This window comes from Sceloporus occidentalis, unplaced genomic scaffold, assembly GCF_023333645.1.
Source record: "Sceloporus occidentalis isolate IW3139 unplaced genomic scaffold, rSceOcc1.0.p SCAF_210, whole genome shotgun sequence".
In the NCBI taxonomy this organism is placed as follows: Eukaryota; Metazoa; Chordata; class Lepidosauria; order Squamata; family Phrynosomatidae; genus Sceloporus; species Sceloporus occidentalis.
In genome coordinates, this window is record NW_028317190.1 from 335,534 (window position 1) to 407,622 (window position 72,089).

The 72,089-nt window shown below is 42.6% G+C and overlaps 1 protein-coding gene across 1 annotated transcript; it reads left to right on the forward strand.

Moving 5' to 3' along the window:
* Positions 1-842: 842 nt before the first annotated feature.
* LOC149277543 (potassium channel, subfamily K, member 16-like) lies at positions 843-53,012 on the forward strand. The gene is made up of 5 exons (XM_089502747.1): positions 843-1,088; positions 49,097-49,217; positions 50,913-51,079; positions 51,754-51,932; positions 52,724-53,012. The coding sequence occupies exons 1-5, from the start codon at positions 843-845 to the stop codon at positions 53,010-53,012; spliced, it is 1,002 nt and encodes a 333-aa protein (XP_089358873.1).
* The last annotated feature ends 19,077 nt before the right edge of the window (positions 53,013-72,089 follow it).

Here is a 72,089-nt window from a genome sequence, read left to right on the forward strand (position 1 = left end):
GTCCAGATACAAAGAACAATAAGGCTGATGCCCTATCTCGTTTGTACGAATCAGTCGCCAAACTCCCCACCACAGATACCATACTACCACCAGCTCACTTTCTGGCGCTTCACTCTTCGGTGGTAGAAGAACTTAGAGAACACAGTCGAGTTCTGGGCAACACCCCGGAGACTTCCTCCTTACAACCCGCAAATGGACTGTTTTACCGAGGGCAACAAATCTACGTTCCCCCTTTGACGCGAAACACCGTCCTTCATTACATTCATGATCATTCCCTGGCAGGACATGGCGGCCAAAGACAAACATTAGAACTAGCTACTCGATCGTTTTGGTGGCCTACCATGAGACGAGACATACAACAATACATCCGTTCCTGTTCTACTTGTGCTTGTTCCAAGGGAAGTAACTCTCCACCCGCCGGTCTCTTGCAGCCTCTCCACGTTCCAGAGCGACCCTGGCAGGACATAACCGTAGATTTTATAGTGGACTTACCTTCATCCCAAAGACACAACACCATCATGGTTGTGGTGGATAGGTTGACCAAAATGGCCCATTTCGTACCTACCACCAAATTGCCTACCTCCACGGAAACGGCTGATCTGTTTATCAACTTCATATTTCGCCTGCATGGTATCCCTTGTTCGATCCTATCCGATAGAGGGGTCCAATTTACCTCCAAATTCTGGTCCGCCTTCTGTAGAGGATTACAAATCAAGAGACGCCTGTCCTCTGCTTACCATCCCAACACCAATGGCCAAACAGAAAGAATCAACCAGATACTGGAGCAATACCTTTGGTGTTATGTGGCGCATCAGCAGGATGACTGGTTACAGCTGTTACCCATGGCGGAGTTCGCTTATAACAATCACACCCAGAGATCTATCGACATGTCTCCTTTTTGGGCCAACTATGGTTACAATCCGTCTTTTCTCATCGATTTACCCCCAGCCCGTAATACCCCACCAGTTGGTGACCGTCTTCAGATACTGCAACAGATCCTTCCTATATTAAAGATCTCACTCCGCAAAGCACAACAAGACCATAAGAAGTATTACGACAAACACAGAAGTAAACCTCCTTCCTATCAAGTAGGGGATAAGGTGTGGCTCTCCTCAGCGCACATCAAGACTACAGGTCCTTCAAAGAAATTGAGTCCACGGTTTCATGGGCCCTTTCCCATCACTGCCCTTGTAGGTCCTGCTGCAGTTCGTCTACAACTTCCTCAATCATGGCGCATACATCCCACTTTTCACGTTTCTTTGATTAAACCATGGGTTCCAGAGTCAACCACCCCCACCTGTTAGTATGGATGGATCAGAGGAGTTTGAGGTTGAAAAGATCCTGGATTCCCGCATTTCTAGAGGGCGTTTGGAATACCTTGTCTTGTGGAAAGGTTATGGTCGCGATGAATGTACATGGGAACCTCACTGCAACATACACGACCCTGCGAAACTCAAGAGGTTCCACCAATCACATCCAGGGCGTCCTGATCCTAGAGACGCCCGGAGGTCGTCTGTAAGGAGGGGGGGGTGTCAGGACCGGGGTCCGTTACCTACCTCGCAGCGGCAGTCGTCGCGGGGAACTGGTCCCGGGTGTCAGATGCCTCGCGGCGCGATCGCTCGTCCGCGAGGTAGGCTGTATCCCCGGCCTCGATTTAGCCGCGTACCGCGCTTGGCAAAAGCGAGTGCTTTCCTTGTGGCGGGGGGGCATGGTTATGCCCCGGAGGCCGGAGATGGACAGACAGAAAAGGCCAATCAGGAGGGGAGGGGGAGGAGCCTGCCTACCGCTCCCATACCAATTACCATGCCCAGGAGAGATGACCAGGTGTGCCCAGAAGGGGATCAGGTGTGCAGGGGAGGAGACCAGGTGTGCAAGGGAGGGATCTCCAATCAGAGACACTATAAAGACCCTGCAAATCCTACACTAGTTGCTTGCTAGTTGAGCTGTGTTCCTTGTAGATACCCTTTGACCTACTACTTGAAGATTTCGTGTTCCCTGCTTGACTTTCTGGTAATTGACCTTTGGCTACCCTTTCTTGTATTCCTCTACCTGCCTTTGCCCCTTTATTTGGAACTGTGACCACGTTTATGAGACTGCGCTGCCTACCTTTTGACCTTGGAATTGTTTGCTGGACTACGGTACTGTTGTTCCATTTGTTTGGACTGTGTGATTTAAATTGCCTTATTCATTAAAGCCTTTTTGTCACCTGATCCTGCGCTACGCTCCGTCTCTGGTTCTGACAGCGATATGAACCGGCAACCCTTCGCACATCAAGCGAGGCATATTACCATTACTCTATCAGGGAATAGGAAGCGATGTGCCGCCATGACCCTGTTTTCTCCTCACTTACATTTACTGACATATACCCTCTCTAAAACATTACATACACCCTACATATATACACACAGCAACTGTAACAATATATACTCACACTAACACAATAAAGGAGCCTCAAACACTAGATACAGAAATACCAAATATAAATAAATATATACACTGCAAAATACTTACACGCAATAAAGAAGCCATTGGGGTCTGAACCAAAGACCCCTCACATGACATGCAAGTCACATTACTTCTACGCCATCAAACAACTAGCGTTTTGCAATATGTATATGACCCTGTTTTCTCCTCACTGACATATACTAACATATACCCTCTCTAAAACATTACATACACCCTATATATATACACACAGCAACTGTAACAATATATACTCACACTAACACAAAAAAGCAGCCTCAAAAATACTAGATACAGCAATACCATATATAAATAAATATATACACTGCAACATACTTACTCAAATAAATAGCCCTTTGGGGTCCGAACCAAAGTCTCCTAACATGACAGATAGGTCACATTACCTCTACGCCATCAAACAACTGAGGTTTTTCTATGGATATATGACCCTGTTATCTCCTCGCTGACATATACTATTATATACCCTCTCTAAAACATTACATACACCCTACATATATACACACAGCAACTGTAACAATATATACTCACACTAACACAATAAAGGAGCCTCGGAAACACTAGATACAGCAATACCAAATATAAATAAATATATACACTGCAAAATACTTACACGCAATAAAGAAGACATTGAAGTTCGCACCAAGAACGCCTTATTTATCAAGAAGGTCACATTACCGTTACGCCATCAAACAACCAGGTTCTTTGGGATATCACCATAGATATATGACCCTGTTTTCTCCTTATTGACATAAACTATTATATAACCTCTCTAAAACATTACTCACACTTTAACACGATAAAGAGCCTCTAAAACACTAGATACAGCATTACCATATATAAATAAATATATACAATGCAACATACTTACTCACAATATATATGCCGGGCAGGTCGCATTACCATTATGCCACCAGTCAACTGGGGTTTGGATTTTTCAATACCATATATTAAAAAATATATATATAAACAACAACTATATAAACAGATTCTAAAACTTTTCACGATACAGGTCCCAACAAGGTTTGAACTAATGATCATCTGTACGTTAGGTAGGTCACCTTACCATTAAACCACCATGTAGATGGGGCCAGTCCTCAAACGTGGAAAGATGATGCCTGATATATTTATATGCACCCTAAAACAATACATACGGCCACTCTACCAACATAGGTATTGTAGGGGACAGCTCACGCATGGGGCGGCAATGACAGTTTCACACAGGTTTCCAACGTAAATGCATGTTTATTTAGATGTTGTAATCACAGAGCACCTTGTAAACAAAACAAACTATAAGCCTGTCCGGCTCTAACTAAACAGCAGGATACCTCTCTAGCAGCCTAAGGTCTGACGCAAAGCAAAGTAACCAGTTTTGTATGGGGTAAAGCTTCATACCTGGTGGGCTGCAGCGCTGGCTGTAGCTGCTCCTTCATTCAGTGTCTCCCTCCCTCTGAAAACCTAACAGCCCTTTCTTTTAAGGCCTCCTCCCCAGTAACGAGCTTAGGAAGCCTCACCTGAGAGCACCTGGGATTGCTACCAGGCCTGGCTGAGGTAACCAGGTGAGACATATATCCCATCAACCACTCTCCCATACACTTTACCACAGTATCTATACACACACGGCAATTATAACAATAATTGCTAACACAATACAGAAGCCGGCAGGATTCAAAAAACCTAGGTGGTACACTTTACCATTACTCCACCAAGCATCTGGACTCTGGTTCTCTCCATGGAAATATGATCCCTGCCTGCTCCTGACTCATACATAACCATGTGCACCCACTGTGAAACATACAGCCATTATCAACCATATAGATATACAGTAACTGTCACGCTATGTACTTACACATACATACATCTACCTTTAAGGCAAACACCGTGAAAGTAATTTGTTTGTTTCAAAAAAGCTTGTTTTCAGTAATCTTTTAAAATATGAAAACTGTTTATTTCATACTCTCACTCAGGTGCTCCCAATGATGTCATGGGCCACAGTGATATTAGGAACTATGTGTTTTTATATGTATTTAATTTATGACTAATATGTTTTTTTTTATATATATACCTTCAAAATGCAAGGTAAAACTGACCATGTCCAGTGTGCTCAAAAATGGCACCGTGAAATATGGGGCTGGTATTCAATTATTTCCAGGGATGATTTTAATTCCCAGTCCTGCCATGAATTAGATAAAGGGATGTCTCTGTAACAAAATAGATGAGATGTCCTCTCCCACTGTTCTTCTCTCTTGAGCTTTGCAATTCCTGTTCGCTGACAGACAGATATCTCTCATAAAGTCAGAAATTACAAAAAACAGGAAAAGGAAAAAACAAATGTCATTAGAAAAAATTCCCCCCTCCTGTTAGCTCACTGAGCTCCTCCTCCCCCATTCTTCCTTTTTGTTTACTCTCTGAATTGCTCCTCCAACCATCCCCCCCGTTCGTTCCCTAAGCTGTTTGCTTTCTGATCTCCCCCTCCCTCTTTATTCCATCCTGTTCACTTTCTGAGCTCCTCTCTCATTCTATCTTCCATCTTGTTCACCTTCTGATCTCCTACCCCCACTCTTCTTCCTTCCTGTTCAGTCTCCGAGCGCCCCCTACCACCGTTCTTTCCTCCTGTTTGCTCCTTAAGCTCCTCCCAATGTTTTCACCTCCTGTTCGTTCTCTGAGCTCCTTCTATCACTGTTCTTTCCTCCTGTTCACTCTTTGAACTCCTCCTCTTACTTTTCTTCCCTACTGTTCACTCTTCGAGCCCCTCCTCCAATTGTTCTTTTCTCCTGTTCACTCTCCATGGTCCTCCTCCCACTGTTCCTGTATAGGAGAAAGGTATCTCTGTAACAAAATAGATGAGACGTCCTCTCCCACTGTTCTTCTCTCTTGAGCTTTATAATTCCTGTCCGCTGACATACATATATCTCTCATAAAGGAAGAAAAAAGGAAAAAAATAATTTCATTAAAAAAAAATCCTCTCTCTTTTTAGCTCACTGAGCTCCTCCTCCCCCCATTCTTCCCTTTTGTTTGCTACAAAGGCGAGATGATACGTGGGAGAACACTCAAAGCCGCAAATAGTAACACATGAGTGGGGAGAAAGGGGACACAGTCAGATGTCGCAAACAAGTAAATTTAATAAAAGCAAAGAGAAAATAACAAAAGACAAGCTCAGCAAACTAACCAGATCAGCAGTCAACATAAATCCAATAGAACCCCATACCTAGTGTCTCCAAGATCCTACACTCGGAATTTGGTGCCATTGTACACCATGCGTTCTCAGAACAACATAAGATAAACTCTGTGATCATTTTTGGGTTCTAGTTTGGTGCATTGACTTGATGCCCTACAAATTTTAATTCTTATTCTCAACTTGACATGGTGCCTCCACACTACAAAGCCTGTTGCCTTCCATCCAAGGTCCACTGATGGCTACCACAAGGTGGCTATACAAGTCCTCCCAGTTAAGCTTAGTTAATGATTATCCACAGGGGAACTGAAATCCTCTGGGGTGAATGTGATGGAGACCCATAATTGGACTGAGTAGATCCGCCTTTGAGATCTTCCTTGCCGTGAATGCTCAGTTGCTCACAAGTTAATCCTCTGTAATTCTCTCCGCAAGCACTAGTGAAGATGTAATGTAGCGGTAAAACAGAACTCAGTTTATTGAACACAGCACAGATATTTATACACACCACACGATATGATTAGGGGTATAATCTCATCAAACACCAGACAGCCCGGCAGTGCCATACACTTCTATAGTCAATAATGCCCACCCGGCAAAGAGTCACTATTTAGGGGTTGTCACGGAGCTGGCTAGTCCGACCGACTGCCTCCGCTGTCTTGTGCTCCCTTAGCCTGGGACAACACACTTTCCCCGGTTCCCCAGTCACTAGCCGAGACTCAGTGTAGGGTAAAATCAAACGAAGACTGATTTATTTTGGACACACAGGACTGGATATATCCAGCAAAACACACATTAACATAAAACAAGATATTGGGACACAAACCGCCCCCTTAATCTGCCTCTCAGAGACAACAGGGGCAGTAACGGGATTAACAATACAATAGGTGTGTGTGGGGGGGAGACTGATTTATACAACATTAAACATCAAAGAATGGTGGTCACTCCCTGGTGGCAGATCCTGGCTGTCTGCTGGAGATTATCCCCTCAGCCAGTGATGAGATGATACTGCTGGGGGTAGCCACAGAAGTCTCTACAAACCCAGGGCCCATAGTCAATAGGGAGGAGGCTGGCAGTCAGGCTTCTCCAGTGGCCCCAGTGATGGAGGCTTCCGTCACAATTCTTCCCCCTCCGAATTGGACTGACATAGGATGAGACCCCAAACGGGTTGACTCCGTAGTCAGTCAGTTTATTTGGCCCATCAATGCCCTCCCAAAATTGTTGCTCCTGCTGCTGCTGGAAAGATGGGCCGGCTGCGCCATCTCCCGGGTACCGCTGGGGAGGGATGCCTCCTGCATCCCCTCCCTGGTGCTCCTGCTGCCGTTGAGGAGGGAGTTCAGGTTGATCCGGTCCCAGAATTAGGTTCTGCCGCTGGGGAGATGGACCGGCTGTTCCACCTCCCTGCTTCTGCTGGGGGGGCAGGTTGGCCGCTGTATCTCCCTGAATTCCTGCAGCTTTGGTAGGTGCTGGGCAGAGGCCAGCGATGCTCTTCCCTGTTGCCAGCACTTCAGCTGGCGTTAGGGCATCTTGTGGGTCGGCCTGCCGCTGGGGAGGGAGGGCCGCTTCCTCCGCTCCCGGACATGTGAGCTGCCGCTGGGGAGAAGGGCCGGCTGCCGCATCTCCCTGGATCCCTGTAGTGATTGCAGGTGTGGGGCAGAAGCCAGCAGCGCTCTGCCCTGTTGCCAGCTCTTCAGCTGGGACTAAGAGATCTGGGCAGACTGCCCAGCATTCTGAGGACCCTGTTGTGGAGACTGCAGTGTTATCCACCCCTCTTGGGTTAACATCCTCAGACAATAAATCAAATAAATCCCCAGTCTCTGGTTGTGGTGTAAAGTCGCACAGCTCCAGTATTCGATCTGGATTAGCTGCCCAGCATCCCTGTGACTCAGGGGTGGAGACCGCAGTCCCATCCACCCCGCCTGGGTCAACATCCTCAGCTGACCACTCAATCACATCCACAAAATCCACACAATCCCTGGACACTGGGGCATTCTGTTGAACGCGTTCGAACTGTTTTTTATACGCCTTCTCCAGTTCCCACTCCTGTGTAATTAAAAAGTCTAAATCACTTTTAAGTTCTAGTGCATCTGGGAGGTCCCACTCCCTGAAATCCCGGATGTCCTCAATCTGCCACTCCGCTGTGCTGCCGAAGTCCGGATCCTCCTGAAGACTATCCCATAATAATCCCAGGCCACCGAAGTCATAGCCCTCTGGAGAACATTCTTTCGCAGTTCCCCAATATGCTTGCTCTGTATACCACTGCAGAGCCCTATAGTGATCTTCCAGCTCTACCTCCTGTTGGACCAGCTTGTCCAATTCGGATACCCATTGCTCCTGGGGTTGCTGTCCCAGGAATGACATCCGTAGTTCCCGCTGGTCTCTAATCTTTTGTTCGGAGCTTGGAAGACACTGACCCCGGCATATAACAGCCCTCTGCCATACTGACCGTCGAACCACTTGCCTCAGGTTCTGGTATTGTTCTGTAGGCAGGGCAGTGGTGTAGCAGGAGAGGATGACCCGCAGCAGCCCCTGGAATTCTGATACCACATCCATGTCCTCGTCAAGGCGACCGAAGTCTGCCGTCCTGTCGGTTAATCCCGGTAGAAAGTAAGTGTCCCTCGGACTAAGAAGCAATCCCACCACTTGCCACCAATGTCACGGAGCTGGCTAGTCCGACCGACTGCCTCCGCTGTCTTGTGCTCCCTTAGCCTGGGACAACACACTTTCCCCGGTTCCCCAGTCACTAGCCGAGACTCAGTGTAGGGTAACATCAAACGAAGACTGATTTATTTTGGACACACAGGAATGGATATATCCAGCAAAACACACATTAACATAAAACAAGATATTGGGACACAAACCGCCCCCTTAATCTGCCTCTCAGAGACAACAGGGGCAGTAACGGGATTAACAATACAATAGGTGTGTGGGGGGGGGAGACTGATTTATACAACATTAAACATCAAAGAATGGTGGTCACTCCCTGGTGGCAGATCCTGGCTGTCTGCTGGAGATAATCCCCTCAGCCAGTGATGAGATGATACTGCTGGGGGTAGCCACAGAAGTCTCTACAAACCCAGGGCCCATAGTCAATAGGGAGGAGGCTGGCAGTCAGGCTTCTCCAGTGGCCCCAGTGATGGAGGCTTCCGTCACAGGGGTGATCAATCCTGGGGGAACCAATGGAAACCACAGGGTCCAAGGATATTATGGCCCAAAAAGCAACGTGACCCGACATAGGGTTCCCAAATGAGCCTCCTCTCCGGGACTACCACCGACTGTTGCCCACCATGAGCTTAATGTAACCTCAAAAATGCGACGTGGTGGGACAACAAGTCTCCGTAGCAACACAGTTCCAATTGTCAGCGGGCAACTCTGCCTCTCCTTTTTTTTTTCTTTTTTTTTTTTTTCCTTAATATTTATATTTATTTACATTTTCAAACAGTTTGACACAAATGTAAAATACATCGGTAGGGCATTACAATGTCAATTCTTTCTTGCCAACAAAAAAGTATATAAACTTAAATAGACATAAACGCTTAATCAAAACGAAACAAAATATCCAGTCCTTATTCGTTACTATATTTAGTACTACAATAAATTGTATATTTGTTTAAGGACAAATTATGAATAATCAAACACTATAATTCTGGCCCCACCGAATGAAAGAAAAACAACAAAAAAGTAAATTACAGGATATTTAGTATAAGCTGTAAGTGTAACAGCCAAAGGTCAGTCACAAATACCATATCATTCATACATCAGTCATACTTGGGAGGAGATGAGAGACATATAGGGGCTAGCTGTTGGTCATAGATTGAGTCGTGATAAATTGTCCGCCCAGGGGTAAAAAAAAAATAAAATAAAATAAAAAGTAGGTAAATATTAGGTAGTAATTTATGTATATATATAAAAAAGGAAGTAAAAAGATTAATCCTCAAATAGAATCTCTAACATTCTAAGAATCAATATCACAAACATGTTTCCAAGGTCGCCAGATATTGTCAAATTTGGCAAGTTTATTAATTTTGGTATAATATCCTCTTTCCATTAGATACTGATGGTTAATTTGATTAATAACTAATCTCCAGTTAAATAAACCTGCCTGTCTCCAGTGCCTAGCTATGCATATCTTTGCGGCCATAAGAACATGCGTAATTAGGATTCTATGATTTAGACAATATTTCTCAAGTCCCAGGTGCAAAAGGAACACCTGTGAATCTAGTTGTTCCTGACAGGGGAAAAGTGAACCGAGTAGTTGCCAAAGATTGTTTCTTAAGTTTAACAATTGCGGGCACTCCCACCAAATATGGGCAAAAGTTCCCGTATGGGAGAGGCAACGCCAGCATCTATTTGAATGTACAGTGCTGATTTTGTTGAGTCTAGTTGGGACCAGGTACCATCTATAGGTTATCTTAATGTAAGTCTCTATTAGATTTATTGAGTGGACAAACTTTTTTGTATAGACAAAGGCCTGACGCCATTGGTCCAAGGAGAACTCAATACCTAGATCACTTTCCCACTTCAGGATCAGTGGGTCTTTCTCATCTTTTTGCAAAGATAATAAAAGTATAGATGAGCTTGAGATTTGTTTCTTATTTTTATGTGTTGTTAACCAATGTTCTAATTCAGGGTTGCTATCAATTCCTACCTGATTGATCAGGTTCTTCATCCTCAAATAAGAGAATAGTTCAGATGGTGGTAAGGTAAAAGATTTACATAACTGGGGAAAGGGTATAATGGAGTTTTGATTTAACAAATTACCAATGCAGGAAATGCCGCATCCTTGCCATCTGGTCAAGTCTATATCTCTAATAAAAAATCGAATGGCCTCAATAGGGGTGAAGGGCATAAGAGTTCTCTTTATTCCCATAGTTCGTTTTAGTTTGGAAAGTGTTTTAAGTGTATCAAAAATTATGGGATTCAAGACTTTTATGTTTTTCAATCTAAGTGTATCCGCCCAAAAAAGAGAGTATAATTCACCAAATCCAATGTCTAATTCCTCTATATATAGCCATTTTGGGAAGTTATTGGATTTTTTATCCCAAGCCAGATAGTGGGTCAGCATTGTAGCTTCATGGAGTTTGTTAATACTAGGGTAAGAAATTCCCCCTCTATTTAGTTTTTTAGTTAAGATATTATATGTAATTCTTGGTCTTTTCTGCTGCCAAATAAATTGGTCCATAATTTGCTGAATCTGTTTCAAAATAGGGGGGTGGACTCTTAGAGGAATTGTCCTAAAAAGATAGAGGATTTTGGGGATTAAATATCCATTTATTAGGTGGATTCGGCCAAGCCAAGAGATTTCTACGTTTTTCCACCTTAAAAGCTGTACTTTCATTTTGTCGATTAATTTATTATAGTTGAAATTAATAAGTAGAGGGAGCTCTTTTGTAATATTAATTCCGAGGTAATTTATAATGTGAGAGTTCCAGTCAAGTGAACACAAGGACCCAAGCTCAGTTATTTCGTCTTGCGTAAAGCAGGTCGTAATAACCTGCGTTTTGCCAAGGTTGATTTTATAATTAGAAATTGAACTATATTTATCTATCGCTTTAAAGAGTGCGGGAAGAGAAGAAGTTAAGTTCGTCATTGAAAGAATTACGTCATCTGCGTAGAGAGAAATCTTGAATGACTCTGAATTCATTTGTATACCAAATATATCAGGCGATTGTCTCAAGAACTCCGCAAAAGGCTCTATGGTAAGAATATAAAGTAACGGGGCTAATGGGCGGGTTCCATTTTTTATAGGGAACCAATCTGAATCCAATAGATGACCGACCACCTTGGCAGTTGGATTAGTATAAAGATTCATGACGAAATTCTTAAATGTTCCCTCAAAACCGTAGTTTGTTAGCACCGCATCTAGGTATCTCCAATTCACCCGATCAAACGCCTTTTCGGCGTCAAGCGCCAAAAAAGCTGATTTGATTCGAAGGGAGTTGGCCTTGTGTAAAAGGTTTAAGATCTTACGGGTGTTGTCCATAGGACTCCTGCCTTCCACAAATCCTGTCTGATCCTTATTAACGATATTTGGTATCACTTGTTTTAGCCTCTGTGCTAATATTTTAGAGTAGATCTTAATATCTAAATTAATTAAGGAAATAGGCCTATAGTTCAGTGTGGAGCTTGGGTCCTTGCCTTCCTTGAGTATTGGAATTATCGCTGCTTGAAAAAGTTCTACTGGTGGTTGCACCGTTAGGGAGAAGGAGGAATATACTCGCAGTAGTAGCGGGGCAATCGTTTGCTGAAGCGATGTATAAAAAAGAGAAGAAAATCCGTCTGGGCCGGGAGCTTTTCCTAATTTCATTTCCTTTATTGACGTCATGATTTCTAATAATGAAATTGGTTGATTTAGAATTTGTGATTGTGAGGCCGAAATCTTTGAAAGATTTAATTTCTGTAAGAATTTATTTATTTCTAAATCTGAGTGTGGGGGCTCGGGAAGGTTATATAAAGTTTTATAATAATTGGCGAAAGCATTGGATATATCTTTAGGGGTAAGAAAATGGTTATTTCCGACTATAATCTTTTTAATGGTTTCAGCTTTATATTTGGCTTTAAGTTTATTAGATAATATTTTCCCTACCCTATTGCTAGAATAATACCATTTCTGGCGAAGTTTTAAAAGCATCCAACTGATTTTTTCCTGTTCTTTAGTTACGATTTCCTTTCTAATAACTTTTATCTGATGAAACATAGGAAGGTCCCTGTTGTTTTTATTAATTCTCTCTAACTCTGCTAATTTTATATGCAATTCAGTCAACGTAAGTCCCCTTCGTTTCTTCTCTCTAGTGCCTATTTTTATCAATACTCCCCTCATGTAAGCCTTAAATGCGCACCAAAGAATAGGATCGGATACTTCCCCGTTATCATTAACCTGACAAAATTGCTTAGCCTCCTGTGACAATTCATCTAAAATTGATGTGTTTCTCAATAAGGATTCATTTAATCTCCATTTATTTCTTATTATATAATCAGGATTATCAGAGCCGGCCTTAGGCGTTGTGGCGCCCTGTGCGGACTACTCCTCTGGCGCCCCCCCCTCTGCCCCTTCAAACTACTCCCCCTCTCTACCCCTTCAAACTACCTCTGCCCCTTCAAACTACACCCCCCCTGTCCCTTCAAACTACACCCCCCCTCTGTCCCTTCAAACTACACCCCCCCGCCACTTCAAACTACACCCCCCCTTCAAACTACTCCCCCCCCCTTTCCCCCTTCAAACTACCCCCCCCCCACTTACCTTGTTGCCGGAGTCCTGCGGTGAGAGCGGGAGGCATCCGTCTTCTCGCTCTGCCGGCATTTCATGTTGAGCGCCGGCACAGTGACGGAGTCACGGAGAGTAAGGGGCGCCGAGCGGTTGCTGAGAACTTCACGAGCAACCGCTCGGAGCCCCTGACCAGGACTTGGATTAAAGCATCGTTTTTTTCTTTAAAACTTTATTTAACATGAATGATGTTAAATAAAGTTTAAAAAAAAAAAACGATGCTTTAATCTAAGTCCCGGTCAGGCGCCCCTGCAACCATGGCGCCCTGTGCGGTCGCACAGGTCGCACACCCCTAAGGCCGGCCCTGAGGATTATTAATGATCTCTAGAAAGACCGGTGCATGGTCCGACCATGTGATATTTCCTATCTTGGAGTCTTTCACCATTTTCAAAGAATTTGGTTTTGTCAAGAAAAAATCAATTCGCGAGTACGTTTGGTGCATATTTGAGAAGAAGGTGTAGTCTCTCTCTAGTGGGTGGATAGTGCGCCAACAATCAAACAATGAATTTCTTAACAAAAAGTCTTGAATCCCAAAAGGTGAATTTTTAGGATGACTGCGATCCAACTTAGGATCTTGAACAGAGTTGAAATCTCCACCAAATAGGAGAGTACCCGTCTGAAGAGAATCAATTTTAGTAATGAGTTTATCCAAGAAACGGACAGAAGTCCTATTTGGGGCATATACATTAACTAGTGTAAACTTAATATCATTAACTTTAACTATTAGTATCAAGAAGCGTCCGTTGGGGTCAGCTTCCTCATATATAAAGTCTATTTTAAGTTTATTAGAAAAAATTATAGCCACTCCCCTTTTTTTCTTTTCACCTTCCATATTAGCTGAATAAACATGGGGGTATTTTTTAAATTTCCATAAGGAGGTGTGCGACTTAATCCAGTGAGTTTCTTGGATGAAAGCAAGATCAATATTGTTATCTTGTAATGATTTAAATAGGGCACTTCTTTTTTGCGGAGAATTTAGTCCCTGGGCGTTAAGGGTAAAGACCCTAATGGTCATGAAAAATGAAATGTTGCCCCTAATGTTTCTCTTCTCCCTCTTTCATTCATCCATATTACAAAACAATCATATAGTACAAACATCATCTCTAGAGTTCAAGCAAACTAATTATGTTGCTAACCCTAAAAGTTCCTGTTTCCACCACAGGCGTTATGTAGGGAGGGAAGGGGAGAGGAGGTGTAATTGAGAAGAAAAAAAAAAAAAGGATTCAAGGTATAGCATATCGACCTTATTTAGCATAACATCAGTTGTAACAATATTTAAAATAGGAAAAGGTCGCATGAAATAGCCAAGACTTAGTGGATATATATATGCTCTCCACAGATCCTATTATTCCTGGTGTACAAAAAAAAACAAAAAAACTCAGAGCCTAAAATCATACTGTATAGTCAAGTCAAGGCCATTCAGGTTACATCTAAACCAAACCTCACACCTTACAATATAACATTATGTATACACGGCTCCATGAGCCTTATAATTAATTACCACTCTTGAGGAAAAATATAATCATGCTTGTCTTGTCAAAATGTGCCTAGAAGCCTGTTTCTAAACAGTTGTAAACCTAATTTAGTAATAAATAATTAACTCTGCCTCTCCTGATGAACATACACACTGCTGAGGAGAAGTGGTGACTGTTCCTTCTCCTTGGAGTTCACTCAGCTGCTGGCTGATGATGCTGACTGCATCTAGGGAGATGTGCCGGTTGTGCAATCTCTCAGGCACTCACTCAGCCGCCAGGGAGTGATGCCGCCTGTATCCCCTGGTTTGTGCTCCTGCTGCCGCTGGGGAGAGGGGCCAGTTGTGCAATCTTTTAGGCACTAACTCAGCAGCTAGGAAGTGATGCCGTCTGCATCCCCTGCCTTGTGCTCCTGCTGTCAGTCGGGAGATGGGCCGGCTGCACCCTCCCTATCCCAGGCCCTCACTCAGCTGCTAGGGAGTGATGCCGCCTGCATCCCCTCCCTTGTGCTCCTGCTGCCGCTGGGGAGAGGGGCCGGTTGCGCAATCTCTCAGGCACTCACTCAGCCGCTGTGGAGTGATCCCTACCTTTGTCTCCTGCTGGGGAGAGGGGCCGGTTGCGCAATCTCTCAGGCACTCACTCAGCCGCTGTGGAGTGATCCCCACCTTTGTCTCCTGCTGGGGAGATGGACCAGTTGCGCAATCTCTCAGGCACTCACTTAGACGCTGGGGAGTGATGCCTCCTGGATCCCCTCCCTGGTGCTCCTGCTGGGGAGATTGGCCACCTGCGCAATCTCTCAGGCACTCACTCAGCCACTAGGGAGTGATGCCCCCAGTATCCCCTGGCTTGTGCTCCTGCTGCCGCTGGGGAGAGGGGCCGGTTGTGCAATCTCTCGGGCACTCACTCAAGCACTAGGGAGTGATGCCACCTGCATCCCCTCCCTTGTGATCCTGCTGCCACTGGGGAGATGGGTTGGCTGCGCAATCTCCCGGGCTCTCACTCAGTAGTTGGGGAGGGATTCTGCCTGCATCCCCTCCCTAGTGCTGCTGTTGGTGAGATGGGCCAGCTGCACCATCTCCCTGGATCTCACTCAGTAGTTGGGGAGTGATGACCCCTGTATCCCCTCCTTGGTGTTCCTGCTGGGGAGATTGGCTGGTTGCGCAATCTCTCAGGCAATCACTCAGCCGCTAGGGATTGATGCCGGCTACCACTGGGATGAGGGGCCAGCTGCACCATTTCCCTGGCCCTAACTCAGCCGCTGGGTTGGGATGCCGCCTGCATCCCCTCCCTTGTGCTCCTGCTGCCGCTAGGGAGAGGGCCCGGTTGGGCAATCTCTCAGACACTTACTCAGCCGCCTGCATCCCTTCCCTTGTGCTCCTGCTGTCACCGGGTAGCAATAACCACTCGACAAAGAGTCGCTAGTTCGGGGTGATCCTGAGCGAGGGGTGTCAATCCCGGGGTACTAATGGAGAGTTTAGGATCCGAAGATGTTATGGTCCAAAAAGCAACGCGATCCAACGTCGGGAGCCTTAGGGACAGCGTCGGAAACTTCCCCTGGAGTAGTCCCTCTCCTTAACAGCCACCGAGTATTGCCCACCACAAGCAAACCTGAAAAGAGCGACATGGTGGGACTACAAGTGTCCGTAGCAAGGGAGTCTGGTTCCAGCAGACCAGATGGGGTTTCCAATGAGCATAGGGTGACTTAGACATAAGAAGGGACTGGGCAGACAGGTAAGGAGTCTCCCCAGGAATCTACCAGTGCCACCCCCTCCCAAACTCAAACATACCGACATGTGTCCTCAGCCTCAGGTTACCGTGAAGTAGAGCCCTGCGCGGGACTGCTTTTTGAATCCCGCTCCCGCTGTTTTGAATCCCGCTCCCGCAATGTGGGTGTTCTGGTCCCGCCCGCTCCCGCCAAATTTGTGGCCAATCACGCCCGCCTCCTTACCTGATTTCCCGCGCAGTCCCGCAAGGCTGCCCTCGAGTTGTTCTCTTACAGCGTCTCTTCTCTTGCTCCACCCAGGAAAAAGGCGGAGTCACAGGAAGTGACGTCACATCACGTGACTTCGTCTTGTTCATGGGCGGAGCAAGATAGGAGACACTGTAATGGAGCAGCGAGAAGGCATCCTTGCGGGACTGCGCGGGATTACCGGGACCCGCAGGTACAGTGCCTGACTGCCCGCTCCCGCCCGCAGCCCCAGAAAGACCGCCCGCGAGGCGCCCGCCTCCCAATGCAGTCCTCTACCGTGAAGTTCTCCAATAGTGATTGACTCGGTCCCAGTACCAACAAACTGTCTGCAATTTCAGCTTAAAATCCTGCAGTTTATTCCCAGAGCTCACAGGGTAGACAACGTAACTTTTCCTGGTTGCAACTAGTCTTGTGGACTGGGGCAATGTGTCAGAACAGGAAGCACCAATGAGGGCATGAAATTGTGGGCCTTGGACGGGTTTTAAAGGAACCCAAACACACTATTTCTCTAAGTTTTAATACCAAAAAAGTTTTACTAGTAAATATTAATTCATGTAAAGTATATTTATTTCATATTTAATAAAAACTATGAGAAAAATGCCTCTTGTTTATATTTTCTTTTATTTGCCAACCTGTCCCCCCAGTTATGCACATCTCACTCCCAGCTTGCAACTCTGCCCCATATATGCCTTATACCTCCTATGTACCAGAGATGCCACTGTGCCCCCAATATGCCTTATACCTCCTATATGCCACTGACATGCCACTCTGCCCCTGATATGCCACTGTGCCCCGATATTCCTTATAGCCCCCTATACGCCAGTTTGCCCCCCTGATATGCCTTATAGCCCCCTGATATGCCACTGTGCCCCAATATGCCTTATACCCCCCTATATGCCACTGTGCCCCCTCATATGCCTTACACCCCCGATATGCCACTGTGGCCCGATATGCCACATACCCCCTATATGCCACTGTGCCCCGATATGCCTTATAGCCCCCTATATGCCTTATACCCAATATGTCACTGATATGCCCTTTACCTCAATATGCCACTGTGCCCCGATATGCCTTATACCCCCCTATATGCCACTGTGCCCCCTGATATGCCTTACACCTCCTATATCCCACTGTGCCCCCTGATATGCCTCATAGCCCCTTTATGACACTCTGCCCCTGATATAAAAAACAACTGACAGCGCTAAAATAGGCATAAAATATATGCTTTAATAAATATATAAAAAAAAAGGATAATACACAATACAATATAAATATATATAAACATATGGACAATACAAACAATAAATCATATATTACAGCAATCAAAAAATAAAACACAAATTAAAGAATGCACAGACATAATTAATAGATCCCGAAAAAATTCTACCTGCCCCACCAGGGGTTAATATATCAACAAAAGAAACACAGGGCAAATAAGCATAAAAATAAAGATAATACTCCATGCTTACCTTACCCAGTGGTGCTTACTTGCTCCGTTTTTTCTTCTGCTGATATATTAACCCGTGGTGGGGCAGGTAGAAGTGAAGGGAAGTAGCTGAGGTTGCGCACATCGCGCACTAAAACCCAAATCCCCTGCAGCGCTGCACGGGACCTGGATCCCCAGTAGGGGTCTGTGCAATGCGCGCATACAGCCGCTTCTCCCCTCCGCTTCCGTTGGGGCATCCATGATGGAAGCCGCACCGGAAGGTCACGTGACGCCGGGTTCAGTAATAGAAGCCCCAGCGGAAGCTAAGGGGAGAAGCGGAAGTGGAGGGGAGCGACCAATCAGCAGCCGGCCCAGGTTTCCCTTGCTCTGATTGGTCAGCCCTGGTCAGGTGACACCACCCACCAATCAGGAGGCTAGGGCTCAAGGGCAGCCCCTGATTGGCTGAGCCTAGTCAGCTGACTCCAGTGACCAATCAGCAGCCGGCCCAGGTTTCCCTCGCTCTGTTTGGTCAGCCCTGGTCAGGTGACACCACCCACCAATCAGGAGGCTAGGGCTGAGGGGCAGCCCCTGATTGGCTGAGCCTAGTCAGCTGACTCTAGCGACCAATCAGCAGCCGGCCCAGGTTTCCCTCGCTTTGATTGGTCAGCCCTGGTCAGGTGACACCACTCACCAATCAGGAGGCTAGGGCTGAAGGGCAGCCCTTGATTGGCTGAGCCTAGCCAGCTGACTCCAGCGACCAATCAGCAGCTGGGCCAGGTTTTCCTCGCTCTGATTGGTTAGCCCTGGTCAGGTGACACCACCCACCAATCAGGAGGCTAGAGCTGAGGTGCAGCCCCTGATTGGCTTAGCCTAGTCAGTTGACTACGGCAACCAATCAGGAACCAGCCCAGGTTCACCTCTCTGATTGGTCCGCCCTGGTCAGGTGACACCACCCACCAATCAGGTGGCTAGGGCTGAGGGGCAGCTGCTGCTTGACTAAGCTAAGCCTGTCTTGGCTCAGCAAGCGGGAGAAAGTCTCCAGCAGTCACTTCCTTAATTGGAGAGTATTCCCTGGAAGGAGGGTTGACGGGAGAGCTCATATTGCCCATGCTTACAGGTTCCTCTTGCTAGAATGGCTGTGCTGCTCCTGTATAGTGCATAATTAAATGGTCAGGGATTTTTCAGCAACATCTCATTGACTTAGCTATGCATTATACAGGGCCAGCCAAGCTCTTTACGCTGCAGAAACGGATTCATAATTTGGCAATTAGAATGTATAGCAAAGTCGAGGAGTTTAAATCAGGTCTCCGCCGTAGACTTGCTTCTGATATTGAGGTGGTCTGTTATAGCAACAATCCACAAATAGCCAGGACTATCTTGTCCAGAGCTGCAAATTCACTCAAATTAAACCCCTATGTTTGCTTTTGTACAACAGTCCACGAATCCTCACACTGGAGGAGGGAAAGCAGAAGGCTACATACCAAAGGAATAGAAAAATAATAATAATACACACACACTTAAATAATTCATTTTATTTCCATAAAAGATAAAAAATGTGAAGTTCCTTAATGTGCCACGTCAAGTCACTTCCTAGGTGGGAGTTGCGTCTCTTTGGGCTCAGCAAGACTCCATTTGTGATTGGGTGTAGCATTTTCCATACTTCCGTTAACTCCAAACTGGGATAGCAAACTCCACCGAGCCGTTAATGTGACAAAATAGACAATTGATGCAGGACACACTGCTTGTTTTATCCCACAGGTCTGTGCTTTTAGCTGAGCCCTCTGACGCGGGGGTGTTTTGTGGCCATCAACTTGGAACAAAAAAACACCACTTTACTACCAACAACAAGAACGGGTGCTGTAATATTGTCAAAAACTGCAGACACTCAGAGATGACTTTTAACAGCAACTTTCTTTATTTTGTTTCTTAACACCACCATATTCCTCCTTCCATGCCCCAGCTCCCAGCAAGCTAATCCCACACTTCCTGTTCCTGTCCAGAGTCCTCTTCCCTTAAAGGGAAAGAGATGCTTACTGTATGTTACATCACCCCCTTTTTTTAAAAAAAACAAAAAACAAAAAAAACTTTTGAAACATAAACATTACAACATTACGATTATTGGAAGGTTAATAATCCCCAAATAGGATTTAAATTATCATTACTATGCCTCCTCAATTAATCTTGATGGGGCTCTTCTTTCCCTCACAGGATAGCGTCTTGTATGGCTGAGACCATCGTTTTCCAATGAACTATTTATGTCCTTTGGAGCATTACTGTGTGCAGTAACAGCTTCGCCGGTCTGATGTGGTTCAACAACATTTGCTGTAGGTATAGTTTTGAAGTGTGAAGCATTTCTAGTTATGGAGTGTCCATCTCGCTCCGCTGTAACCATGCTTCCTTTTCTGGCAGTTACATAGTATTCTGCTGGGTCATACACTGGAGTCGTCTTATTATGCGGCCTTTGACGTACAACAACTTTATCACCCCTGTGAAGAGAAGATGGCTGGGCATGACGTCTCTTGTCTGCATACCGTTTCATTTTCTCCTTGTTATGCATATCTGTTGATCTTACAGTAGATTTATCTGGTAGTGTATGTGTAGCCACATCAGGAATACGAATGCGAGGGGTTCTGTTAAAAAGTAGTTGTGCAGGAGCAGCATTAGTTGTTGAATGTGGTACATTTCTGTAGTTGCGCAGGAATCTGTACAGTGCCTGCTTCAATGGTATATGCTCCAAATGAGCTGCTTTAATTCTCTTCCCTAACGTGCGCATAAATCTTTCTACGATTCCATTTGCTTGTGGCCAGCAGGGTGTTATCTTTCTGTGAGTGAATCCAAGATATTCTGAAAATTGTACAAACGTATGGCTATTAAATGGAGGCCCATTATCCGTTTTGACTACTCTTGGAATGCCAAATGATGAGAAAATATTGTCTAACTCCGGTATGATACTAGAAGCTGAGGTTGACGTGATGAATGCAATTGCAGGAAATCTTGAATATTCATCAATAGTCACCAAAATGTATTGACCATTAGGCAGCGGCCCATAGATATCAACTGCAATTTCCTCCCAGACAGTTTTAGGTAGAGGAGACATTTGTAAAGGTTCCGACTTTGAGGAATGGGTAACTAGCTGACATGTGGAGCAATGTTTTATAGTGTTTTCAACCAATTGATCCATGCTTGGAAACCATACTTTTTCCCGGAGAAGTTTTTTTGTACCCACAATTCCCAGATGGCCTTCATGAGCAATTTGTATCACTAAGTGGCGTAAAGCCTTAGGAACAACCAGCTTGGTGCCTCGGAGAATGAGACGCTCCTCTGTGACTGACAGCTCTGCCCTTACATTGGAGAATGATTTCAGTTCCTTGAGATTTATTTCAGGATCTGGAAATTTTGTTCTTTGAATTTCATGCCATTTTCCGTTCTGTAAGATGTGGATTAAGGCACACAGTGTCTTATCATTTGTAGTCGCCGCCACAAACTGAGCAGCTGAAAGTGCCTTTGGTATTGCATGAGTTGTGACAAAGTTGATATAGTCTTCAGTAGACCAATGAGTAGGTTGATTCACTTCTGTGGGATGTCTTGAAATGTAGTCAGCTGGATTGCTGTATTTTCCAGGTCTATGAACAATTTTGTAATTATAGCCTTGTAGTCGCAGACCCCACCGTTCAATCCTTGCAGGCATTTTGGCTCGTGGATTTCCAAAAATGGTAAGTAAAGCCTGGTGGTCTGTTACAATGGTGAAAGGAGCTCCATAGAGAAACAGATGAAAATGCTCACATCCCCAGACAACTGCTAAGCTTTCTTTTTCAGGCTGAGAATATTTTTTTTCTGTGCTAGTTAAGCTTTTACTGGCATAGGAAATAATGAATGGATCAGACTTGTTAGCTTTATATTGCACTAGGATAGCTCCCAGTCCCACTGGACTTGCATCCACAATCAATTCAGTGCGTAAATCTGGATCAAAATAAGCCATTGTTGTTGTCGAACAGAGTTCACTTTTAATAGCATCAAAAGAGACTTGGCATTCTTGAGACCATTTGAATTCACAGCTCTGTTTGGTGAGTTCTCGTAATGGTGCACTAATTGTGGAAAAGTTTGCAATGTATCTAGCACAGTAGCTGGACATGCCAAGAAAGGAACGAACTTCACTGACATTCTGAGGAACTGAGGCCATTTTGATTGCCTGTACCTTATTTGGATCAGGCTGCATTCCAGCTGCCGAGAAGATGTGACCATAGAACTCCAAGGAAGTTTTGTTAAATTCACATTTCTGTTTATTCAAGGTAAGACCCTGAGATGATAAACACTCAAAAACAGCACGTAATGCACAATTGTGTTCAACCTGGGTTCTACCAAATACTAGAATGTCATCACTGTAGTTGAAAACATTGGGAATATGATGAATTACATTCCTTATAGCATCTTGAAAGATTTCTGCAGCAGAACAAACCCCAAATGTTAACCGTTTATATCTTCTGAGGCCTAAATGTGTAGAGAATGTTGTCAGGTATCTGGATTCCGGGCTCAATTCCAGCTGATGGTAACCCTTATTAAGGTCCAGTCTTGAAAATACAGTTGCGCCATTTAGCAGATGGATAATGTCATTTATTGTGGGAGAGATGTGTCTTTCCCGCTGAATGGCAACGTTTGGAAGGCGCATGTCAACACAAAGTCTCACCTTGTCAGGAAATTTTGGTTTTGGAACTACCACAATTGGAGAAACCCATGGAGTGGGACCAGTGACACATTCAATGATGTCTTGCTCTTCTAAACTTTGGAGTTCTTCTTCTACTTTTTGTCTCAGATGAAATGGAATTCGCCGATGAGCTTGTGCAACTGGGCGAATGTTCTCATCCACATGAAGATGTACCTGAAAGTCTTTCAATTTTCCAAGGCCACTGAACAAAGGAGAAAATTCATTTAGCATATGTTGTACATCCTTGTCATCGGGATCAACTATCGTATGAACGATCTGGATGAGACCCAGGTTCATGGCGGTATGGTAACTAAGAAGACAGCCTCCAGATCCTTGTAAGATGTAAAAATTTGTCCTCTGACTTTTATCCTTGTAACTAATGTCAGCATCAAATTTTCCCATGGTAGGTAGTGGGGTTTGTGAACCGTATGGGAAGATTTTAGTGTGAACACTTTCTAGAACAGGCTTCAATTTCAATAGTTCATATGTGTCACTGTCTAAGATATTCACTGATGCTCCAGTGTCAATAGTAAATGCAATGTCAGTGCTGAATAAAGTGAGTGTAACACTAGGAGACTGTGCAGATTTACCAGTGGAAGTAATGAAAACATAGTCACCCGTCGTGGTGGAAATCTCCTCTGCCTCTTCATGCAACATTTGCACATTAGCTTTGTGTGCTGAGCTGAACGAAGTCTTGGTATTTGTTGATTTGCAGACAGCAGCAAAATGGTTCTCCTTCCCACATTTACTGCATGTTTGGCCTAAAGCTGGACATTTATTTATATGAGGAAAGTTCTTCCCACATCTGTAACATGTTTTATTCCGTTTTGTGCGGATGTCAGGTGTAATTTTATGTCGCATCTGATGCACATGTGAATCAGGTTCCTTTTCTATTGAAGCTGCTTGATAATCTGCAATCTCTATGGCACGAGCCATTTTAAGAAAGTCAGGCAGAGTATAGTCTTGCTGTAATGCTTTGCGGCGTATAGTAGATGATGTGCAAGATACAATAACTTGTGTGATAATTTCATCATCAACATCAGCAAAAGCACATCCTTGGGCCAGGTCTTTTAAGCGTGTGACATATGTGTCCATGGATTCTTCTGGAAGTTGCTTAGTAATCCTAAATTTGTATCTCTCATATCTGATGTTCTGTCTAGGGTTGAAATAATCTGTTAAGGCTTTGGAGCAGCCACAGTATGTATCAGTATCTGCAGCAGATAGTGTGCTGAATATGTCATATACCTCTGTGCCAGCATAGTGTAGCAATAAAGCTCTTTTTCTTTTATCATCTTTTATGTCCATAGCATCCAGAAAGTTGTCAAATCTAGTAAGCCATTTCTTCCAGTTATGAGCCAGGTTATTGACATCAGTTGTATCAAACTTTGGGAACATGTGCAGGGAATCTGCCATTTTAGCTGTGCTCACCAGTGTGCAGCAGAATAGTGTCTGTGTGCAGCAGGTCTCCAATTCTTCTCCTCGTCGCCAATTGTAATATTGTCAAAAACTGCAGACACTCAGAGATGACTTTTAACAGCAACTTTCTTTATTTTGTTTCTTAACACCACCATATTCCTCCTTCCATGCCCCAGCTCCCAGCAAGCTAATCCCACACTTCCTGTTCCTGTCCAGAGTCCTCTTCCCTTAAAGGGAAAGAGATGCTTACTGTATGTTACAGGTGCTGCCTCTATCTTCTCGTTCCAACCTGTTCACTATCCCAGCTCCCTGAAAATCAAATCTAACATTTTAGCATTTGTAACATTTTTGCTCATGGTACGTAGACTGTGGAGGACCAATTTATAGCATGCTATTCTGACAAGCCTAATGCGCTTCTTAGATGATTTTCTCATCCAGCTTCTCATCAACCTGTGCGTTGCCAAAGGATTTTGAGCAGGTTCTCCAGGGCACAACAGTTGTTGCAAATCGACGTAGCAGCTCTTCCTGCATCGATCGCGAAAGAGGAAAAATAAATAAAGGTTAGCACGAAAGGGAAGCCACATTCCAGTAAGATTTGAATAACCCCCAACCACCCCGAAGCTCTGACTCCAAGGTATGAGGGGTGCATGGTTTCATTGGCTGATGCTGGCAGAGTGACCCAAATCCCTTTGACAAAATCATGCAATTTTAATGCATGAACTGTGAACTGACTATTACACCTGCACTACGGAACACTTCATAAGACATTTTTAAGATTGTATAATTTTCGATTATAAAGAACGTTATAGAGAGAGAGTTGATACATACCAGGGTTTTTATGCGTTTTCAAATGGGTAACTTGTACCTCTGATTTGGAGTAGTGGTTAAGGCATTGGTCTTCCACCATAAGGCCCATAAGTTCAAGTGGCTTGTCCTCACACCAGTGAAGTTCTAGTAAATTAAAAAAAATTGCACATGGATCCGCTGGCTTAAAGGCCAAAGGGAGAATAATAGATGGGGTGATCTCTACACTCTGGCATGGCAGCTAAGTAGTACTGTGTCACAGTGGGGTGGGGGGCTGCAAAGGTAAGTGAAAATGAGGCACCCTTTGTAAGGTGTTTTCAAGGTCACCAGGCAGCTAGCTGTGGTTTATCCCTTTAAAATGTATTCAAAAGCAGAGGCGGCTTTATCCATGGTGAATGGTTTGCAGGAAACAATTTACTAGACTTGTGCATTCGTCTTCGGGCGAACATGGAAACGAACACGAAGAGTGCGTTTTCGTGTTCGTTCCGAAGACACGCCGAAGAGAAGACGGTGGCGGTAAAACGTAGGCGAAGACGAAGACACACACCACGAAGATCTTCGTGATTGTCTTCGTCTTCGTCTACCATTCTCCCCCCCTCTTCTAACTTACCTTGTCTTCGCGGGTTCGCGGCAGTTCCCGGAAGTGGAAATCCGCAGGTTCGTCGTCAGGGGTTACAGGGCAGTGCGAATGAGCTTATTGGTCGCCTACAGGTTGATGCCAGAGGAAGACCCTGCAGGTGACCAATAGGCTCACTCGCACGGTCTTTGTAACCCCTGACAGCGAACCTATGGATTTCCGCTCCCGTTAACCCCTTCGATGCTGCGTTATCTAACACAGCATTGAAGGGGTTAACGGGAGCGGAAATCCATAGGTTAAAGGGCCGTGCAAGCGACCAATAGGCTCACTTGCACGGCCCCTTAACCCTTTAAAAAACAAAGTTAACCCCTAACTAATTGAACAGGGAGGGAGACCAGTGGGATCTGCCGGGTAAGTTGCAGCATTGAGGTTTTAAAACCCCAATGCTGCAACTTACCCTGCCGATGCCACTGATCTCCCTCCCTGTTCAATTAGTTAAATGTCTGTACGAGCGACTTTATTGGTCGCTCGTACGGACATTTAAATAAAGTCGCTCGTACGGACATTTAACTAATTGAACAGGGAGGGAGACCAGTGGCATCGGCAGGGTAAGTTGCAGCATTGGGGTTTTAAAACCCCAATGCTGCAACTTACCCGGCACATCCCACTGGTCTCCCTCCTTGTTCAATTAATTAAATGTCCGTACGAGCGAACAATAAAGTCACTCGTACGGACATTTAACTAATTGAACAAGGAGGGAGACCAGTGGGATGTGCCGGGTAAGTTGCAGCATTGGGGTTTTAAAACCCCAATGCTGCAACTTACCCTGCCGATGCCACTGGTCTCCCTCCCTGTTCAATTAGTTAAAGACCAGTGGCATCGGCAGGGTAAGTTACAGCATTGGGGTTTTAAAACCCCAATGCTGCAACTTACCCGGCACATCCCACTGGTCTCCCTCCTTGTTCAATTAATTAAATGTCCGTACGAGCGACTTTATTGTTCGCTCGTACGGACATTTAATTAATTGAACAGGGAGACCAGTGGGATGTGCCGGGTAAGTTGCAGCATTGGGGTTTTAAAAGTCTGCACGAGCGACCAACAGAGTGGCTCGTGCAGACTTTTAAAACCCCAATGCTGCAACTTACCCGGCACATCCCACTGGTCTCCCTGTTCTATCAGTTAAATGTCCGTACGAACGACTTTATTGGTCGCTCGTACGGACATTTAACTGATAGAACAGGGAGACCAGTGGGATGTGCCGGGTAAGTTACAGCACCAGGAGCCTAAAAGTCTGTACGAGCGACCAACAGAGTCGCTCGTACAGACTTTTAAAATCCCAATGCTGCAACTTACCCGGCAGATCCCACTGGTCTCCCTGTTCTATCAGTTAATAAATGATAGAACAGGGAGACCAGCGGGATCTGCCGGACAATTACGGCACCAGGAGTTTAACAGTCTGTACGAGCGACCCTATTGGTCGCCAGCAGGGGGCTCGTCTGCCATCAACCAATGGCAGACGAGCCCCCTGCTGACGACCAATAGAGTTGCTCATACGGACATTTAAACTCCTGGCGCCAGAGCGGCTTTAACCCCGTTTTAACCCCTTAACCGGGGAAAACGAAGAAAATCCGAACACGATGAACGTCCCCGAATATTCGCCCGAAGAGACGACAGGACCAGGCGAATATTCGCGGAATACGAAGTTTTTTTTTTTGCCGAAGACGAACACGAAGAGCCCCCTGGTGCCCAAGTCTACAATTTACTACAAAGACTAAATACATATACCTTATAGGAGAGAGAGAAGGTGTCACAGAAAGATTGAAATACTTCAAAGGATTTATACGGGATGGGTTTTTTTGTTTTTTCAAAGGAGGAGGAAATAAGAAGTCATAATCTAAAAGAAAGGAGTCAGGTTTAGATGTAATAAAAGAAAGGTTGTTTTTAATAAGAGGATGGAAATCAATGTAACACCCGGGCAGCTAAACTGGCAGAGGCTAAAACAGTGGGGGAGTTTAAACATGCACGGGCCAGGCACAAAGCCCCCCCCCTCTAAAACGAGATCAAGGACTTGGATTAAGGTCAGAGTCTTTACATGGGCAGACTAGATGGGCTGAATGGTTCTTATGGAATCAAAGATTTTAACAAGGGTAAGGGACCTGACAATTTTAGGCTGGTAGTACATTTAGCTGTAACATGGCCACTGAGATCAGACCGTTAAGGGAAGAAAGAAAGGATAGAGGGGGGGGGGGTGTTACTAAATTGGCAATGCTATGTTAAATAAGGAGGGGAGAATGGGCAAGGGGCGGTCAGTATGGGTTGGTAAAAGTAATGATTGGTGAAAAGTGGCAAAAGGGAGCGTCTTCCTTAAAACTTTTAGGCGGGGAGGCATTAGAGGACTGAAGAAGATGACGGAATTATTTAGGGGGGGGGTCGCAACACTTACAGAATTAAGCAAAGAGAGAAGCATACAAAAGGGGAATGAAACAGGGAGGCAAAGAAACAGTTGTATCAAGGGAACAAGAGAAAGAGGAGGGTCCAGGCCCGGGCTGGGACAAAAAATAGGCCCAGGAATTTAAGCCTGAGCAGCCCATTTTTATTGATTTATTTATTGTTAAAGCCCACCCTTCATATACCATCTTTGCATTTACTCACTCATTCACACAAACCATTAACACATTCATTAATGCAGTCTCACAAATCATTCAAGCAATTCACCCACACGAATTCATTAATTGTCATACGCATTCATACACACATGTATTCATTCTCATATGCATTCACACTACCCCTTCTCCCCATCTTATCTGCCCCTTCTCACTATGTTCCCCCTTTTCACTATGTACCCCCTCTCACTATCTATCCCCTCTCCCCATTTCTCACTATCTAACCCCTCTCTGCCCCTTCTCACTGCACCCTCCTCCCTCACCCTATTTACCTTGTTGCCGGAGCAAGCAGCAACTGCGACTGGGCCCGCGGCAGGGCCGGATTGACTTAGGGGCTGATGGAGCTGCAGGCCGCATTAACGCAGGGCCCCTTAAGCCCGCCGCAACTGCAATCGGTTCCGCCACTCTAAGGGGCCGGGAAGCCCCCACCAGGGCCAGCCTTAGGGGTCTGCGGCCGCACAGGGCTTAAATTAAAACACTGGGGGTTTTTTTTTTACTTTAACCCCCCCCCCCGATGTTTTAATTTAAACCCTGTGCCCTGGTGGGGGCTTCCCGGCCCCTTAGAGTGGCGGACCCGGTCACACCCTCCCTGTTTATATTGATTTTGTAATGCCAAAACCCAGCCACCTTCCTCCCTTGAATATGGCCCTCCTAGCTATTTTTTTGGTAATACTTACATTTTTGTTCTTTTCTTTTTTCCTGCTCTCCTCTGACGTGAAGATCCTCTGCTTGTCACAGCCAGCCTAATGGACTGTGTGTGCACATGCACATTCCCACAATCATCTGCATCCAGACAAGTTTCTTACATCATTTCAACTGATTGCATAAAAAAATTATTATGAAGTCGTCATTCTTATGTTTGTAAGATTTATTCCACAGATCGTGTTCAAGAATAGTTTTACAGTCCGTGTTCAGGAGAAATTATCAGAATCACAACAATGATAAATGCATGTATTTCTAAAACTGTTCATATTATTCACATGTTAGAAAAGGAGCTTTTACATTTTAGTGACTAAGAATTCAGTTATTATAACATCAGCCATAATTTCTATCATCTTAATGTTTTGAAGTGGATGAAGACGGGCTTTGAACTGTAAGTAATATTTTCCATTGACATAAACGTTGAAATAATCTTCTTCACATTCAAACTCAAGCTGAAAAAAAATCAAATCATTGAAAGGCCTGGACTTACATTTCACACATCCTGCGGTATAACATTTTTTTTAAAAAGGTGAGTGCTCATCAGAAGGCAATTTGTGTATATGCTCAAAATTGGGTGGATGAGCAATGGACCTACGTACATACATACAAAGAAATGGATCCCAGGACCCTGCATATATATATATATATATATATATATATATATATATATATATATATACTATATTTATATATAAATCAAGAAGAAACTATATTCTTCTTCTAAATGCCTTACTCATACACAAAAATATAACAATATGTCACAAAGCAAAGCTGCCATCAGAGTTTGCAGGGCTGGAGGCAAAGATAGTTGTTGTAACTAAAGGGAAAGTGGCATCCAACTCCCCCTTCATGGTCTTGTTGCTGAGAGAAGCAGAATGCTGGGATATGATGTCATATACAAGCCCTTGGCTTAGCTCAACTATACAAAGACTCTATTACTCTATACCACCCCCTAACCTTCCTAAAACCATAAACGGCCCTCTTTGGTGATTTCAAAAGTAGAGTAGTATTTATGCAGTTTAGATGTGCAAAAGGTTTGGGAAAGTTACCCAATAAATCAATGTCTACTTCAAAGGAATCTAGAAAATACAATTACCTTAAATGGTTCTCCAGCCTTGAAAGGGTTTCCAGGAAGTATTATATCATCTTTTGACCAGTAACTGTCTACTTTTGTATTCATAATGAGGTTATTGGATGTAAAGCGTGGGTTGAAATGGAAATAAATGGTTTTGGAGTTTTCTGCAAAGTTGACTTCAAATCTAAAAATAAGTAAAAACATTTGAATGTAAACAGAGCTGTAGCTAGCTCCTTTTGCGCCCCGAGGCAAGAATGTAAAATTGTGCCCCCAGCTATTTTTTTTACAGAGGTTATTTTATTTACACTGCCCTTACACACTGTCTTTACACACACCAGTCCATAAACACACATGCACACTGCCCATTAATACGTATATACGCATACACTGCCCTTACACACACCTGCCCATAAACACACATATACACATATGACTGCCCTTACACAAAACTGCCCATTAACACGCATATACTCATACACTGCCCTTACACAACCCTGCCTTCACACATATACACACACACCAGCTTACAAACATACAAATACCTACACTGCTCTTACACACACATTGTCCATAAACACACAAGCTGACAAACACACTAGCCCTTACACACGCACCAGCTTACACAAATATATACACAGCTCTTACACCCATTTCTCCCCATCTCTTACTTTTCTCATCTTCCATCATCTTCAATCATCTTCCATCATCTTCTATCTTCCATCCTGTGGTAGGAGCGCCAGGTCTGTCACTCCAGGCCTCTGCTTTAGTGCTCCCTCAACACTATGCGCCGGCTCTTGATGCAGAGCATCATGGTGACGTCATATCCTGGCACTCTGCATCATTTGCCGGCGCATAGTGATTATGGAGCATGGAAGTCAAGGTGTTAGGCCTACCTGGCTCAGGAGAGGAGGAACCTTGTGCAGGGAGGCCGGACCATGCACTACTCACTAGATAGCAGGTTGTTGGCAGACTGCTAGTAGTGAGTTGAGCAGGGAACGGGAGATGTAAACTTCACAGCAGACGAGGAGTTAACATAGACTCTGGGTAAGTAGACGGACTCAGGAACAGCAGACGAGGAGTTAACGTAGACTCTGGGTAAGTAGACGGACTCAGGAACAGCAGACGAGGAGTTAACGTAGACTCTGGGTAAGTAGACGGACTCAGGAACAGCAGACGAGGAGTTAACATAGACTCTGGGTAAGTAGACGGATAACATGGACCCCCCAGAAGACTGAGGGTTAACACAGAGCAGCCGAGCAGAAAGCCAGGGGTTAAGACGTAGCCGAGGTCGAAATCCAAATACGGGTCAAAGCCGAGAAAACCAAACAAGGGGAACTGGGACGGAGATTAAACAGTCAAGGAGCAGGATGGATCAGGAACAGGCAGGGAAGGGTTAACTGAGAGTTTTAAGGGAAGCAGGGAAACAAACCTCTGAGTTGCTTTCAGGAACTCTAAACAACAACTGAGCACCTTAGGAAAGGTGCCAGTTGTTTAAGTAGTCCCAGAAGCCCCCTGAAACCTGCCCAATTTCCGGGACGCGGTCCCTTTAAGAGGACCGGCTTTCACGCATGCGCGAAGCCCCCGTCGGGAAGCCTGCAGACCGCGTTGCTGGAGGACGCGTCGAGCAGCGGGTACATGGCTACCCGCTGTACGGGTAAGTATAGTTCGTGACACAAGGTGTGAATTGACAGACCTCATGCTCCCTAATGTTGGGCCGGTTGGAGAGGGATTGTGATCTCCCCAACCAGCCCTGCTCATTGGACACCTCCTACCCAGACCAGCGCTGATGGTGCCTGGGTGCGCACTTCCCACGGGGGCGCCTGATGAGCAGGGCTGGTTGGGGCTGCCTCGCTGCTAGCCCCCTCGCCTATAGATACGATACTGTTTTTTTAGGGGCTTCGTGGGGAATCACATTGCTGGCAGAAATTTCACCACTGGGCCCTCTTGAGCTGGAGGCTGCAGCTGCTGATTGGGTGGCTGTGCGCCCCCTCGCAGCTGTGCCAGAGGTGAGTGCCTCACCCTTCCACTCGCCTCACCCTTCCTACGGCCCTGAATGTAAACAGAAAAACAAACAGAAGTATCAGCATAAAGAAAAAAGTCAGTGCCATGGAACATATTCTAAACCAACATTTCGATATAATATAATATATACAATATGTTAATATAATAAACACTAAAGACAGGGGCATAACTAGAAACCACTGGGCCCCAGTGCGAAATTGCCTGGGGTCCCTAACTTCACCAAGCAACATGTGCCAACTTTGCCTTTAGCAGCTTATCAATGCCATCCTAACGCACTTAATCTTACTCACTAACACACATGTACACACTCATTTTAACACACACTCCCACTCAGACTACTGATGCTAACACACACTCTATCCCCCACGACTTACAGATACATGCTCACACATGAACACTTACACAAACACATCTATGCTCACACACACAAACACAATTCACACATTTATGATCACATATACTTACACATAGACATCCATGCTCACATTCACTTAAACAAAGACATTCATGCTCTTATACATATACATCCATGATCACATACCCTTATACATAGATATTTGTGCCCACATACACTTGTACATTGACATCTATGATCACGCACACTTATACTTACATATTCATGCTCACATACACTTACAGATAGACATCCATGATCACATAAATGTATACATACACATTAATGCTCATATATAAACATATATACCCCCTCCTGTCCTCTCCTACAGCTTTCGGTCCACACTGTGTGAGCAGGTTCACCGCGGGTTCATAACATGACTCTGCTGTGTTCCTGTCTCCCCGTGTCAGTTCATAATTGTTTAGAAAGGGCCTGTCCACCTCAAGAATACAATACACTCAAAGTCATACATGAAACTCAATATGCAAATCACTTGGCATACCCTCCAAAATTTCAGTTGTCCAAATTTGGACACCTGTGGTGGGCAGGACACGGGGCAGGGCATGAGTCTTACCTTACAATGCTATGAGGGCACTGCAATGGAGGTCTGTGCTGCAACATTATTTTACATTTCAGCACAAAACTGGCCACATACTCAGGGGGTGGTAAAACAAACATTACAATAGGTTTGTATTTCTAACTATTTAGTTAACATATAATTTTACCTTTTTGGATGTGGCTTTACTCTTCCAACTATTGTTACCTTGGTATGAGGAGCCAGACCCCAGCAAACGCTAAACATGAAAGGTGTTTCCTAGAAAATCAAAATAAGTATGATAATATAATATAATATATATATATATATATAACTTATATATTTGGGCATAATTGGCCATTGTCTGGGCACTCAAAAGTTTCAATAGATTTTATTCTTACCCTTCCCACATTGTGACATAAAAGTAAAAGTTCATGATTAATAGAACTTACATATAGTTCACTTGCCACGGTACTGAAACAAACAAAGCAATTTATTATTATTCACATTTGGTTTACAGAAATTGCTATATTGATTCATAATTTCACATTGCTGAACATGATTCCTAATGTAAAATAAAAAAAAATAGAATTTTTGTTTATTATATTTACACTAGCATATGTGCCCATTAGTGAAATCACACGGCCAACAATCTCTTTCCCCTTTTTCTCTTCCTCCCTTACTTTTCTCTCCGCACTCTCTACGTTCCCTCCTTCTCTCTCTTTCTGCCCCTCACTTCCTTCTCTGTCACCGTCTCCTTCTTCTCTTTCTATCTCTCACCATCCCCCCTACTCTTTCCCTTCTCCGTTCCACCAACCTTTTTTCCCTCCCCACTTAGAGAATATGTCTCTCTCCCCTCCTGTGTCAGTAACCACCATCTCCTTCTTACCCACCTACATGTATTCCTAAATGTTAAGATGTTTGCACCGCGCCATGCCTGCCTCTGCCCTAAATTCAGATGGTCCACTCCAACCCATGTCCGCCTTACCATTTTACGGAAAACAGTTTAGTACCGTTTCTAGTTTCATACTCAGTGTAAGTAATACAGCAGCAAATACGATTAGACGCATGATGAAATCTGTAAATAGTAAAAAACAGTGAATATCTCTTTAAAACAGTTTGTGATTATTATATATTTTAAGTAACATTTATCCTATGGAACTTAAATAAATACACACACATTGCCAATGCTTGATTGACAAGGATAGCAAGAACGTATGTGTGTCATCCCAATACCTCATTGATTACAGTCTACACCTGGATGTGGCATTTTTCCCCAATATAGTTCTTTAACCTGAAAAAGTAAATTCTTATATTTAAGAACCTCTGTCTAACCCTAGAGGGTCTCCACTGAAAAAGGCATTATAAAGTATGCATCAAATCAATAACATTATCTTATTGTCTACCATTAGTCTTATCAGCACTCCAAAATAATAATTACATTCTAACACTTAATAGATCCTTATGATTCTTCAAAACTTCTTCACAAAATCTAAGTTTTATCTGCTGTAACATAGGCATTTATACCATTATTAATATATTAATATTAATAAATACAATTATTAGTAAACATTTGTAAAGATGACTTACTACTGCACCTTACCAAACAACTGGTTTTAAAGGAGGATAACATCATAAGACAAACTTGTGTGTGGTGCCAAGAATAGGTACACATGAAAGATGTGTAAATAGTTTAAGGCTCCAACAGTGAATGATAGAAGAGATATTAGGAGAGTGGATTATGTAACACGGACCCAGTTCTGGACATTTTACATTATGGAAATATTAAATAGTAATATTTAATAAATAAAATAAGTAAAATCTGTTCTAAAAACCATTTCTATAATAAGACAGACTTGGGTAATTGAGTAATCAGTGACACCGACTTTTAATCCTTCCTGTCTTGCACTTGGCTTTCATTCTGATCTACTCACACTGTCAATTGGCTACCATGGCCTGACTCGCAGGGCATTGAGGGTGTGAGAACTTACCTCTATCCCAGTGCCGGTATCTCTTGACAAATTTCTCATCCAGAGGTAGGCTGCAACCAAGCCTTACTCACAGTATTCCTCCATGTGACTGCGCATCATCACACCTACACACACAATGGAAAGCATGTTAATGATGTTACAAAAGGTCTTTATACTCACCCTGCCTCCTGCTGATCTTGCTTGACCCTGGAAATCGGCTATTAAATCTCTGGACCTTTATTTGCACTTCTCCCTTGGTTGGTGTCACTTACATAGTTACATAGGCTGAAAAACATACATGAATCCATCAGGTTCAGCATTTCCCAAATCTGTTAATTGCTGTTGCTGTTGATCCAAAAAACCTCTTGGTGTTCTTCTGCTTATCCAGAAACCCAGGAGTCATTGGCTTAAGGGGGACATGACCAATGTTCCATCTAATTTTTCTTAGGTGGCGTGCGCAGAAAATTTCTCTTGTGCAAAAATGTTCCCAGAGCCAAAATTTTGTGCGCACAATATCCGCTCCACATAAAGTATCAAAAAAAATAATATATATTTTTTTTTATTGGGAAAAACTTGTGCGCACAATTTTTGGACATGTGCGCTCTCTAAAAATGCTATGTGCGCGCGCACAAGCGCACAGCTTAGAGGGAACACTGGACATGACCCTGCCAGCACTACAGGACGGTACACATGGTATTAGTGCAGGAAAGGGTTAACCCGGCAAGGGTCAGTACGAGGAAAGAATACACAGGGAACGAGGGAGGAAGTCACAGGGAACAACGTGACCGTAGGGGGAAGGGGACAGGGCTATAAAGCCCCTCTAAACACACGTGCAGGGGGCAATTACTAAACACCACAGGAGCAGTTTAAATGGGGAACCTCCTGGGTATGGACAGTGCAAGGGTCAAGTATTATTCGATGGTGTATGGACCCAGCTATTGCTGTGCCCTTGATCATACTATGTGATTCTGCTTTGACCCTTCAGTCCTTTGGTGTTTTGACCTGGCTATTCCCGTGACCATGATCGTGCCTCACTGTATTGCATTGACATTCCAGTTTCTGAAGATACCCGTACAACTCTTGCCGGTTCCGGGAAGCTTCCTATCTATGCTCTAGGCTTTCTGTTCCAACATGAACGTTACAGTGGGTAGGCAGGTCTTCTTTTCGCTGTGCAGAGAGGCCGGTTAGGTGTGTGTGCTTTTCTTCTTGCTGCCGACTAAACGAATACTATATGCATGGTGTCGCACATCCCAAAGGCCCTGTGCTTCGCTCAATATCATCCCATTCACTGTGTCTCTGGTATCTAGCAGCTTATAAGAGCAAAGATGTCTTGACAATGGGTGCATTCTATCTATGTATTTAGAAAGGGTCCAAACACACTTTTAGTGCATATATACACTATGTGGACAAAAGTATTGAGACACCTGACCATTACACCAACAGGGACTTTGATGACATCACATTCTAAATAGACAGACATTAATCTGTAGCTGGTCCCCTCTTTGCAGCTATAACAGCTTCTTCTCTTTTGGGAAGGGTTTCCATAAAGATTTTGGAATGTTTCTTTTTGAATGTATGCTCAGTGTGGGTCAGTCAAGTTCTTCCATGCTAAACTCATCTAACCTTGATGGACCTTGCTTTGTGCACTGGTGTACAGTCACGTTGCAATAAAGAAGGGCCTCCTAACTGTTCCCACAAAGTTGGAAGTATAACGTTGTCCAAAATGTCCCTGTATGCTGAAGCATTAAGAATTCCCTTCACTGGAAGTAAGGGGCCCAACCCCTTAAAAACAGCTCCATACCATTATCCCTTCTCCACCAAACTTTACAGTTGGCACAATGCAGTCAGGCAGCTATGGTTCTCCTGGCATCTGCTAAACCAGATCAGACTGCCAAACTGTCACTGTCACTCCACACAACACGTTTCCACTGCTCCACTGAGTCCAGTGGTGGCGTGCTTTACATTACTCGATCAGACATTTGACATTGTACTTGCGAGGCTTGCATACAGCTGCTTGGTGATGAAAACCCATTCCATGAGCTGCCGGCGCAGTTTTTGTGCTGATATTAACGATGGTGGAAGTTTGAAACTTTTACGCACCATGCATGTGGCAATGAGTCTGATTAAAACACCTGAATAAACTTATTAGGGGTATGTCCCCTCACCAACAGGGACTGTGTACTAGAGGACTGCATTGGGAGGCGGGTCCCGCGGGTCCCATGGGATTGGGCAAAAATCAGCGGGAGCGGGATCAAAAAAGCAGTCCCACGCAGGGCTCTACTGTGTACCTCTGCATGCATAAGTACATATATGTGCTCCAGCGTATCATTTTAAATTGTTGACGGTGGCACCACTGACATGTCAGCTAATTAAGGCGGCCAACAAATATCAAATGAAAAAGTTCCTGAAAGTTTTACTGTTAATTTGATTTGGTTCCCAGACCTCACCCAGTTCTGTTTATATTCCCTTGAGGGAGCTAAAGTTTTTATTCTTTCTGATATTTTTTTGGCAAGCCCTTTTTGTTTACTTTAAAAATAAGTCACCCCACCCTTCCTGTGGAATGCCAATGGTTGGTCCTCTGCTGGGTTAAGTCTTTAATGCATTAGGAGCACATGAATGTGTGCTCCCACTTCCTTTCTACACAAAACATGCACCAACACAATAAGCTACTGTATAGGCAGATGTAATGTTATCTGCCTACAGAGTAAACTAAAAGCAGCCCACAGGGGGTATCTAAGCTCCACATACCCTTAAAATATAAAATAGGCAACTTATAGTATACATGTATTAGGAAAGTCATCCCTCATCTGATAGTATTAGGCATCCAAAAACCTTACTTTGCTAGGTTTGTCACATAAAACCGAATCATATTCAAGAAAGCAGGAGTTAGCCGGAGAGTTGAGCTTCAAACTCTGAGGAGTTTATAGGAATATTCAACCCCAGTGAAGAACTTGTAGGACGTGAAACTAGACCCACCTACTGAACTAAACATAACGCAGGACCAGTTTAGTCCTTCTTGTATCATAGATTTCCAGGCATGGTTCATGCATTTTGAAATGTGGAGAACATGCCTTTATTTAAAAAAGCAAAGGTTGGGCATATGACACAATTAATTATGCAGTGAGTTGCAAATCTTTTTTTGTTGTTGATATGCCGGGGCAAAAAATCCCAAGGGGCAGTTGAGAAAAATAATTACAACTTTATTATATTGGATTTTGTAATGCAGACATGGTCCTCATGGTATGCTATACTTTACTGTATGCCCCTTGGTTATAAACTAGAGCCAAGTTAAATTTTGTGGCTAAGAAACTAACATGTTGATCATATAACAAACGTGTTACACAGGGCTAGTGACACAAGCATTACCATAGATATTTCGTATTGTTGTATTGTCTGAGTATTTAGTTTAATAAGTATATATACCTGACCTTTTTACATGTGCTTTCACTCTTCCATTATCCATTGTCACCATTATTATAATAAGATTTTTTGTTAATCTTATTCAAAAGCAGTATAATCCCAAACCCCATCCTTATTCCCAGTTTGGGTGTAATGATTCTTGGTATTATAATGATATTGTGAAATAATAATCATAATAATAAAAAAAATATGTATTATTTACAGTTGAGTTTTGTAAACTCGCAAATATTGATTTATAAAGGACCATCTGTGAACATCTAGTTAGAAACAAAGGCAGCTAGTGACATGATCTAGAAAGAAGGGAGAAGAGAGAGTGTGGGATGATAGGTAGATCTGATCGTCATTGGTACTGAAAGCCAAGGAATTAAATTAGTTTGACAAAGAGGTAAAGTAAAAAGAGAACATAGGGGGTACAAGAACTGAACTTTGGGGTACACAGAGAAAAAGGGGAGAAGAGCAGTAACTAGAAAGCGAGAAGCTGAAGGTGAAATCAGACAGAAAAGATGCGAAGCAGGAAAATGCAGTGTCATGGAAGCCACCATTGAGAAGAGTTTGAAGAAGACGAGGGTGGTTTGCATTGTCAAAAGCTGCAAAACGGTCCAGAGGGATTAGTTGAGAGCAGTGGCCCTTGGATTTAGTAAATCATTGGTCACTTTAGTAAGAGTGGTCTCAGTGGATTGTCAATAGGGGAATAAAGATTAAACAGGATCAAAAACTTGGTTAACTTGGAGGTAAGAGGACAGATGGGGTGGAAGTTTGACAGATTGGTGGGGTTCAGGGAGGGCTTTTTCAAGATTGGAGTTATTCTAGCACTTTTGAGTGAGGATCCAGTTGAGTGGAAAAGATTAAATATGTGAGTTAGCCTTGGGAAAAAGGTGGATAAGGAAGAACGGGTGACGTTGAATGGGATAGGATCAAGGGGACATGTGGTCGATCAAGAGGAAAAGAGAAGAGCAGAAACCTCATCCTCAGTGACCAGAGAGAACTGGTATATTGTAGACGGGGAGGGATAGATCAGTGTATGTGAAGGGGCAGAGGGAGAGTGAGCGGAGGAGGGAGACTGAAGAAACTGATGGTTTCAATTTTTATTATTTGTAGCTTGCAAAGATGGAGGCAGTAAGGCTAGTGGAAGAGATTTGCAATATTTTGTACATTTTAAGCCAATTACATTTATTTTATGCTGTTATGACCAGCATTTATTAGCCAATATTCGTAAAACTGACTTGGCCTTTAATTTTAACTAAACAACTGGTTCTAAAGCAGGATGTCATCATATGGCAAGCTTGTGTCTTGTGTGTGGAAAGGTTCCCAGAATATGTACGTGAGGGATGTGCAAATATTTAACAAAACAAACTTAGAAATTGTTTGAGGTTCTAACGGGAAATCATAGAAGAGATATTATGAGGGTGAATTATGTAACACATCGTTGGCCCTTGACATTCTAAATTGTGGAAATATCACAGAATTTAAAAAAAAAATACTTAAGGGGCCGCTAGTTGCATAATTACAACTGCATTGAATCTAATGTAAGGAAAGTCTCCCTAGTATGCTGTGTCTGTCCCAGCGCATCCTAAAAAAGCAGAGCAAAAGCATATGATGTCATTGCCAAGCCTCTCTCCAGCTTTGGCCTGGTGAACTATGGGAGAAGCGCTGCTTCTCTGGGTTAACACCCGAATCCTCAGGGTCGTGGGAGCGGGGTCTTGACATGCCTCACCCCAGTCCTTGCCGTGTCACGCAAGGGTAGGCTCTGGTTGGTCCCGACCCACAAGTTCCCAGGTATAGTCATAGAGGACACCTGCCATTAAGTCGGCTTGTGAATACTTGCAATAATGCATGCTTAAGAGATAAAACATAGTCCCATCATATACAAGGGCAGAGTACCCAACATGCTTTTCCCCACCCAGTATATAGAGATAAAGGTATGAAGATGGAGGCTAGGGTTGCACTGCATGATTTGGGAAGACAGAGCTTCCTACGCTTCTGCATTACTCAGCTTACTCATAAACCTTAGAGAAGCCTCTTGACCCCCTAGCTACTTTTCCTTTATGAAGTCAGATGCAAGGGTTAAAAAATGTCTTTAGATTGTAACGATGTGAAATTTCTGTGGCCCCAACCCTTTCCGTAAGTATTTTGACATTGGGTTAACTAATGAATTAAGTGAATGAAATGAATTAAAGATGTATCAGCCAAGATATATCACTTCCAATACCACAAGGTAGCCCAGAAAGTGTGGAAGATGTGTATACAGCAAAACAAGAAATCTGCGCACACCCAGCAAAAACTTCTTAAAAGCAGGATAAGTATTGGGAGTTCCGTCACACTATATGGCCATATACTGCTTAGTCCACGACTACGTCAATAGTACCCCAAGTTCGCCGGCCACCAATAATGAGGCACCTGTGTGGTGGGTATGGTGCTAAACCATAAGGTTTTCGGTTGGAGAGTCTAAGCAATGTATGGCCATATAAGGCAATTCCTCAATATTTATTCTTCAGATAAATTCTTTTAAAAAGTATTTGCTGGGTCTGCGCATATTCCTTGTTGAACATGTAAAAAGTGTTGCCATTGATTGGCTGCTTAAACTGTCAATCAGTGACATGACTATGCTCCCATTGATTTCATTAGAAGTACTTAACTGCCACTGATTGACAGCAGCCAATCAGTAGCAAGAATTGTCAGATTATTTCAGAGGGAACAAATTATATTGTTGCAAAATAGCTGCAAGTTATGTATCAGATAAGTGTTTCATTTTTTCATTTTGTAAGAATGCATATTAAAATACTCACAGACGGTTACTCCCTTTAACATATAGCGCTTTTGGCTTTTGTATTTTTTCGTGTGATATGTGGAGTTTGCACCCAGGTCAATTTTCTTTATTTGTTTATTAAGGAAGAGCGTCTATAGCTCTTCTAGTAGTTAATAGGTTGTCGGGAAAAATAATTTTTATTTCAATTGAACTACCGTTTAGCTGAGTGTTTTCCAGTTGACTTCAGGCGAGCCAGGAGTTCAGTTTGACTTTTAACTTGTGATTATTACGATGCAGTTATATAATTTAAACCTACACACACCCAGCTCATCAAGTAAAGAGGTGTGAATTTTTACCCTATTTTTTATATTTATATATTTGTTTCTTGAATATATATTGTATTTATTTTATTTATATTTCTCGAGGAATCAAAAAGATTTTGGCATGCATCCCTTTAGGGTTGAGGCAGCAACGCAAGCATCCAGGGTAGGATTAGATGAGGAGACTATCATGCAAATTAGGAGCAGAGGCGTATCTACTGAAAATAGCGCCTATGGCAAGCACTCAAATTGCGCCCCTGTCCAAATATCTAAAACCCATTTACTAGCCCCTGCTGCCCATATATATATAAATATTAGTCCCTGCTGCCGATAGCGGGTATAGATCAACACACAAACCCAGATCAATTGAAATTCACTTGTGATCTCAGCACTGAAGGTATATATCAAATAAACAGAATCAGACATACAAGTCCTGTATTTGCAGGTATACAATAATAATATATGAAACGTAGCATCGCAGGTGTAGATCAACTGAATAAGACATATTAACCCTGTATTTGCAGGTACACAAATAATGTATGGAAACAAAGCATAGCAGATATGGATCTACAGAATAACACAAAAACCCAGCTTTGCAGGTAAAGATCAATTGGAATTCCCATAAAAACACGGCATTAAAGGTATATTTAAAACCCCCTAAATTACAGGCATAGATCACAGGTTGCACACCCCAAAGCCAGCCCTGGCGTCCACACTGCCCACATAGAACCTGGCCAGCACCCAGATTACACACATAAGATTTGCAATCTTTGTCCCCAAATAGCCCAGCACAAGTCAACTTTGTCCCCAAACAGTCCGGCCAGTGCCATCTTTGTGCCATATACACCCTGCCTGTGCCATCTTGGGCCCCAAGGCTCAAACCTCCTGCTAGTGCCATCTTTGCCCTTCCACAATTATACATGATACACAAACACTTTTACAGTCACTCACTAATTCACACTTTAATTCAGACAACTCATCCACACATTAACTCATGCTCTCCCTCATTCAGACAATTCATCCACACATTAACTCACGCTCTCAATGCATCCACACATTAACTCATGCTCTCCTTCATTCCGACAATTCATCCACACATTAACTCATGCTCTCCCTCATTCAGACAATACATTCACATATTAACTCATGCTCTCTCTCATTCACTCAATGCATCAACACATTAATGCACTCTTTACTTATTTCTACCCCCCTCTCCCTCCCCTATCACTTTCTACCCCCCCATCTCCCTCCCTTATCACTTTCTACCCCCCCATCTCCCTCCCTTATCACTTTCTACCCCCTCTCCCTCCCTTATCACTTTCTACCCCCCTCTCCCTCCCTTATCACTTTCTACCCCCCTCTCCCTCCCTTATCACTTTCTACCCCCCTCTCCCTCCCTTATCACTTTTTACCCCCCTCTCCTTCCCTTATTACTTTTTACCCCCTCTCCCTCCCTTATCACTTTTTAACCCCCTCTCCCTCCCTTATCACTTTCTAACCCCTCTCCCTCCCCCTACCCACTATATATCCTCCCCCCCTTACCCACTATATACCCTCTCCCCACCACCCACTATATACCCTCCCCCCCTACCCACTATATACCTCCCCCCCTACCCACTATAGGGTATATTTCCAGATGTAAAGACTCAGACCCTAATCAGCGTTGGTCTTGATTCAGGAGCCATATGCCGACCCCATGCATATTTAAATTCCCTAACTCAGGATATGTGGATATATATATAATGCATGCAATTAAAATGTCACCAATATAAGTGTAAAGCAATGCTGCCCTCTAGTGTAATTTTGTTTTTCCAATTTCTGAATCTTTTTTGGGTGCAAAAACTGATTCAGCAAAAATGCTTCCAACTATTCAATTTCTCATTTTTACTTGTTAAGCCTATGTTTCTTTGGTTAATGTCTGTGATAGCGCCTTTCTTTTCTAAAACCTAAAATTCTTAGTTACTTCCTACACATAATATCTTTCTTCCTAAATGACCTTAAGGGAGTTCTTTTTGTCATTGATAGATACTGGCAGAGTTAAGCCTAAACCCTCCAGCTAGGCAATCATGCATTTGAAAGATGGTCTGAGTGTCCCCCAGTGTTTCACATGCAGGGTTGTGTGTGACTTTTGACTTATGAGATATACAACATTATGCTCCCCCCCCTCTCTCACCTTGAAGTCCAGCGACGGGAGCACGATGCTGCTGTCTTCCTGCACCGCTCGCTGGTGCCCGCTGCTTCACTGCTGAGCGCCGTAATATGACGTCATATTTCGGCGCCCAGCAGTGAAGCAGCGGGCACCAGCGAGCGGCTTTTAAACGCTGTCTTCTTTTTTTTGATGCGGGGGATCCGCATCAGTGTTTAAAAGCCGCTCGCTGGTGCCGGCATTTCATGCTGAGCGCCGCAATATGCCAGCATATTGCGGCGCTCTGCATGAAATGCCGGCACCGGGACGGCGGTAGAGGGCTCGTGGAGGAGAATGAGGGGCGCCGAGCGGTTGCTAGGCGCCCCCTCTCTCCTCCGCATCCAAACCCCCCCCAAAAAAACGGCATTTAAAAGCCGCTCACCGGCGCCCCCCTTGAGATGGTGCCCATGGCACGTGCCATGGCTGCCATACCCTATATACGCCTCTGATTAGGAGACATGAGTCGGCACATTTTAAGCGATGCATTTTTCTTGTGCCATTATTGGTCGGGTGATTCAGATAAAAGGGTATCTCCTGGGTACATAGAAAATGTAAGGGTCAAGGGATTAAGTTTTATTACTGATGGGACCATTACACTAGGTACTATGACTTACAAGACCACTTTTCAAAATTAATAAGGGGATTGGGAGATACTAGTTATGAAGAGAGACTAAAAAAGTAAAAATTATATATGCTAGAAAAACGGGGTCTCAGAGAGGATATGATAACATTTTATAAATATATACGCAGGGCCAATATAACGAGCTCTTCAGTGACCTGTTCATTAACAGAAATGTACAAAGAACAAGAGGTTACCTTCTGAGACTGGTAGAGCGGAGATTTCATAGACGACAAAGGAAGGGATTCTTTACAGTGAGGACAATAAAGGTATGGAATTCACTGCCAAGGGAGGTGGTGTTATCAAATACATTAGATGCCTTCAAAAGGGGTCTGGATATTTTTTTTTTTTTTTAGAAAGGCATGACATACAGGGCTATAAATAGAATAACATTAATATTTTAAGAGCTTCTTGATCTAAGGAGAAATCCGATTGCCTCTTACAGTCAAGAAGGAATTTTTTTCCCCTGATGTCAGAATTCGAAGTAGCTTAATTAGGGGTTTCTTTGCCTTCTTTTGGATCAAGAATAGGAAGGTTAAATAGAAGGGTTTAACTTGATGGACTTGGGTCTTTTTTCAACCTTATGAACTATGTATGTAACTATGTAAGCTCAAAATCACTTTTTATGCATAATGCTAAATGGCCTTGGCATAACAGATTAATCAACCAATAAGCTTGACTTCTAGATGCCATTACAAAAGGATGCATTTAATTATAATTTCTGTTGCTCTACTGCATGTAGTCATATACACACTTTAGGTTGACAATCTAAAGTCTCATAGAGGCCTACCAGTGAAGAATACATATTACAGTACTTTGTTAGTACTTCAATTCTGTACGGAAAAGATGAAATACTTACGTGTAGAAGAAGCTTTAAAGAGGCAAACGTCTGAATTTGACAGTATATATATGATCCATTCAGCTCATCAAGTATGTCCATATTTCCAGATGTAAAGACTCAGACCCTAATCAGCGTTGGTCTTGATTCAGGAGCCATATGCCGACCCCATGCATATTTAAATTCCCTAACTCAGGATATGTGGATATATATATAATGCATGCAATTAAAATGTCACCAATATAAGTGTAAAGCAATGCTGCCCTCTAGTGTAATTTTGTTTTTCCAATTTCTGAATCTTTTTTGGGTGCAAAAACTGATTCAGCAAAAATGCTTCCAACTATTCAATTTCTCATTTTTACTTGTTAAGCCTATGTTTCTTTGGTTAATGTCTGTGATAGCGCCTTTCTTTTCTAAAACCTAAAATTCTTAGTTACTTCCTACACATAATATCTTTCTTCCTAAATGACCTTAAGGGAGTTCTTTTTGTCATTGATAGATACTGGCAGAGTTAAGCCTAAACCCTCCAGCTAGGCAATCATGCATTTGAAAGATGGTCTGAGTGTCCCCCAGTGTTTCACATGCAGGGTTGTGTGTGACTTTTGACTTATGAGATATACAACATTATTCTGCTCTGAATTCCGGTATGTACTTGTCATTAGGTAGATACTGACGTTCTCTAGAACACCATTTTTAAGGTCTGATCTGGCCACATTTTCATGTTAAATGCATATCGTGTTCACCCAAAGTGAAGTGCATGCGCTCTTTAGACGCTGGACTTACAAAATCTTCTGTCTCTTTTAACTACGTAACTTTCCTCTACGGAAAGCAGGCAGCATTCTTCTATATGCTTCCTGATCATCTTCAGTAGCACTCTTATTCTAGCCAATGGATCTAATTAGTCTTAGCCAGTGGCATATATGCCACCTTAACAGAAATGGGGCATAATCTTTTCTACTGCCAATAATTAAAGATTATTGATGGTCATTCATTTGTACCCTTATTATGGTATCGAGAAAAGAAACTCTGTGCCTAGAGTTTCCTAGGATGGAATTAGTCTGGCCAGGGCCTTCAGAGCGCCTAATGTACATATGTAGAATAATGATCGGGGCAAAGCTAGGTATTTGAATTGGATCTCTTTAATCCCACATTATAAACAGGGCTCCACAGCAGCTCCAAAACCTCATGCAAACTAACACGGACTGAGCATCAAATGTGCCTCTCGATTTCTGGCACGGTAGACTGAAACTGATGGTAAAGACAATGTAACTTGAAACCAGAGTACAAACTAAACAATAAAGACAAACAAGCAGTCATGGTACTAACCATTGAGTAATAATAAATATTAACAACTAAACAAGCATTATCCAAGCGTATTATGATACCGTAAATAATAAGCCAATGCATGTGGATTGCATCTCCATCTACCATACTGTTCTGCTAACCTGTTTCCTACAATGTCTTATTGATGTGGGTGTTTTTTTATACAGGTCACTGTAAACATTACACTATGTAAATATTATGTAATGGCTGTACAGGGGCCTCTTTCAATTAACTGGTCGGATATGTAAACTGTGTCATATCTCAAAGTACAAAGTTTGATAGTGAAAGGCTTTTCAGTCCCTCCCTGCCAGCCAAGGGATCTTCTTTTAATCCGGACGGACACCACACCCTGTAGAAAGAAAGTTCCCTGACCCTAATTCTCCAGTGTCTTGAACGCAAGCCAGTTCTTTTTGCGTCTGTATTTCCTGTTTATTTCTGGAAAGGACTAACACGGTCTGTAAACCAAGCTACTGGAAAGTTATTGGGACTCCGCAATGGCGTGTAAGGGTACGCTCAAGAGTGGTCTTCTGGCTGTGGCATTTGTTTCCTACCTGCTGTTAGGGGCAGTTGTATTCCAGATCTTGGAACAGGGGGCAGAAGATACAGCAAAGGTCAAGACACACCGTCACAGACTAGACTTCTTGGAGAATTACACATGCCTTACAAAAGATGCACTGGACCATTTGATTAATGTAAGAAAATATTGTTTTCATGAATAATTACATTGTAGACAAATTGTGCTTGAGAAGGAATTACTATTTTTGTTATAAATAGTAGGTCATGTTTCTCTCCGTGTGTGTTCAAAAGTTTGGGGTCACTCAGAAATTTCCTTGCTTTGTCAATAAAAAAAAATACGAAATGGATCAGAAATACAGCGCATACATTGTTAATGTTGTGAATAGCTATTGTAACTGGAAATAGCTGATTTTTAATGGAATATCTTCATAGGCATACAGAGGCTCCTATTATCACTCCCATCACCCCTGTTTTCCAATGGCACGTTGTATTTGCTGATCCAAGTTTAAGTTTAAAAGGCTAACTGATCATTAGAAAAACCTTTTGCAACTATGTTAGTTAGAAATGTCCTAAGCTACGTGACTCCACACTTTTGAACGTCAGTGTGTGTGTGTATATATATATATATATATATATATATATATATATAATCTTAATAAAGGACCCTTAGAGGTCTGAAATGTAGATTCTGTATGTGCTAATAAAATACTTTGTGGATTTGCATTTCAGAGTCCCTCATTAATTTGGATTAATTTGCCGTAATTAGAGACAGCACCAAGGTCCTGTGTATTGGCCCGTGTGCCATGAGATTCTCTACAATATATGTGTGTGTATATATATATATATATATATATATACTTAAAATTTGACAGAATGAATGTACTGCCTAATGAAACTTAAACTCTGCACGTTGCAGTCATTTTCTAAGAAAGCTTTACAGGAATACGATTAGTAAATAAGTATACCAAATAAAAATGCATGCGACCTATCATGCTACTTAACACGTACCCTTAAGTATGTATGGTAAGTAATATACTGAGAAACAGTTTACATGGTTTTTATATGGGTATGTTTAATAATAAAGGTCTACCCTTCATTATTCTAAGCAAATTGTTACCAAGCATTTCTATAGTGATGAAAAGGTAATTGTATCTTGCATCTAGAGACTCATTTCCTGTGGTGCAATTTTAAGTAAAACAGCTTAGGGTTGCTTTTTCTATTAGCTTCATTGTACAGTTCCAATATCAATTGTGACATATCGGTTTGGACTGGCCATCTGGCACACAGGGCAAAAGACTGATGGACTGCTGGCTCTTAGTGCCCCATTCTTAACCGATCTGCCTCTCCAGCAGCATATTGCGTCCTGAAACGTAAAGTGCAGCTGCATGTATTCAGCAAGCTGCATGTATGTCATTTAGCGGCCGCTGGCCTTAAAGTGCCAGGACCGCTTAGTCATGCCCTATCCGGCCCTGTGGACAAAAAAGTTTGCAAATGAGTAAATCCAGGAGATGCTCAGTGAATTCACTAAGCATTCTTGGCACCTGGGTGTTTCACAGGCATTATCCTGGTTTCTGGTGAACACAGCCATTTGTGAAGCAAACATGTGTCTAGTAAATCAACTTAATAGTTATAATAGAGGTTGGTGAGCTGATGGGGACATGGCACAGGCCAAGTCAGGACAGAGGCAAAGCCAGGGCTGGACTAACTAAAACAGCAAAAGTTATGGAGAGTGTCTGTATGGATGCTCTCACAGACCAAAGTCTTGACAAAGAAAAGATGCTGGACCCGTTGGGAAGACTTGTACTCTTCCTTTCTTCGTGAGCCAAGTTCAAAATTGGATTAAAACGTTTTTTTGGTCTGTTCTTCTAAACAAACCAATATGAGTATGAGAATAATTTGTGCCCCGAAAAGCTTGTTTTCTTAATCTTAAATTTCCAAATATGGACACACATGGTATGAGTCAGTAAATCGGACAACTAAATCCCTTGTGTACTCCTATGTGCTATGTAAATTAAGAACGCATTTTTGGGGATATTCCATGCAATAATGCATTTTTGTGGCTACCAAAAGACACCACAGGACACATGCCAATGTTCCATGCAACCTAAAGGCCAAGTGGTAGCCACAAAAATGTGTTTTTTTGTTGTTACCTTTATGTAACTTAAGGTATCTTCATAAACTATGTAACGGTAGAAATATATTTTGATGGCAGATAACATCCACTCGGCCCATCTAGTCTTCCTGGTGTAGAGACTCAGACCTTCAGTCAATCATTGGTCTTGATTGAGGATAGTTGTATGCTTATACGATGCATGTTTAAATTCTCTCACTTTATCAGCAGCTACCACTTCTGCTGGGAGGATGTTCCATTTTTTACATGTTATGGTACATAGTTTCAATCCATGAACAAAAATCAGTTTACCTTCTATCTCTTGTCATAAAAAATAGTGTATTGTTTGTAATAATCAATTGTTTTGATGGACAGGTTATTGAAGATGCAGTTAAACATGGTATAAACCCTCTGGCGAAAGAATCAGAAAACAAGCAAACCAACTGGGATTTAAGTAGTTCTTTCTTTTTTTCCGGTACAGTGGTGACCACAATCGGTATGTCCTGCTCATTCCTTCACATCTTGGTAGAATTATACTATTGCTTAAAAAAAAATAAGTATTTTGCAGGTGAATTTGGATGAAACATAAAAACAAAGAAACTTGTCAATTTCCTATCTGTTTTAAAACCATTTAGGAGCATTGGCTATGTTTTATACCCAGGATGTTTGTATGTCTATCCATTGAATGCTTGAATAATTTCACAATATCAACCTTTACCACTTCTGCATAAACATGATTCCATGTATCTAGTACCTTTTTTGTTATGCAGTATTTTCCCACATTGTATCTAAACTTCTTTTTTATGTTTCAATGTATTTTTACGTTATGACATTTTCAAAATTTCACCTCCGTTTTTACATTTGTAGTTTGAAAATGTAACCTTCTCTTCAGCAAAACTATACGATTTTTGTAAATATGTATAAACACAGTAATTTGTGTAAAATCAATGCCTTGCTCAATAGGTCAATAAGCATTAAGCGGATAAAAGTCTCGGTACAGTCCCCACTCCCCTACTATTGAAATGTTGGGAAGTGTGATGTCATGATTAGGTCTCCTATAGAGTAAGTGCTGTCTCATTGCACGTCTACCTGTGAATCATCAGAAATAATGACTTTTATGTCAATAACATATATGTACATACATAAGTTCATACCTTTATAACAATAGCTTTTTCGCAACTCAACTGTATTTGTCAACTCGAAAACATGGTCACCACTCCCTTTTCCATTATTCCTTTTTATCTAAATGATCTCACATATGACCCATACACCAGCAACCTCTATCCTTATGCAGATCGAGAATGAGGCAAAGTACCAAACACTGGGGTACTCCATTAGTAACTAGAGATAAAATGCAGTCATAAAGTCTACGAGGAAAACGATTTGTTAGCAGAAGCAGGGCGTCCATACCATTAGGTTAAAGAATTGTCTAAGTGCGGCGTTGGAGTTTGGGACATAACCAAAATATAACCACTGCCTACAATGGCAGCTCTGGATGTGCAGCTAAACAAAGCTTACTTTATTATTTGAATAGCGTATTTAAAAAAAAAGAAAAATATTTATATTTTATGAGACTTTATTGTACTATGATTTGACATAAATGCCATCTTTCCTATAGATGCTCGGTCTAGCAGATCAAATTTACCAAATGTGGTCTAATACTAGATAATTTTGAAAAGAAGTGCTCATTTTTTATTGCTTTTGTTAATTATTCTTTAAATAAAATAGCATACCATATGACAACATTTTTTTTACTTTCAATAGAGCTATGGAATGTTTTTTAAGGATTATGTAAAATGCTGTGTATTTCCATCTAAAGTAGATGTTCTAAAGATCAGGATGATTATCCCAATAATATTGCTCACTTGTTAAATTCCATAAAAAATGTGTTAGACATGTTCATTCACTTACCAATCCTACACAGACCTAAGCTTTCCACTGGTAACAAAAGGACTATTAAATTATACATCTTCAAATAAAATACATTCATAGAAACAAAAATTACAAGCTAAGTTTTCATAAATGATGCTGGGAGCTCTGAGTAACCCTTCAGCCCTACAACAGTGGTTGGTTATATATACTCTGTCCTTCTCCTCTTGGTGCAGTGACACTGAAATGGTTAAACTTATATGATTCTGAGATAGCTTATGGTATATAAGCTTTACGAACTAATCTTCATTTTGTATTATAGGATACGGAACAATTGCACCCAGAACTGCGGGTGGACAGATCTTCTGTGTGTTTTACGCCTTGTTTGGAATCCCTTTAAATGTAATTGTTCTAGGCCATGTTGGTAAAAAACTTTCCACATGGTCACAAAAGTTTGGGAAATGTTTATTTAATAAAGGAATAAACAAGGTACGGATACTTTCAGAGGCCGTGTTTAAGGGTTTAAGAGAAGCCATTTTGTGTGGTTTTATTGTAGCTAGTTTTATAGTTTGTAATTGTTACTGCAGTCGAAAACATTAGATTTTATGTGTTTGCAATACCCCATGGGACATGATTCTTAAAAACTGTTTTATTAATTTTTTTAGACGTCCTGATAAATATATATGGTTCACTATGGTTCTAGGTCACAAACTAGTTCTTTCCTTATTTCCTTAAACCTTCTTTAATCACATAAAACCATCACAAAAACAACATATTTTTTATGAAGCCCTTTAAGTTTCTATGGCAGCAAACAATGTGCACCTGCTGTTGTGTCACATGACAATTATGCAATCCCTAAAAAATATAGACGAGAAAATATTTGACATGATTTAGGAATTATTTCAGAACTCAGTGATGTTTTTAATAAAAGTGTTACATTTTGCAAAGTAGGTGGAACAGCGGCTTTAATACAAGTGATAAAAAGAAAGGCATACATAAAAACAGGAATGAAATAGTGTTTTTTTTTAAGGTAACTTGTAGTGATGCTGATTGATGAGGTTCTTATTACATTGTATTGGGTGATTTACAGCATTTGTTTAATTCTTATTTTCTTACAGCTCCTTCTAATTTGCTACATTAACCGAAACATTTTCTTCCTACAGAAAAGAGCGAAAATTCTGACAATCATATTCTTTTCTGCGACTGGAATCATAGTGTTCATAGCTATACCGCCAATAGTTTTTACAAGAACAGAAGGTTGGAGTTACCGAGAAGGAATCTACTATGCTTTCATTTCTTTGAGCACCATTGGCTTTGGGGACTATGTTGTTGGTTATGGTATGTACAGTATATATGTAGCATTGCTTGTCGCACAGTGTTGTTCGATGTTAAAGTGCCAACTAACTTTTGGCTTCTCTGCCAATCTACTCAATTTCAGTATAAACAAGAGTTGTGAGAGATGATCACTCATTTCACTTCCTCTCACAAAGATCGGCAGGACATCATAAGCATCTGCTGTTCTGCCGAGGAAGGTTGGTAGGGGGTGCTTTTAGTATTATCAACCTGTCATAGTACACAGATATGGAGCTGGTTGTATAGTCTTTACAATTTCAGCTGTTATAATATTGCCACAATGTTATGACATTAGAGAGTAGAATGGGCTTCAGGTTTCTAATTGATATGTTCAAGGATATTTTCTACTTTATAGGATTTAATTACCCCAGGTGAGACTGGGAATGGCCTATGTACATTTGGTTACTGTTATGGACCTCTCCAGCCTGGTAATATTATGATGCATCCTAAATACAACCAAACAAGAAGAGATAAACAGTTTACTTATAACTCTATAGTTATCAAAGGCCAACTTGGGTCCTAACCTCATATACATGGCATCTGAAAAGTTGTCGAACTATAAACCCCATCATCCTAGCTGATTCTGATGGTAATCTTGAGTAAGCAAAATGCAATTTTATAAATTCATATTGTGACATCTGATGAGTAATTAAACCACAAATGGCATACTATTATACTTCCCTTTGAAGGTAGTTCTTTAATAGAGTGATAGACTTTCTGCAAACCATCTGTTTAGTAAGTATTTTTTCTAATTATAATTGTTGTTTTTTTAGGTTCAAGAGCCAAAAAGCCATTCACAGGGTTTCGTGTCTTTGTGTGCTTTTGGATTATATTTGGACTGGCGTGGCTATCTCTTCTCTTTAATTTATTGACATCATTGATGGAAGACACAGAAAAGAAGATAGCTAAAGATATACAGAAAAAAGTAAAGCATAAAGGTGGCCAGGAGGAGATCGGTATGCAGTCTTTAATGGGCAGCCAAGCACACGAGAAGGAAGAGGCAATGGTGAATGATACGAGTAACAGCAATGGTACTAGCAAAAAAACACAGGAGTCCAACAATGTTTAGCATCACCAAAGCTCTGATCGTCGGAATCCAGATAGCAAGAGATTTTTGGACTTTGCACAGCCAGCTCAATCTAATAGGTCAAAATAAGTAAATTAGTTTTGTTCTTGAAAAGCAAATGTCCACCTATTTGTGCTTAGTTTTGAATAAGGATATACAAGATACTTATATTTGCTGATCTATTCTGAAAGAGGCCTTATAGGTAGGAAGTTAAAGATGTTTTTTTCTTTTTTTGTTTTGCATAATTTATATATTTTTTTTAAAATCCACTCCTAGATGTTTGTTTATTTATAGAATACCTGCTATTCAGGACCAGATTAAGAGCTGAACACACAAAGCAATTGCTCCAAGGCGCTAGCCTTATGACTGGTCCATACCTTTCACCTGTACCACGAAACGGTCAACCAGGTTGCTTGATTCTCTAGATGTTTGGGTTTCCAGAGATGAGAAAGTCTGAGTTGTAGTTGTGGATTGTGTCACTGAGATAAAAGTGCAGTCGGCTAAATTTAGGTGCCGCAACTGACAGTGGCAACAAGGTGGGCAAAAACAAAAACCTTGTGCTTATCATCCAGCACAGACTTTAGTTGACAGTTTTAAATTGATATTGTTTTGCCATTTTCTAAGTTATTATATTGTGTGTATTAAACACATTTTTGTTATTGATGTGGTACAGTCTTCATTGTGTCTCCTTACTTTTCCATACTTAGTGTTTTCCTGTTTATGAGCAACTGTTTTGTGGATTAAATTTCATTTATCAACATTCGTCACCATTTGGAAGACTTCCAGCAGGAATTGTAGAGGTCAATACAGTGAGGTTTGAAGGTTTTACAGAAGATACACAAATCAGAAGAACAGATGAACTGAAACATTTTCTCTTCCATCAAATTCTATGCTTTGTGTTTTAGCACCCCCTTAAGTCTGAATTTATGCACAACTTTCAAGAATACGTCTTTTGAAGGAACACACCTTCCATTGAACTCAAATTCCTGTCATCTTGCACTTTTTAGAACACTACTGAGCATCTTAAAAATACCGTATTGGCTCGAATATAGGCCGCACGTTTTCCCCCCACTTTAAGTCTTTAAAGTGGGGGTGCGGCCTATATTCGGGGTCTAGCGCCCGACGCCCGGGACATGCAGTCCCGGGCCCCGGGCAGGCAGCGGGGTTAGGATACAGATCCCCCTCAGCAGTGCAGGGGACCCATATCCTACTCTCTGATACGCTCAGACAGCCTCCCCTGCCAGCACTTTCCACGTGCCGGCATGGGAGGTTGTCTAAGCGCATCGTGCGGACGGTCACCGGCTGCGGCAGGGCCGGCCAGACAATGGAGCCAAGTGGGGCAACCGCTCCAGGCGGCACTTTTGAAGGGGCGGCACTTTGCCGCCCCAAGCCCTTTTTTTTTTTTTTAAAGTGAAAGAGAGAAAGGGGCGCCGAGTGGTTTTCGCTTACCAAGCTGTCAGTACCCGCTCGGCGCCCCTCTCTCTCCTCTGCGGCGAGTCTCCCTGTTCGGTCTCGGTGCCGGCTTGTAATGCTGAGTGCCGGAAGATTTCCGGCGCTCAGCATTACAAGCCGGCACCGAGACTGAACAGGGAGACTCGCTGCAGTACTGCTGAAAGGTAAGTACAAGGGGGGGGCGGCAGGGACGGAGGGAGAGGAAGGGTAGATAATGGGGGGGGGCGGCAGGGACGGAGGGAGAGGAAGGGTAGATAAGGGGGGGGGGCGGCATTTTAAAATTCGACCCAGGCGGCATTTTGCCTTGGGCCGGCCCTGGGCTGCGGAGGTTCTTTACCGGCATCGCCGCAGCCGGTGACCGTCCGCACGATGCGTTTTACCTCTGCCCCCAAGACTTACCAGAGCAGACTCCCGGGTGTCTTGCGGGGTCGGCGGGGGACATCTACGCAATACGCGTATACAACTTGTATAAGCGTATTGCGTAGATGTCCCCCGCCGGCCCCGCAAGACACCCGGGAGTCTGCTCTGGTAAGTCGGGGGGGGGCAGAGTGGCAGCATATCTCGGGGAGGAGGACGACAGTGGCAGCATATCTCGGGGGGGAGGAGGAGGAGGAAAGTGGCAGCATATCTCGGTGGGGGGGAGGACAGTGGCAACATATCTCAGTGGGGGGGAGGACAGTGGCAGCATATCTCAGTGGGGGGGAGGAGGACAGTGGCAGCATATCTCGGGGGGGGAGGAGAACAGTGGCAGCATATCTCGGGGGGGAGGACAGTGGCAGCATATCTCGGGGGGGAGACAGAGTGGCAGCATGTTTTTTTTGGTGCTTTTTTAAAGACAAAAACTTTTTCTTTAAAAAAGCACCAAACTTTTAGGGTGCGGCCTATATACGGGGGCGGCCTATATCCGAGCCAATACGGTAAGTGCATTGTACTTCTAAGGGATTATCAGCTTGTTCTTCTAGTGTTCAGGGCAGACAGTTCCACAAACTTTGGTGCTCAACTTCTGAACCTATGGGAAAAATCAGGAGTTGCTCTCCTACAATATCTACCACTGATTTAAAACAAGTTGTTTAAGCAGGACCCTTGCATCCTTTTGTTTCTGTAAGTTCTTCTTACGTGATATAAAACGTTGCCCACTATACAGAGCTGCGGAAGTTAACATTTCTAAGAACACTGCTGTAGATTGGAAAATATTGGTTTACTGATTCAGTTTAACTATGTAAACATACATTTCAACCATTCATTCAGAGCATGCGTCTTTGTCAAGGCACATACAGAATCACTAGGTACCTGCTTTTTTTATTTTGTTTGTACCCGGATAAAGACCTATACTTTATTTATATAGCACCAACTGTAAGCTGATGGAAAATACCTTACCCAGTAGCGTACCTAGCGGGGCGGTCCACACCGGGTGCCGCTCATCAGGGGGGTGCCAACTTGCCGGCACCCGGCACCCCTCCAGAGATGGACAGTAATGTCCGCTGCTAGAGGAGCGGGCTCGCAAGGGAGCGATATCGGAGGTCTTTAACAGACCTCCGGCTCCCTTGAGTGATTTTAAGCCGGCTTAAAATTACTCAAGGGAGCCGGAGGTCTGTTAAAGACCTCCGATACCGCTCCCTTGCAAGCCTGCGCGGCAACAGCTGCTGTGCGCCGGGATTTGTTGTCAGATCCCGGCACACAACATTGAAGCTGCGCCCACTGAACTGGAAGAAGACAGAAGAACTGAAGAAGAGGAGCGAAGAGGAGGAAAAGAAGCTGTAAGGAGAAAAGAGGAAAGGTAGGAAAGCATTCAGTGAGTGAGAGTGGATTGGTATATGTGTGGATTGGTATATGTGTGGATTGGTATGTGTGGATTAGTATATGTGGATTGGTATGTGTGGATTGGTATGTGTGGATTGGTATATGTGTGGATTGGTATATGTCTGGATTGGTGTGTATGTGGATTGGTATATGTGTGGATTGGTATGTGTGGATTGGTATGTGTGGATTGGTATGTGTGTGGATTGGTGTGTGTGTGGATTGGTGTGTGTGTGGATTGGTATGTGTGTGGATTGGTATATGTGCGGATTGGTAAGTGTGTGAGAGTGATGGGTGTTATGCTGTACCATTTCCAATGTATTTTTCATTATATAATTATGCTCTAGTACATCATAACTCCCATCACTCTATACTGTTCCATACAGTGACAGAGCTGGGAGACAGAGGCCTTGCACCCCCACCGCAGGACTCCTGAAAGGTAAGTGAACTTCAAAGGGGGAGAGGGTAGATAGGGAGAAGGGAGTGAGAAGGGGTAGGTAGGACAAAAGGGAGTGAGAAGGGGTAGATAGGGCAATCATACTCCTATCATGCCAAGTCTGCGAGTACATCCTGGAATCTGGGTATGCCTGGGCATGATAGGAATGTGATTGCTGTTAACAATCATATATATATATATATATATATATATATATATTAATATTGTTATTTAATTGTTTTGTGCTATTTTGGTGTGTTACTTACTTTAAATAAAAGTGTTAGATTTTTTTTTTATGGTGTGGGGGGGTCATATTCGGTTTCGGCCAGGTAAATGCTGCATTTTCGGTTTCAGTCCAGAATTCGTTTCGGTGCATCCCTACTACTAATGAAGTGGTAGGCCTACACCACATCAATGTTTGGCTTAGTATATAGTGATAGGAGTTATGCTGCACTATTGTCAATGTCTGGCTCAATGTATAGTGATAGGGATTACGCTGTACCACCATCAATGTGTGCCTCAGTATATAGTGATAGGTGTTATGTTGTACCACCGTCATTATCTGCCTCAGTATATAGTGGTAGGTGTTATGCTGTACAACCGTCAATGTCTGCCTCAGTATATAGTGATAGGTGTTATGCTGTACCACCGTCAATTTCTGCCTCAGTATATAGTGATAAGTGTTATGCTGTACCACCGTCAATGTCTGCCTCAGTATATAATGATAACAGTAAGTGTTATGCTGTACCACCTTCAGTGTCTGCCCCGGTATATAACGGTATAAGCTATGCAGTTTTAAAGTGTGTGTGTGGGGGGGGGTGCCACATACAGGATCCGCCCCAGGTGCCAAATACTCTAGGTACGCCCCTGACCTTACCTCAGCAAACTAGTTCAAATCCTTAAATAACGTAACAGCAATGTCACATCCACCAACACCAAATCAGCACTCACCGCAGACGTTCTTCAGACCTGAATCTCCCAGCAAGGAATTGAGCCCTAAGCTAAGAACGCAGGGACTTAGACGGCCCCAACAGTGAGAAGGCTCAGGTGCAGGCAGGTATAGTTTGGTACTAAGTATATAGCTGGCCATGCACAGATGGATCCAGATACCTGGTATTGGTAAAATGCAGAATGGAGTCACAAACAGAATACCCTGGATGCAAACAAGCACACGCTCTTCACAAACAAATGCAGTTGATTCAATCAAATCCAAGGAAATTAGCATATAATTAGCTTGGGGTGATTGAAGCAACGAGGGGAAGCTCATGTCAGCCTCAGCCAACGCTCACGATCAAGAATGCACTGTACACGCAATACAAATATTCCCATAACTGTGCAACAGGTCTTTTATTACTCTGAAAGGGGGGTGATGGTGCAACTATATTCTAATTGGACAATAACCCAACGCTCACAAGCACTTTGTGTGTTAGCTTGTGTAGTCCACACTTAACTATGAACAACAGCCTAATGTTAGCATTTGCATGTAGAGTACAACTCCACAGAGCAAAGACTTTTGCTGTTTTGGTGGAATGACAGTGGATGAGTACACACATCAGAATCTTAAAACTAAATAATATAGCAGCAGAGCTAGAATAACAAATACCAGCAATCCAACCCCAAAACTCTTAAAACAATTGAGAGGACGGTCCAGCCACCTTCCAATATTTTGTTGGTGAGTTTTGGCAAAGTCCAACTTTTCAAGGCAAAAAGAAATCTGTACATAGTATCAGGTGTTAAGCGCTGCATCGCACACCTCATCTAGAAAAAGTGACACTTATGGAACAAAGCGATATGGTGCACTGAAAAATTGCCCTTTAAAGTATACCAGAAATATAACATACTTAACTTACATGTAAGCCACAAGAGAACATCCAATAAGTCTCAGCAATTAGTCTCAGCAGCATATATGTAAAACAGTAACAGTATCACATATATATGTATATATATATAGTATAAGGAAATCTAAATACAATTAACTCACATTCTTTAGAGCAGATCATTGCTCGTTTTACTTTGTTTCATAACCTTTGGGTAGAATTTTAATTTAATAAAAAAGATTTTAAAAACTCTCCAAAAGGTGTGTAGTCCTCGATAACCCTGGTATTCAGCAACATGACCTGATCTAATACCTGATCCCACCCCCCGCAGGGTCACCGTCAATTTGCATATTTGTTCTTTTAACAAACTGTTCATTCTTTCTATAAGTCCAGTCCAACGTACATCCTTTTCCTCTCAAATGTGTGCCATTTTCATACTGAATCTTCTGTGGGAAACCAGAGGTGAGCAACTGTAGCAGTTTGAGAGTAGTGGGTTGACCCTGATGGTGTTTAACACCAATACTTATCACCGCCCTTTCTTCTGTATAACCCCTGAATAAGTGTCCATGCTGGAGCACAATATTGCACTTGTACATGTCCAAATGGGAACGGTCGGATATAATCTACTTGCCACATTTGACCTGCCCCTATAATTTTGTCCAAGCGTATGTGTCGTCTTTCCTTAATACTTTACTTCTTAATACACAGGGCAATTTGAGGATAATGTTCTTGGATTGATTCAGGGTTATCAGAATCCCAAACAATGTAACTCATCAGCCATTTAATTTTCCAATTACCCAACGTGAATGTCTACATGTCCAATAGAGATGCTACAGGTTATGTCCTGTCCCCAAAGCATTTGCCACGCCTTGGCACCTCCCCATAGCGGCTTACCCTTGACAGTCCACTGGCCGTGTCTCAGTCCTTTATACGCCGCTCAGCTGTCGGTATGCACAGTGAGTGTATCTGTTGTATCCATAGAAACAGCTTTTAGGTCTGCCAGTTGATTTGAGCCACCGTCCCCTGTGTAATGTAACACCGTTTCTGTATGGGGATGATAAGCAGCTGAAATCCACACGCCCTTTGCTGGTAATAGCAGCCGAGCCGTTTGTGATCCACACCCTCTCTCATTTTGCTGCTGTCAGGCAGTCTCAGGCCGGTGCCTCTTTGTAGGGACCACTCACCACCTGTATTTTTGTTGGGAATCCTTCTCGTCCTGCTACATACTATTTCCACTTTTGTAAAGTCTTTTTCTGGGCAACTGCAGTAGGAGACGCAAGGCCTTTTTAACGTAATCTGGGCTCATATGCGTTGTTGCCACTGAATGCTGTAGAGCTGAATATGCAGCTAGCAGTTGTTTCTCTAGAGGGTTATTCTTCAGTTGTGTGGGTGTAAATTCTTTGGACCAGAACCTTACCAGGGTTTTTCTGGCCCCTGTTGTTTGAGACTTTTGCCAAAGTCTCCATGGAATGCCATGTTCTGTCACATACAGGGCCGGCCTTTGGGGTGTGCGACCTGTGCGACCGCACAGGGCGCCACACCCCAGGGGGCGCCGCCGCGATATCCGCCGCCGCAGTGTACGCCACCGCCGCGGTGTACGCCGCAGCCCCCACGTCGATCCGCCGCCGCCGCGGTGTACGCCGCAGCCCCAGCGCCGATCCGCCGCCGCGGTGCACGCCGCAGCCCCCGCGCCGATCCACCGCCGCCGTGGCAATCCACCGCCCCCGTGTACACCGCCGCCGGGTCCGCCGCGGTGTCAGACGCCGCCCCCTCTGCAGCTCACTCTGACAATCAAGTGCGCTTGGCAGGGAAATTGACAGGCAGCGTGGAGGGTCATGTGACCTTCCGCCACTTAGCATTGGGCGGTGTCAGGAGCATCAGACAGCCAGACTGCTTGGTAAATAACTACAGGAAAACAGGAAAACAGGAAAACTAAACTAAAAATTAAAGAAAACATTAAGTAAGTGCAAGTTTGATGTATAGTGTATGTCATCTAATGAAAGGTGAAAAAAGATTCACCCCTTGTCTATTAAACACATTTTACATATGGAAAAATAGTGCTCAGTTTAACTGTAACTGTTACATAAAACACGTTTTTATTCAAGGATACGCCATTTAAAAAGAAGCTACAGGTTTTATGCTAGTAAAAATACCAAATATAAATACAAAAAAATACCGTAATTAGTGCTGCTGCACATTAAAAAAAGACAATGGACATGGGTCTCCTTTTGGGAGTACTGACTTTTGCCTGATTTAATCAAGTTCACAGTATCTTAGATAAAAAAAGAGCATTAGATGCTATGCATGCTCAGTATTGTGGAATGTTTGATTATAATGTGCTGATTATTGCTCCTGTTTCTAAACTGGCTTATGGTTGTCAAATTCACATTTTTAAGTCAATACACAAATGTGATTTTGACTACCAAATGCCAGTTTATGTATGCCTGCCATTATCTCGTCAATTAGAGTATGGAGCTTACTTGTTATTGCCAGTGTTCAGTTGGTTTTTGCAAAGATACCTATTTATAGATTTTGTTTTTATATTAAAGGTTATTTACCTCTTAAAAGTGCAGTAACTGGTTTAATTATTTTCTTAACTAATATATATTTCAAGAAGTGATAGGGGTTGTTTGTTGTGGTTGTTCAAACATACATGCGACCTGTGATCTATGCATGTTATTTAAGGTTTCCATGCATTATTTATTTGATCTGTAACCAGGGCAGGCCCAAGGCAAAATTCCGCCTGGGGCGAATTTTAAAACGCCGCCCCCCCCTTATCTACCCTATCTCCCCCTCGCTTTACAAGGGCTTGGGGTGGCAAAGTGCAGCCCCTTCAAAAGTGCCGCCTGGAGCGGTGGCCTCACACGGCTCCATTGTCGGGCCGGCCCTGTCTGTAACTTCACTGCTGAGTTTGCATGTGATTTGTATGTTATTCAGTTGCTCTATACCTGAAATGCAATGTGTTGTTTATTTGATTTTTACCTGAACTAGAGGGTTTCTGTGGATTATGCAGTTGATCTACATTGCTATACTGGTTTTGTATGTGTTCTTTATTTAATCTATACCTGCAAATAAAAGGCTTGTATGTCTTATTCAGTTGATCACTATGTTATCATGTGGTGTTTAGTTAAGCTCTATATTATTTGGTATTTTGTTGATCTTTACTAGTTATTATTTCCATAATCGATTAGTTGGCCAATTATTTATAAAAATAAATTTAAGTTTTTCATTTATTTAAAATAATTTAATAAACAAACAGGATGTTAAAAAGAAACAGCAGAGTAAAAAATGATAAAAATGCATTTCTTGTTTTTATTTCCCAACCTGCCCCCCCAGTTAAGCAAATGTGAGCCCAGGCTTGCCACACTGCCTTCCAGATATGCCACATACCCCCAGATATGCCACTTGCCCCCCTCCAAATATGCTGCTCTTCCCCCCAAGTATGCCTTATACCCCTTATGTGCCACTGTGCCCTTGATATACTTAAACATAGTTTTTAATATCTTGCAGCAGTCTTCCCAGTTATTATTGCACTTGCAATTATCTTTAATTTTCCTCTCTTCTTGTGTCAATGTTTATGGGGGGGGGGGGCGCCATGACAGTTGCCCGCACAGGGCGCCTGAACACCTAAGGCCGGCTCTGGTCACATACATATCTAAAGTAAAAGGTTTATTTGGTAAAATAGGGCTATTATTTGGTCAAAGCATTTTCCTTAGCCTTTGCCAAAGTATTAGCCTGCTTTTTGTGCATCATATTGTAAGTAGGATGCAAAATGTTCCCCAGAAGAGGAACAAAGGAGCGCTAGAATCCAAAAATACCCATTAGAGAATAGGCTTCCTTCACATTTATTGTTTTTATGAAGTCCATGCCATACCATACCTAAAAATTTTACTTGTTGTGCAGGTTCCTGTAATTTGTTTTCATTTATGACCTACTCTCGACTTTGTATCCAATGAATAAATGTTTGTAAATCGTTCAACTTGTTCAAAAGCATCTCCCGAGATCATGCTATCATCAATGTAGCGATGCAGCTGACATGTTATGGGTGGCATTGCTGCTAGATCCCGAGGAACCACTCCATGACACAGGGTAGGCAAATAATCCTGCACAGTACAGTTGGAGCATACTGTTTTCTGCCAAGTAAATGCAAGCCAAATCTGTGATTCTGGTATTATGGAAATGAAGAAAAAGGCATTTGCTAGATCTATAACAGCAAGCCAATAGCCTGCAATTGTCTTTACCAATGAAATCATGTCAGGCACTGCAATATGGAGTTACTACAGTCCCCTGTAGTCAATAGTCAACTGCCTGCTTGTTTTTCTTTCACTGGCTATACAGGGCTGTTATGTGGGCTACTTGTTATTGTATGGTCTTAGTGGTTTCCTTGTGTCCACCAGGAATACGATAATATTTTATGTTGACAGGTTGGATGGAAGGTAGGATGTACACCAGGGTCCTCTCTGTATTCTCTCAAATAGCTGAAAGACCCAAGTATGGATAGCAGTGCTTAAAGTATAAATAAATAGTTTTGTCCTCCCAAACTAGTATGTTACCATTGAAAATTGGACCCTTCTCTAGTCGGTTCTAGCATTGCACCCGATACACAGGTGTACATCACCTTCCCAACACTTCTACCATCATATTTGTATTTTTTTTTTCTTTTCTTTAATTATCTAAAATTCTGCCATATTAATTATTTTTTCCCCTGGATTCCTTCTCATGTGACACAAAAGCAGACACTGATATGTTTTGCCATAAATCGAAAGAGCTTCCTAAAAGTTTGTGCTGTTATTAAACCTTCAAAGGAAGGAATGCAGTGACAGATGCTGTACTGTTTATTTGCAATGAATGTTTTGTCTAAGTGGACCAATACTTTATGCAGCATTCCAAACAAGATACAAACATGCTACATTAATTCCATGGAAGAGACTGGTATATAATAAATAATTATACTACTGGTAACATGGACATACAACACAATAGCATTATTTTAAATGATCTTGCAAGAAAAAGCAGTAACCCCTGAGTGCCACTTGATGACATCATAGAAATGTGTTTTGGTTTTTTTTTACAACCGGACCCACATCTGTTCTTTGTCTATGTTGTGCTCAGTAATCACATTTTATCTCTAACATCGTAATCTTGTTTGTGAAATTTCATGTTGGAATGTATACAAACACTACATAGAGTTACATACTACATATAGTTTTGTTCTATTCCTCCTTTTCCAATATGTCATTAAGTTGTAAATTTTACTTAATTGTTTTAGCTTCATATGAATTACCCCAACATTAAAAATATTTTTCAGATCACGTATGTGGATCAAATGAAGCGTCCAGTACTTTTAATAGCTTGAAATGGAAATAAAAACATGTCTTATCTCGCTGATGCTCCATTAACTGCCCACCAGGGGGTGCCTAGTGACTTGCTTAGACACATAACTGCCAAGAGTCCTAAAAACTGGTTTCATCTCCCAGATCTTGGCTGTCCCAGCAGATGTCCTGCTTAATAGATCCAGCAGCATAGCGTGCACCATGCGCAGGACCCAAATAGTAATTGTAATTAGGTTCTTTCAGCCATACAAACAACAGCCGCCTGACTGAGCTTATGAGAAACGTAGCTCAATACAGCTTACTACATCCCCATGTAACTACATTTTAGCAAACTGTAGCAAAACTAATATTTATTTTTATTATGTGGCATATGGATACCAATCATCTCACGCAAAGTTTTATTAGTTTGACCGGCACGCAAGAAATACATCTATGTTTGCAGACTGTAAATGTGTTGTTTTTTTGCCAAAAGTGGAATATAAATTGCTCTTTTCATGAAGCCAGTCCCAGAGGAAAACATTCACGACTTTACCTTAAACACTCACAACCAATGTGACTGCTTCTTTCATTCGGTATTTTATTTTTAAACTGGTCCAGTTGAATAGACCCTTGTCTGTGAACATTGGGGCAGGAAACGTTATTCCATATGAGCATTTTCCATTGCCTGACATTGTGAGGAATGTGTTTTCACACCATGCAATGTTCTCATTTTCTATGATGCCAAAAGTATTTTTTTTTCATATTTAGCTAAGCTGTTTTGACACAGTTTGGAAGTATTAAGTCCCAAAATCCAGTTGGACTAATGTTTTGTTTATGAGTCTGTAGAAACTTGCACTTTATAGACTTATTAGTCATTTTAGTGGCTCTTCTAGATGGCAAGCACCTTCTTAAATTTTCCATTTTTTCATTTTAGCATAACAACATCTTTAGCCGTTCCACTTAAAATGTGATTTTCTAAATTATACTGTAAAATGCTTTTTTCAGATCCAGTAACTAGTATTTAAATGTCAGTAGAGAAATGTTATATTACCAGGTTCCCCCTTTAAAACAACTCCTTGTGCCTTTAAAGAGTTATAATTATCTTTAAACAGTGCAATATTTGGGTGCACATATGTTTTTGAATAGTCTTGTGATTTAAAGCTATAATCTAAACTGGAGAAAGTAATACACTCTGGCATCCAATATTCTAAGTGCAGCAAGTGAAATTGTTACGGTGCTTTCACCATACTGGTTGGATACCTGGACTTGTGGAAAGTTTAAGGCCAGCAGCACCTAAATGACGTGTGTCCGTCTGCTGGATACATGTAACTTCTCATTAAGCTAATACAGTGTGTGTGGCCATGTGTATCGAGCCAGCTGCCACACACTGGAGCAGCAGCAGAAAACATAGGCACGCGGATACTCGGAAAGTTGTGGGCTCTGGCTACCCAGAGCCTACCCTAGTGGGACGCGGTCAGCCAGGGGTTCCCCCTGACTTTGTAGGAAACACTCCCATTTCAAGGGGAAAAGGGAGGTGAATGGGGCATGTCAGGACCCCACTCCCGCAACCTGGAGGATTCGAGTGTGGACCCGGAGAACCAGGGATTCTCCCGGAGAGTTCCCAGGTATGGGCACACTGCAATCTCAGCCAGCAACCAACCAGGGATTTGCCCAGTGTGCCAGATGGCCGGTCCACACTTGCTCACTCCAGGAGATGGGCTGACAAGAAAGGTAGAAGGACAATTGTGTTCTGAGTTGCCCTGATTTTAACATTTTGTGGCACTACCAAAATATACTTTCTTCTCATCTGTATCTGGTTGGTGAGACTGGTAAGAGTATATTAGGGGAGGAATAGTGGTTTCTAAGTATAAGCAGGGGGTTCGTTGCTCTATGTTTGGTGGTGGTGGTTTGAAGCTGGTTGGTGGCTCAGAAGCTGGTGTGGGACAGGGTTATCTCAGTATTCTCCTGTCCAGGTTGTTGATGTTATGGCTGTCATTGGGTTGCTATATGCATGAGGTGGGGGTGCTGTTTGTACTATGTTTGGATATCAGTGTCTTTCAGTTGGGAGGTGGGATCACTAAGAGTAACATCCATTTCAGGCACAATTTACACCATGACTGCATCCTTTCTGCAGAAGAGACAGGTTTAATACAGTAACCCCCCCTCTGGATCACCAAAGTAAGTGTGCAGTTGTGCGCATTGCTTCTTGTTATCTAGATGATATGTACATTTAATATTTGTGATACTAGTATTTAGTTTTACCTAAATGTATGCATTCATGAACCTGTGACAGGGACACTAATAAACCACCCATGAAGACTTATGTCAACACATATCTCATGAGCAAAATTAATACTGGATATTGCCAGATAAGTATATCTTCCAGCTCAACTCTTGCAAAGGAAACTTATTGGGGGTAATGAATGGTGAAGTTACTATTAGCAGTGAATAACCCTCTCCCCAATATTTACCCACATTTCTGAGGCAAGCACATTTCTTACCACCAGATGGCAGCACAATACCACTACTATACATGGGCTGACTTTGGTAATAGCAGCATTATTAAACACTAATCTACATCTACCAGACAGAGGAGAGTTTGAATTAGATGCCAGTAGACTACAATGGAATAAATGCTGGTTAAACTACAAGCAGCCAGTATGTGTGTAGATTATACTGGTGTTTTCTGGATATATTAGTATTTTTAGGAAACTATGTTCTAATGATGTGCGACCGAATCTGCACAGGTACGTTTTTGCATTGTATTTTAACGGCACGTCACATAAAATATACACTAAAACAGATACTTGAGAACTAACAGGGGATCTTCTAAATGAGACCCTTCAATGTATTAAATAAAGAATCAGAAGCAATCAGAGGGAGTTACGTAAATAAAGCAACTTGGATACAAAATAGAAAAATTGCATTACCTCCGTAGCAACCAATGCAATGCTTCAGTAGCAAGAGCAATTCATTTGTTGCTATGGTGACTTCTTTTTGGTCACTTTTTACACATAAGCCCATTGTAGCATTTTCTTGTATATATGGTGATTTTTATCATGTCGCCTATACTCATTGGGCCTTTCCTGCTCCCTATGTCTTTTATGGACACATCCACCCACAATTTTTTGAAAGTCATCACCTTTGCTTGCTCTTTTTCTCTTAATTTCTAGGCGGTGAGCACAACAGACCCTCACAACACTGATAATTACAATACTCTGCTTTACCAGAAGCTATGGGGTTTCTAACAACCTTTTATGAAAACAGAGACACCTAATGGTGAACAGGAGTATTGCATCACTTGCTATTATTGATTTAGTCTTGTAAGAAAGTCTCTGACCTTGGTTGGAAGAAGTACCGTATTTGCTCGAATATAAGATGACCCTGATTATAAGACGACCCCCCAAATCTGAATATTAATTTAGGAAAAAAAGAAAAAGCCTGAATATAAGACGACCCTATAGGAAAAAAGTTTTACAAGTAAATATTAATTCATGTAAACTATTTTTTTTTTAATAAAAGCTATGATTGAGAAGAATATTTTGGTTTTATTTCCTTCTATTTTCCAACCTGCCCCCCCAGTTATGCACATCTGCCCCAGAAATGCCTTATACCCCTATATGCCACTCTGGCATTTAGAGGAAGAGTGGCATATAGGGAGGTTTAAGGCATTCAGGAGGCAGAGTGGCATATAGAGGGTTAAAAAAGGCATTTCTGGAGGCAGAGTGGCATTAAGGGGGTTAAAAGGCATTTCACAGAGCACTCTGCCTCCAGAAATGCCTTATGCCCCCCATTTAACACTCCCCCGGCCCCCCCCAAACTTACCGGTGCTTCTGACTTCCCTGTCATGTAGCCGGGGCAGCGTGTAGATCCCACGCAGTTGCGCTGCAGCCGGATGGAGGCGTGGCTAGCAGCGGGGGTTGTCTGTGTCCATCGCGCAGACCTTCTGATCTCTGACAGCCGGGGAAGGTCTGCGCGATGGACGCAGACAACCCCCGCTGCTAGTCACACCTCCTTCCTGCTGCAGCGGAAGTTGTCTACGCGAATTGCGTAGACATCTACACGAATTGCGTAGACATCTACACGCTGCCCCAGCTACACACCGGGGACTCAGAAGTAACAGTAAGTGGGGCGGGGGGGGGAGACAGGAGGATCCAGGTCCCCTGCAGCTGCGGGGGATCTGGATCTTAGTCGTCTCATAGTCAGACCTATTTGAGGTCTGATTATAAGACGACCCGGATTTTAAGATGAGGGTTATTTTTCAAAGCATTTGCTCTGAAAAAAAACTTTGTCTTATAATAGAGCAAATACGGTACTTCTGAATCTTTCCAATATCCTTTAAACCAGTATCATCTTGTATTTTAATAATAAAGTAGATTTAGTGTTGATTTTTTTTTTGCATTAGTAGTCGGAGCATGACATTATTGGGGTGGGGACAGGGGTCATGGGTCTCTGCATTCTGTAAATAATAGAGAACCGATGATATATAGTCATATATATATAGATATATAGACATATGTGAATGATATCATTTAGATCAACCAACAGGGTTAAAAATCACCCAAACTTTATGTTTCTAGAGTCTGACAAGCACTGTCCCCTTCACCGCATATTCTAACGATTCTGGAAAGCAGAATACATTACATACATTCAATATAAAAACCAAAAACATTAATTTTCAACTTTTAAATTCTGAATTTGAAATGTCTTAATAATCAGTAATTCTCCATGGATACATGGTTTGTGAAGAATTATTTAATGGCTATCCCTCAGCGCAAATGACTGAAAAAGTTATTTTAAAAATTATCTTATCTTTGCTCCTGAGAGGAAACATTTCTTAATAATTTTGCTTATTTAAAGGGAAATTGTCACCGTTTTAAGGACTGAAGCCCCCCTTCACGCAAGAATTTAAATGTATGTTTTGACATGTGTTCATGTCATTGTTAATTTTCACCCACCCATATTATTATTATAGCGCTGCAGAATGTGCTGGCATTAATAATAATAATAATAATAATAATAATATATATATATTCATAGATTTACCTGTTACATGTGGTTTTTTTATATCAAATGGTTCCATTGTTTTGGAGATAGTTGACTTAAAATAGAAGCCAAGGTCCACAGAAAAAGATGGCAGAACTAACATAGCTAAACAATTTCCTGTCCTGAAATTATCTCTCTTGGCTTCACTTTACCTTCACTAAGTCAGGCAGAACTAAAGAGGGGAAATAAATTAAAATATAAAAATGACAATGTGGAGAAATGATCCAAATGCAAGATTTTAAGATGGCAACTTTAACGGTATGCACGTATAATACCCTCAAGCATTTCATAATTCCTCCCAAGAACTTCTGACATTGCTTGCTGTGACACCAAACTGACCCAAGATCATGGCTTGGTTAGGGAGATGAAAGGAACTACCATTTGGTGTCTTTGAAGCAGGGTGTAGTAATATGATGTCATATGTTGGCATTTTGCTGCAAGGCATTATGAGGTGTCAGGATAGAAAAAGAAAGTTGGCTCGAACCAATAACCCCCCCCAGGGGCGTAACTAGACGCCTCAGGGCCCGGGTGCGAGAATCTGTTAAGGGCCCCCCGACCCCCTCACCCCCCCAAAAAAAACATGATTTTTACCCAACAATTTTTTTTCAACTAATTCAACAAATTCAATTTACATATTGAATCATATCTGTAAAAAAATCAAAGAAAAAGGGGCGCATGTACAAAGGGCATAATCCAGGGGTGTCCAAGTTTTTTCTGCAGTGGGCCACTTCATCAGAATTGTATACGTGCGCGGGCCGCACTCATTTTTCACTGTGACAAAAAATATGGCCTTTAATAAAATATGCAGATTAAAATAAAGTAAAATGACACAAAACCTTTACTCTTCCTCTCACTGATTTCTGGGCCTTGAAAGTTTTGCGACTACAAATTCAGGATTCCCTAGATTTATTTTAGGGATGAACTAAAATGAAAATTCTGGACCAAAACATTCAGGGTTCACTTAGCCAAAACTGAAAATGACCCCCACCTTTAAAAATAATAATAAAAACTCACATGTTTAATAAAAGTAGGTAACACACAATTGGACAAAATTAGCAATATGACTTGGCATGATAGGAGTGTGATTGCTAACAGCAATCACACTCCTATCATACCCAGGCAAGCAGTAAATGCTGGTACCTAGGCATGATGGGACTGTGCTCGCTGTGATTGCTGTTAGCAATCACACTCCTATCATGCCAAGTCAGCGAGTACATGCTGGTACAGGGTGGCTGTAAGTGATGTGCAGACCCCATACTGCTGGCAGTATCACTACACAAGGGGGGCAGCTAGCTAGGTTTCAGCATGTACTGGCTGACTTGGCATGATAGGAGTGTGATTGCTAACAGTAGTCACAGTCCCATCATGCCTAGGTTCCAGAACTTACACATCCATCCAGTAAATGCTGGAACCTAGGCATGATGGGACTCTGATTGCTATTAGCAATCACACTCCTATCATGCCAAGTCAGCCAATACACGCTGGTACAGGATGGCTGTAAGTGATGTGCAGACCCCATACTGCTGGCAGCATCAATACACAAGGGGGGCAGCTAGCCAGGTTTCAGCATGTACTGGCTGACTTGGCATGATAGGAGTGTGATTGCTAACAGCAATCACAGTCCCATCATGCCTAGGTTCCAGCACTTACACATCCATCCAGTAAATGCTGGAACCTAGGCATTATGGGACTGTGATTGCTGTTAGCAATCACACTCCTATCATGCCAAGTCAGCCAGTACATGCTGGTACAGGGTGGCTGTAAGTGCAGACCCCATACTGCTGGCAGCATCACTACACAAGGGGGGCAGCTGGCCAGGTTTCAGCATGTACTGGCTGACTTGGCATGATAGGAGTGTGATTGCTAACAGCAATCACAGTCCCATCATGCCTAGGTTCCAACACTTACACATCCATGCTATCACACACACACACACACACACTCACACACACACTCATTTATTCATATAATCATTAATTCACAGATTCATTCCCTCAATCACACACACTCATTCAAACACCCTCCCCACCCCCTTACCTGCACTGCATCTCCCTTCGATGCCGCTCACAGACTTCAGCAGGGGGCGCGGCCTCCCTCTGCCTTCTCTGCTAAAGCACAGAGGAAGTAGGATGTCACGTGAACTCCGCTTCCTCTGTGCTGTCCAGAAGACCCTCCCACAAGTAAGTAGCAGGGCTTGAGGTGCGGCTCGTGTAAGATCGGTTGCCCTGGCTGCCGATCTTACGCGGGCCGCACCTCGAGGTCTCATGTTGCCGCATGTTGGACGCCCCTGCCTTATTTTAAAAAAAAAACTTAAAAAAGATTTCGGGCGGCCCCTTGGCTTGGGCCCCCCTGCCGCCGGGGCCTGGTCACAGTCGCGACCCCTGCGACCCCGGTAGATCCGCCACTGCCCCCCCCAAATACCCTAGTTTGGGTACCTGAAATATTTGAGGGTATGTTTCAGGTGCCTAAAGCAGGACACCTTCATTGAGGGTTACTGCCATACCTGGGAACTTTCCTACCTTTGCAGGACACGGCCAGGACTACCCGCTGATTTCAGTGGGTGGTCCCGCTGATGTCATGGGCGGTCCTGCTGGCATCAGTGGGCATTCCCACCGACATCAGCGGCGCTTCTCCCAGAGTCTTCGGGCGAAACCAGGAAAGCTCCCAGTTATGGTTATTGTTAGAGGTGGAGGTATGGTGAGAGCTGGACCTTTAAAAAAGTTGCAGTAGATTGTCGGGAAATAATGTCACATGGGAGATGGCACAGACATATGTTCTGCAAATGCATAAATCACAATCAATTTTACAACTTAGATGGCAGGTTAGGGAGATCCTGTGATCACTCCCACTGGTCCATAATCACCACTGCCACACAAAACTGTGACATCTAGATGGCAACAAATGGTGCTGTCCAGTGAAAAACAGCACTGTTTGGAGGTATGACATAAAGTGGGTTATTAGTATATTTTCAATGTTTTTTAATCTCTACATAGATTTATTTAGTGTACTGAAATGAAAAATATAGGATTTGGGAAAGGTGACAAATCTGCAAAAAAAAAACGCACAACACCATGCTTAAACACAATTTAAAATACCTAAGTATATAAGCAACAACAAATATGTTAATGAATGTTGCAAAGGCCCCTTTATATAGAAGACATTTTTTTTAATAGTTTCATCACCTGGATCGGAATCTTAGCTTTCTTTGCTAGCGAACCAT

What these genes read in the sequence shown, in the direction of transcription:
- LOC149277543 (XM_089502747.1), top strand. Translation starts at nt 843, where the DNA reads ATGGCGGAGTTCGCTTATAACAATCACACCCAGAGATCTATCGACATG. An exon ending in GTAAACCTCCTTCCTATCAA is followed by an intron (nt 1,089 to 49,096) that starts GTAGGGGATAAG and finishes TTTGATGGACAG; the next exon opens with GTTATTGAAGATGCAGTTAA. An exon ending in TATGTTGTTGGTTATGGTAT is followed by an intron (nt 51,933 to 52,723) that starts GTACAGTATATA and finishes TTTAGGTTCAAG; the next exon opens with AGCCAAAAAGCCATTCACAG.